Here is a 72,089-nt window from a genome sequence, read left to right on the forward strand (position 1 = left end):
TGCACCACCCAACAGAAGGCAAGTTTGGCCTTCCAAGTTGGCCTCCAACGGCTCCTAGCTGCCTTGGGGCTATAAAAGGGACCCCTAGGCACATGGAGGAGTAACCCAAGCATTCACTAAGCATCCTAAGACTCCAACTTCACGCATTTGATTCTTTGTGTTAGCGTTTTGAGCTCCATTTGAGTTGTGAACTCCGTGTGTTGCAATTCGAGCTCAAGTCGTGACTTGTGTGCGTGGTTGTGCTGCGTATTTGAGTCTTGTGTATGTTGCTCTTCCCAACCTTACTCTTGTGCGTTCTTTGTGATCAATCTTGTAAGGGCAAGAGGCTCCAACTTGTGGAGATTCCTCGCAAACGGGGAGAAGACTATAAGCAAGAAAGTCGTGGTATTCAAGTTGATCATTGGATCACTTGAAAGGGGTTGAGTGCAACCCTCGTCCATTGGGACGCCACAACGTGGAAGTAGGCAAGTGTTACTTGGCCGAACCATGGGATAAAATCGCGTGTCTCTTGTGTTGCTCCTCTCTGTGATTATTTGTGTTCGCAAGAGCTCGCTTCAAGCTACTTAGCCGTACTAACACTTATAACTAAGTTTTGTGGCTATTAGTGTTTGATTTTTACAGGATCACCTATTCACCCCCTCTATGTGCTCTCACCATCCACAAAAGAGTACCTGGTTGAGCCTAAAACAAGTGCAAAACATATCAGCTAAGTACAAGTTGAAACAATAAAACTAATGATAAGTGAATCACCTAATCACTTCACAGTAGTGTTGAATCACTCAAAAACTTGAATACCCATGACTGAAATGTTGTTTCAGCTGAAGCGGATAAGAAACCACGCATGCCCTTTTGATCCTTTGATGCTAGAAATGTCCCAACTATCAGTTTTGATCAGTAGTCAATGTCATTTTTCAAGCCTTTGCCATAATTTGGCATCAAAGTTCAAACAAGGTATAACTGGTGAAGGTGGTGGTTGTTTAAGTTCGTTCTGGAGATCCATCAAAGTATTGTTGATTTCATCTCCTATCTTTGCCATGTGGCTCCGTGGTCTCACATCTCTCTTGACCGGTATGGCATCTCCTCTTGGATGCTTGATTCCAGAGCTAGATGAGCTCTGCTCGATAACTTGAGATGGAATTTTAAGAAGGTACGACTGTCAACAAAACAACTGATCCAAAATACTCCATGCCCCGATGGTGCCCATCGGGATTGACATGATCGCAAAAGCGAAAATTACAGCGCCTCAAAGCAAAGGAAAATCAGGAAAAGGAGGTGGAAAAAATATTCAATGACACGCATTCGCAGTATCTGCCACCACAAAAGAGATGGAGACCAAAGGCCATTGAGAAAAATCAAACGACCACAAAGGCAGAAAATAAAACAACAACTGTGCAGCTCTCTACAAGTATGATAGACAGTCCGGCTATAAAGTCCGGATCATCCGCACAGGACGCGGACCGTCCGACCCCTGAGGCCGAACCATCCACACTACAGCAAGACACCTCCAACAACGTACCGACACCCATGGAGGAAGACGACCTACAAGGAGAAGACCTGGTCGACTACGGAGCTACGCCAGAACACTTAGAAAATTAGGAAAGCAAGGTGACGAATTGGTCAGGACCAGTATGATGCTCGGCGGTGTTGGGACTGACAGTTTGATCAAAGCTAAAGGGGTCACGTCCGTTGAGTCAACCATCGGGACCAAGGCCACTGCGTACCATCCTAGTAAGTGGCAAGATGCCTAAGAAAACCGATGTGATCACATCGAGTTAGTTGCTTTTGGTTCGCTCAGCTCCACCAAAAGGCAGGGGGGCATATGTTGAGCACCAAAATGAGTGGTGAACGGTCCGGACGGTCCACACGCACAAAACAGATTAGGGTTTCGAGTTTCTTGTTGTGTTTGTAGGCTAGATTCTCGGAATTAGCTTGGGGAGTTTGTTTGTAACGGGTCTAGCCCCCCTCCTCTATAAATACAGAGGAATACAGACGATTTGGAGGGATCAATCGAATCAATAACACTTTTATCTCACATTTATTTACTGTACAATTAGGAGTAGTTCTAGTTTAGTTCTAGTTTAGCATCTCAATCCCCAAATTCTCCGCTTCTCTTTGACTCTACATCGATTAGAGGAGTCTAGGTCGGTTTGCCCGAGCCTACACATCACCTAGGATCTCTCCTCCCCGACGGGGTCCCTCCTGGGAGCGAAATCCAGGCACCACCGGTGACCTTCGCCGCCCCCTGCGCATGCACGGACCGTCCAGCCCCAGGGCGCGGACCGTCCGGCCGTCAGGCAGGGAACCCTAGCCTTGTGCCAGGTCGTGGACCGTCTGGCCCCTAGCCGCGGACCGTCCGCCCCTGTGCAGAGAGCACCGCCACAGTTCGTGTTGAGTGATTGGCGCCCGAAAAAGGTGCCAACACATTGATAGAGTCCACTAAAAGCCCATGGGTCCTTAAATGACCACATAACCTGTGAAAAACAAATTTGCGCATACACAACTCACTAATGCAGTTGGCTTCGGTCCCATGGTACAAACGGTCCAGCCGCCTTTCCCTTTCCAAATCTCTTTGTAACAAAGAACCGTATTTGGTGTGCTTCTTATTCAATCTATTCAGTTACAACTTATACCACAATAAAACAATGCGGATGGTAATGAAAAAAAGCACCCTTCTCCTTCGTAGGTAATGATTATAGTTATTGCAATACTCAAGATACATCTTCTTTGAACCCATCTAAAAAATGCAAGGTAATTAAAATGTACACTCGACGGACTAATGGATTTAGTTATGTGGCGAAATAAGAGAAGTGCGCCAGATAAAGTGTGGCAGCCTAACATTAGGAAGAAACCAAGCATCTACCCAAGTCTGTGTGGCATACCTAATGTTAGGTTGTGGCGTCCTAGGCATAGAACCAAACATGCCCCCTAAGGCATCCGTTCAACATGTAGTAAGGTGCACATTTCGTTATAGGAAAAAACATTTTTACAGCACCAATAACGTTTTAATATGATTTCTTGGAGTTAAGGAAAACACTATGATTGGCGCTTAAGGGCATGTACAACCTAAAACACGTTGCTCGATTTTTCAAGCAGAAGAGACGCCTAAGAATCTAAATCATACAACTTAGAGTCTCTAGATTATTAATATAGTTAAGAGATAATATGTATAGTAGGTCGTGAAGATTCTGTCTCTTGATTTTTTCCCACTTAACTCACTATAAACTCCCCAAGAGATCCCTTAATTAATGGAGTTGTATATGCCCTAATCTATACTACTCTATTAAGCATTTAGTGTCAGCGTCCACAACTAAATGACCCCGTCTTGCCCCCGCTCGCATACCCGTGCTACGCCACCGGCCGTAGCCGTTAATGGCGCCCAGCAGCCAACTGCCCCCGGCGATGGCGCCCAGCAACCGATCCCACTCCCAGCTTGCAGCCGCGCCCACGACCAGCACGCCAAGCGCTGATCTCGCCCAGCTCCTAGCAACCACACTCCCAGCGTGCAGCCGCGCCCACGACCAGCACGCCAAGTGCGGATCTCGCCCAACTCCCAGCAACGAAATGCCCCGCCTTGTCCTCGCCCGCACACCCGTGCTACGCCTCCGCAGGCGCTGATGGCGGCATGGTGCCCAGCAGCCGACCCTACTCCTAGCGGCTAGCCTCGGATTCCACCAGGCGAGGATCTCGCAGATCACATCGGACGGGGATCTCGACCACTCCTGAACAGCCGCAGATCCCGTGCTCCGCCCCCACGCTCAGCAGGCTCGCTAACGTGTAGTTGTTGTGGCTTGCAGGGGAAGGGTACGAGCAGCTTCGGCAAGCGCCGGAACAAGACGCACACGCTCTGCATCCGCTGCGGCCGCCGCAGCTTCCTCCTCCAGAAGAGCACCTGCTCCTCCTGCGGTTACACCGCCGCCCGCATCCGCAAGTGTAAGATCCGCCTCCCCACTTTCTTCCTCTCCCTCTCTCTTCGTCCGTCTTTCCTGCTGCTAGATCTAGTAACTTTGTTGTCTACAGTTTTTCCGTAATACGTTCAACACTGATTTTGCAGTCTAACAACTGAATGAAAGCTATGAGGCATTGCCTTCATCTAGAAACTTTGTTGTATGCACTTTTTCGTAATATGTTCAACCCTGATTTTTTTAGTCAGAAGATGTTTCATGTTCTGAGCAGTGAGCATCAATATACTAAGTTCTGTTTTTGATGGGGTCACTGGTTTCTTGTATTCTAACACAAATGTTTCTGCTTACCTCCTTTGTTGGAGTCTTATGGACACTTTCTATCAATTGACACTTTGCTCATAATGCTGCTACTTATCTCATTGTGTGAGTTTGCACTACGTCTAAACACTTCTGTTGCCTGCTTCAACTGTTGATGATCAAGTGATGAGCAATTAAATGCTCCAATGCTATGATTGGAGTTATTCTCCTATGATTCCCAAGTTTGAAGTCTGATGATCCTGTCTTTATACCATTGTTTGCCATATTCTGAACAGAATGGTACCAAAAAACAATGATTGTCACTGTTCTCTTTGAAAACTTCAAGCATTTTTTAATTGAGCGTCATAGCACTGTGATTATCCTATTTCAGTATTGTTGTATTCCTTACCAAGATACATAGGTAGTTTTTCTTGCCTGTTTCCCTGGTCAGATGATGAGTATTTAACTGCAACAATATGATGGGTTTATTCTCCTGTGATTCCCTCGTTTTAAGTCTCTGATGACCCCACCACATTTTTCTGATTTTCTTTGCATTCTGTTTGTTTATCTTTTGACTTCGCCTCCGCCATCTTGACGCCTTACATATTTTTACTTTATTTGTTATAGATATTTGATTCCTTTTACAGTTCCTTGTATTATATGATTCTTGTACCAAATTAATACTAACACCCGATCGACAAATGTAAACAGTCCTCTTTGGTGTCGTTATAAGAGAGAGATGGTCATCTGTTAATCATTTTGTGATCATAAACAAAGATAGATCCATACCGGTCCTTTTCTTCTGCAAGTTCAGCCAAAGTCTATTTTTCTACCTTTGTTTATACTGTCAACTGGTTGTGTTGGTCTCTCCCAGATATCCCAAATAGGTCTATTTTTCATTGGATGTTGGTCTCTCCTAGATAGCCCAAATAGGTCTATACCGATTGTCTCTCCTTGATATCTGCATTTTCTAATTTTTATTTGTTTTATGGATCAATGTTCTTGTCATCATAGAGTGTGGTCTATTACTGCATTATAGTGACTTGTAAATAACTTAGTTTTATTCAACAATGCAAAGAGATGAGTTGCATTCTTTTTGTAGAATCATGACAGTTCAGTTGAGTTAAGTTAGCACAATATAAAATTTCTTGGCTATGTGCAAGGCCGGTCATATCACAATTTGTTAGCGCAGTGTAAAATTTCTTGGCTATGTGCAAGGCTACTTTTCATCCTAACTTTCCCTGGCAAAGAGTAATTTAGATAAAAGAAAATAAGTGTTGACTGTTGTTTAATAAGCCAGCATAGCCCTTTTCCATTCATGTGAGCAGTTTTGTATCATCTTGTATTTTTTAGGTTCTGTTCAACTTCTGGACTAACTGCACTGATATTATACTTTCTAGTACTAACTGCACACGTCGATAGAATCATATCTTGTCACCACATAGCAAGGAAGGCATCTCTATTTCGTTTGACAAGGTATTGTCATACTTATTTTTTGTCATCCCCATTTCGTCTGAACTAGATACCTTATTACTGGCTACACATATTTGAATCCTTTCAAAGTTCCTTAGATTATATGATCCTTGAGTAATTTGGATGAAAGAAAATAAGTGTTGACTGCTGTTTAATAAGTTAGCATAGCCCTTTTCCATTCCTGTGAGGAGTCTTGTATCATCTTGTATTTTTAAGATTATACTTTAACTGCACTGATTATACTTTAAGACTATTATTTCAATCTATAAATAGGAAACATAATGCAATTTTATGTTTTAGTTTTAGATAATTTAGTTGGAGCTTTACATTAATAACCTATTTGGAATTAGGGTTTTCAAGATAATTGGTTAGATTTACAATGTCCAAACAAAATTTATCTATTATGGTGAATTATCTAACAGTTGTTGTCTATAATTTTTTCTATATCGTGTCCAGCAACAGTTTGGTAGTCCATTCCAGTCATTTCTATTTGCTTGTTATCTATACTACTCTATTAAGCATTTAGTGTCAGCGTCCACAACTAAATGAGCCTGCCTTGCCCCCGCCCGCACAGCCGTGCTACGCCCAGCAGCCGACCCCACTCCCAGCTCGCAGCCGCGCCCACGACCAGCACGAGAAGCGCGGATCTCGCCCAACTCCCAGCGCACAGCCGCGCCCACGACCAGCACGCCAAGCGTGGATCACGCCCAACTCCTAGCGCGCAGCCGTGCCCACGACTACCACGCCAAGCGCAGATCTCGCCCAACTCCCGTGCTACGCCTCTGCAGTCGCTGATGGCGTCCAGCAGCCGACCCCACTCCCAGCGGCCAGCCTCGGATTCCACGAGGTGGGGATCTCGCAGATCATGCCGGGCGGGGATCTCGGCCACTCCTGAGCAGCCGTAGATCCCGTGCTCTGCCCCCACGCCCAGCAGGCTCTCTCCCTTCCCCTGCTGTGTCTGCGTTCGCAGATCTCTCCATTCCCCAACAGTTCCCCATCAAGGCCACCATTGCAAAATCGATGGTCACGCCCGCGGATCTCTCCGCCTTGCCCTTGCCCGCCTGCTGTTAAAAGGATGAAGCCCGGGCGAGGTTTTGTTCAACTCCCACACCGATTCGACGAGTTTCTATTCAACTCATACGGTACATCCTCCAACTCTCATATATGGTGACAAAATCTTGAGTCCATGGAATCTTGAAACACTATAATGTTCAAACAGTACACACAAAGTCACTATGATTGTTTAATGTTTGTTTGCATCTTTAATTTACATGATGATGACATTGTTATGATGCAAACAATTCCCTTCTCATATCTAGCAAAAAAGTCAGGCAAAAGTTGAGAAAATCATCACAGAAATCCTTGGCATCAGCCATTTAACAAACATGCTAAATCTTGTTCTTGTAATTCATTTCCCACCATATTTGTGGAGTCCAAATTACTCTTTGCCAGCTCATACCTATTTTCAAAGGTGGTGTCAAAACTATTAAAATCCAGTACACAACTCTTTTTAATAGTGCCTTCCAAATTCACACCAAATGGTTCTCATCTCTTTGCATTGTTGAATAAAACTAAGTTAGTCATGGATGTATTGTTCTTATCTATATTCTTCCTCTGTTCCTCTAGTTTAAGAGCTGGAGAATCCAAAATTATCTGTTAATAGATAAGCTGCATTCTTTTTCAAGGCATCAAGCATATCCTAACTTCTTTTTTGTTTCTTGCATTTTACAGCACTAACTAAGCAATATGGAAATGATAAAAATTGTCGTAATGATTGTTTCCAAAACCTCAAACATATAGTATTTTGATAAGTCAAAGACGAGACATAAGTCATGTAAAAAAGTGATCTCGATGAAGTTCAAAATATTTATACCACAAAATGTGGAGGAAAATGGTAGGTTAAACAAAGTTGCTCCAAAATTATATTTCCAGTGCTTATAAGAATGCAATTATAATTTCCAATGTATTAGGAATAGTGATTTTGCAAAAACGGGTGCTCTTCATGATACCACAAAACAAACACCAATATTCAGGCAATACCATAAAATAAACCATAGCAGACTTACCCACTTTCTGGCCTCTGCTTGGAGTTTCTCCTCTTCCAAAGCCTTGCGCTTTTCTTCTAATTTTGTATAAAACTGGAGAATCAACAAAGTTTTGGTTACCCAACTAGCTCTTTAAAGCCAAACAGTAATCATGATATTGCACCACAAAAATACATGTGTACCTCTCCTCTCTTCTCAGCACGATTATCACATACAAATGTAGGTGCAACAACAATAGTTGTCTTCTTAGTTTTTCCAGCTCTCGCTGAAATTACAGTTCTGTACACAACTCAGGAAATTGAGGGATACAAAGAAAATTGGGGGATACAAATGAAGCGATCTTTTTACTAGCAGTCAGCTATTTAGGCATAGAAACGGGTTCCATGCAAAATGTTATGGAGTTCATATGCCTAAAATATTAAAAGAAAAAGGAGACACTAAACAGACAACAATAAGATCCACTGGAAAATTAACATGATCAATATTTGAAAAGAAAAAGGATACGAAGAAGTGACAGAATATGAGTCCTCTACATGACCGTGAGAAGTATTGTCAGATTGGAGAGGCTTCCTGCATGTGTCTGATGGACTCTGCAAATCCACAAATAGTAGAGTTTGTCACTAAAGTTGCCTGCTTTGATGTTCAAAAGTTAATTTGGCAGCGTAAGGCAAATAGAAGACGCTATGAGAGACAAAGAGAAGTAGATGAAGCCCAAAGGGCACAGTTGAAAGGAGCGTACAAATGACTACCAGACCTTTGTCATGTTTCTTGGTGAGGAGCTACTTTTATCTGAAAGTTTTGCCCCACTGCTGGTGGGATACGAAATTGGAGCACAAGTTCCTGCTCCAGATGACCTTCATTCAGGTGCAATAGTGCATGATTCAGGGACAGTATGGCTAGACCCTTGTTGTCATGATTCTATATTCTTCCTCTGTTCCTCTGGTTTAAGAGCTGGAGAATCCAAAATTATCTGTTAACAGATAAGCTGCATTCTTTTTATAGAATCATGATAGTTCAGTTGAGTTAAGTTAGCACAATATAAAATTTCTTGGCTATGTGCAAGGCCGGTCATATCACAATTTGTTAGTGCAGTGTAAAATTTCTTGGCTATGTGCAAGGCTACTTTTCATCCTTTACCTGGCAAAGAGTAATTTATATGAAAGAAAATAAGTGTTGACTGTTGTTTAATAAGTCAGCATAGCCCTTTTCCATTCCTGTGAGGAGTCTTGTATCATCTTGTATTTTTAAGATTATACTTTAACTGCACTGATATTATAGTTTGTTTCATCGGGTAACAGAAGGACAAGTCTCCACGTCGATACAAGCAAATCAACCCATATCGTTTGACAAGGTACATACATGCCTTTTTTTTAACTACCCAGTTAGTGTCTTGTGAATTTTTAGGACTAGATAGCATATTAATGGCTATAGATATTTGATTCCTTTTAAAGTTCCTTATATTATATGATTTTTGTACCAAATTAATACTAACACACGATCGACAAATGTAAAACAATGGTTGTTTATATTCATTGCTATGTATATGTACATTAATTTATCTGGACTAAATAATTCCTTTCACTGTGTCTCACTGTAAGCTACCTTTTGCATTATGGTTTGCATCATGGTGGAACCAGAGTAGTGTATTTGTTGATCTAGGATATATGTATTTGTTGCTTGCCCTTGATTCATCAAAGAGATAGTCCTCTTTGGTGTCGTTATAAGAGAGATGGTCATCTGTTAATCATTTTGTGAGCATAAACAAAGATAGATCCGTGCCGGTCCTTTTCTTCTGCAAGTTCAGCCAAAGTCTATTTTTCTACCTTTGTTTATACTGTCAACTGGTTGTGTTGGTCTCTCCCAGATAGCCCAAATAGGTCCATACCGATTGTCTCTCCTTGATATCTGCATTTTCTAATTTTTATTTGTTTTATGGATCAATGTTCTTGTCATCATAGAGTGTGGTCTATTATTGCATTACAGTGACTTGTAAATAACTTAGTTTTATTCAACAATGCAAAGAGATGAGCTGCATTCTTTTTATAGAATCAGTTGAGTTAAGTTAGCACAATATAAAATTTCTTGGCTATATGCAAGGCCGGTCATATCACAATTTGTTAGCGCAGTGTAAAATTTCTTGGCTATGTGCAAGGCTACTTTTCATCCTAACTTTCCCTGGCAAAGAGTAATTAGATTAAAGAAAATAAGTGCTGACTGCTGTTTAATAAGTCAGCATAGCCCTTTCCATTCCTGTGAGGAGTCTTGTATCATCTTGTATTTTTAGGTTCTGTTCAACTCCAGGACTAACTACACTGATATTATACTTTTCCAGTACTAATTGCACATGTCGATAGAATCATATCTTGTCACCACATAGCAAGGAAGACATCTCCATTTCGTTTGACAAGGTACCGTCATGCTTATTTTTTCATCCCCATTTCATTTGAACTAGATACCTTATTACTGGCTACACATATTTGAATCCTTTCAAAGTTCCTTAGATTATATGATCCTTGAGTAATTTGGATGAAAGAAAATAAGTGTTGACTGCTGTTTAATAAGTCAGCATAGCCCTTTTTCATTCCTGTGAGGAGTCTTGTATCATCTTGTATTTTTAAGATTATACTTTAACTGCACTGATATTATAGTTTGTTTCATCGGGTAACAGAAGGACAAGCCTCCACGTCGATAGAAGCAAATCAATCCATTTCGTTTGACAAGGTACATACATGCCTTTTTTAACTACCCAGTTAGCGTCTTGTGTATTTTTTAGGACTAGATAGCATATTAATGGTACAACTATTTGATTCCTTTTAAAGTTCCTTGTATTATATGATTCTTGTACCAAATTAATACTAACACCCGATCAACAAATGTAAAACAATGGTTGTTTATATTCCTTGCTATGTATATATGTACATTAATTTATCTGGACTAAATAATTCGTTTCGCTGTATCTCACTGTAAGCTACCTTTGGCATCATGGTGGAACCAGAGTAGTGTATTTGTTGATCTAGGATGTATGTATTTGTTGCTTGCCCTTGATTCATCAAAGAGATAGTCCTCTTTGGTGTCGTTATAAGAGAGAGATGGTCATCTGTTAATCATTTTGTGATCATAAACAAAGATAGATCCATACCGGTCATTTTCTTTTGCAAGTTCAGCCAAAGTCTATTTTTCTACCTTTGTTTATACTGTCAACTGGTTGTGTTGGTCTCTCCCAGATAGCCCAAATAGGTCTATTTTTCATTGGATGTTGGTCTCTCCTAGATAGCCCAAATAGGTCCATACCGATTGTCTCTCCTTGATATATGCATTTTCTAATTTTTATTTGTTTTATGGATCAATTTTCTTGTCATCATAGAGTATGGTCTATTATTGCATTAGAGTGACTTTTCTAGTTGAAATCATCTAAGAATCAATGTGTCACTCCAAAGGTTGCTGTTTAAATCTATATAAACAGGAAATATAAATGAATCTAAAAAGTCATTTTTAAAAGACTGTTATTTCAATATATAAACAGGAAGCATAATGTAATTTTATGTTTTAGTTTTAGATAATTTAGTTGGAGCTTTACATTAATAACCTATTTGGAATTAGGGTTTTCAAGATAATTGGTTAGATTTACAATGTCCAAACAAAATTTATCTATTATGGTGAATTATCTAATAGTTGTTGTCTATAGTTTTTTCTATATCATGTCCAGCGACAGTTTGGTAGTCCATTCCAGTCATTTCTATTTGCTTTTTATCATACCAAGAAAGCTTCTTAATCATTGCAGTTGGTTGTTCGTTTCAGATTCTATTATGTGTGTTCTATATATTTGTTACCCTTGTTTGTTTTGTTTGATAGAGCTATATCTGGTTAACTGGATGAGTGCATATAAAAGTACTACCGATTGTCTACCCTCTTTTAGTGTTGTTTATGTGCTGATGTTTTGTAGGGCACTCTTCTTGTTATGGATCAGATAGGATACAATGTTGGTCGCACACCATTCACAGACATCTCAAACACCATCATTACAGGTATAAAGCTTAATACATGCGTGTCAAAACGTATTAATTACGGACACTAATACAAAGTTGCATTGTAGGTAATCAAAATGAATCGAACTCGCTTGGACCAATTGTCGATGCTAAGGAATGTAAGAGGCAAAGGGATAGGGAAAGATATGCTATGACTGTTGAAGAAAAGAATGAGAAAAATAGGCAGCGTCGTGAAGCACGTCAACGAAATAAAGGACTATCGATAGAGCCACTCTCATCCAGAGGTGATGAAAAGTTACTTTTTTATTGTTATACCTACATGTTTGTACTATACAAAGTTGATGTGTAGCCTTTTGTAAATGGGTGATATATGAAGAAGACGTTAATACGGACCAGGCATGTGAGGTGGTTAGCTTTCCAGATGACTGTAGCACCATTGATTTCACAAATTTGTCAACACAAGACATTGCAGGTATAACAATCACAATTTTTTTATCACATTTGCACTATCTATTATGTTAACTCTTTACTTATGCTAAAATGCTAAATGTAGGTGGAGACGAACAAGTAAATCTGGATGCATACGATGACAATGATTGGTTGCATAGGAATGAGACATTCCAGGCAAACAACATTGTCACAAGTAAAGACCTTCTGACACCAGGTACATGATTGTTTGCTTGGCTAAATATGCAAAAAACAGCAGGTTTCAAATCGTTAAACGTAGACATGCCTTATTCCAGGTTGTATGCATGAAACTGTTGATAACATACCTAAGCATACTATGAAAAGGGTCGCCTACTTTAGTGAGCGGTACAAAAACATGACCCCCGTCGAGAGGGAGTCTAGACGTGTACGCCTTAGGTTGTATAATAAGACACCAAGACGGAAAGATGCTAACAAAGAGTGCAGCAGAAAACGTAGAGCACTGCAGGGTGACACTTTGAATCAGGAGTCCATCGCCATGGAGGACCCAGTATATACCCCTGAGGTTGTACATCCTACAACATATGAAATTGAACCATATGGATCCTTAGTTACCACTTGCGACTGGGTTATCCCTGAATTTGTCGTGACACCTTTCCTGCCAACTTCAACACAGACTAAGGATGTTGGTTCACTCGATATGTCTACTGAGCCACTAAGACGTAGACATCATGTGCTATCTGGGACAAGACTAGCTACCTTAGGTCGTCGAAACCAAGAATTTGAAGACGGCATTGGAAGGAATGTGGCTACAGTGACCGAGGATACTATTTGTGACGCTATGGAAGGAGACGATTGGACACAGCCCCATCCGACTGCAGAGATCCACACCAATGGTAATTACAACCAATTTTAAATGAATATTGCACGATGACGATAGCATGTAGTCCAACTAAACGTGTGAGTGCAGGCATGGTTGAACAAGGAGTGGACCATACACATACGAAGCCAAAGTTCATTTCCAATGGTACTTGTTAAAAATCTTTGTTCACATTACATTTTCCCCCACCCTAGATGCCCTTGTCTTTTACGTGGCTCATATTTTCACGATTCAGGTGATGATGATGAGGGTGTCATATTCGAAGAGGATGAGGATGATGATGAGAACGATGGATACCTATTCGGTGGGCAATGTGCGTACCTCAATTTTTATTATGATACCATGACTTATATAACTATACGTGTCTTAATCGTTGTTTTCCAAAAAAAATATTAGATGATGAGACCGATGAGGACATCGAGATTGATGGTACTCAAAATGAATCTATTGCCACTGGTTTGCCTGACCCGTATGACAAAGTGTACAGTAACATGCCTGAAGAAACACATATGCTGAAGTATGTTCCCAACTGCGGTTATTGCACTGCGAAGAAGTTTGAGTATGAGCCACCTAGGTTTTGTTGTCGTAGTGGGAAGGTTGAGCTAGCCCCACTGGAGACCCCTCCCCAACTCCAGAGGTTGTGGGATAGTACAGACTCTGATGCTAGACAATTTCGTGATAAATTAGGTATTTTAATGGCCATTTCTCTTTCACTTCACTGTATTGTTGCCTCGATAGTATGACAACTAATGTGAGAGATTCTGGTATATACATGTTCCGGGCACAATGCATGATGTACCACAATATCAAGTCATTTGGTAGGGAAGGTGGGGCGGAGCATAAACACCTTGAGCTTTACTTTTACGATGATGATCCCAATCTCGAGCATCGGTATCGTAAGTGCCGTGAAGAATGTCAACAGAAAGACAAAGATGTTATTAAACAATTAGTTGGCATACTCCATGGAAACCCGTACTCTGAGCACCTTAGGAGCATGGGCCATGTTGAGAACCTTGATGACTATCGTATCACATTGAATCTTGACCAGACGTTGAACCAGAAGACATATAACACGCCTCTCACTTCAGAGGTCGCTGCTGTCTAGATCAAGGGGAGCGAACGGCGAGGCTAGTTCAGCAAGAGTGTTATGCTACACGGGAAGGATAGGTCAAGCCACGGCATCTGCTCATACCATGGATGCTATGATGCACTATCGTATCCACTGTTCTTCCCTAGAGGGGAACTTGGATGGCATGCAAACATATCAAAGGTCGGTGTATCCATGGGCGAAGTGGATGCATACCGTGGGACGCATAGGGCAAGTAATGCAAACGATGAAGATGCAGGTTAGTTGTTTCTTTGATATTTCTTACATAACACATTGTTAACTATCCTTTCGGCATCACAAAATAATCAATCCTTACGTATGCAGAATCTCCTAACCATTTATGTGTGTCCGTACGTGACTATTACTGCTACAAATTCCAGATTCGTCCAGGGATATTCAATCCAATACTTCATGGTAAGCGGCTTTTCCAACAGTTCACAGTCGACACGTACATCAAGATTGAGAGCTCCCATTTAGATTTCATACGTAAAAACCAGGACCGGTTACGAGCTGACCTGTACTAGGGCTTGGTGGATAGTATGTTAGATGGAGACATAAGAGCAGAAAAGGTTGGGAAGCGAACTGTGCTGTCACCGTCGTTTATTGGCGGTCCTCGTGACATGAGACGTCGATATATGGATGCTATGGCTCTGGTGCGGAAGTTTGGGAAACCAGACATCTTTCTTACCATGACATGTAACCCCAACTGGGATGAGATAAGGACGGAGCTTCTCCCTGGGCAGACACTGCAAGATCGTCCGGATCTTGTAGTGCGTGTCTTTCACGCGAAGCTACAAGAGTTAAAGCATAGGCTGACTAAACATGATATTCTCGGTAAGGTCCGGGCCTAAGTCTATGTCGTGGAGTTTCAGAAGCGGGGTTTGCCCCATGCCCATTTTCTACTAATCATGTAGAGGAAGTACGAGCTCACGTGCCCTGAGCAGTATGACCTTTTGATCTCAGCCGAGATCCCAGACAAAAAGTACCCTGAACTACGAAAGATGGTTATCAAGCATATGATGCATGGCTCGTGCGTGTCGCTAAATCCTAACTGCCCATGCACTAAGGGTCGTGCATCGTGCAAGAATCATTATCCCCGGCCTTTCTGTGATGCAACTTTGCAAGGGAAGGATTCATATCCTGTTTACAGACGTCATGATATTGGGCGTAAGAAAAAGGTTCGAGGGTTCGAATTGGACAATAGATGGGTTATCCCTTACAACCCTTACCTCCTTCGGCTCTTCAACTGTCACATCAATGCTGAGGCGTGAGGGAGCATCAAGGCTGTTAAATACCTGTTCAAGTACATATACAAAGGCCATGATCGTGCGTCTGTTGTTATGAGAGATGCGAGCAAGGCAGATGATGATGTAGATGAGATCAAGCAGTACAGAGATTCAAGGTGGGTGACCCCTCTAGAGGCCTTATGGAGGATATACGGCTTTGAGCTTAGTCAGAACTCTCCACCTGTGATGCAGTTGCAGCTCCATCTTCCAAACATGCACATGGTGGCATTTCACGAGCGCCAAATGGTCGAGCGAGTCGTCAACCGTCCAGGTGCTGATAAGTCAATGCTCACAGCATATTTTGAGGCAAATAGGCTACACGAGGAGGCTCAGGGCATCCTGTATCGTGACTTCCTTGAGTGGTACACTTGGTAGAGTGGTAAGGGCAAAGTATGGCAACGGAGGAAACGAGATACGGGTGGACAAGTCGGTAGAATAGTCTCTGCTCATCCGTACGAGGGGGAGCGCTACTATCTTCGTGTTCTCCTAAACCACGTGACTGGCGCCACCTCATATGTGGATCTAAGGACAATAGATGGTGTCACGCTACTGACTTTTCGTGAGGCAGCAGAGAGAAGGGGACTGCTTGAGTCGGACAACACACTAGATGACTGTCTCACTGAACGTGCACTTTTCCAGATGCCATCGACGCTACGACGGCTTTTTGCCACAATATTGGTGTACTGTGAGCCAAGCGATGTGGCTGTACTATGGCGGAAACACCTAGATGCTATGTCAGAGGACTATCAACGTAGGAGTCAGAGCAAAACTCATGTTGAACAGATGGTATTGATTGACATTAGGAACATGCTACAGTCAATGGGAAAGGACATAAAGACATTCCCTCTTCCACCTATCATCGACACGTATGGCGATGCTATAGGTACTGCTAGGGAGGTTTATGAGGAGGAAAGTATCGAACTGGCATCGGCAGATGTGGTTCTCAAGGACTCTCTTAACGAGGAACAAATGGCTGCCTATGATAAGATTATGTCTACCGTTAACACCGATCAGGGCGGATTGTTCTTTGTGGATGGACCTGGTGGCACCGGGAAGACTTATCTATACAGAGTGCTGCTCGCGACGCTACGCAATTAGGGCAAGATTGCAGTGGCAACAGCTACATCTGGCGTTGCGGCTTCCATAATGTCTGAAGGAAGAACCGCACATTCACGCTTCAAGATACCTCTCACTATTGATGATGGCGTTGTATGTTGCTTCACAAAGCAGAGTGGTGAAAGTTCCCTTTGCCCGGGAACAGGATCTGGATGTCGCCTAGAGGGGGGTGAATAGGCGAATAAAAATTATCACTTGAAAACTGAAATTCTTACTCTACTCGAAGGCTGGATCGCAGTGGAATGAAAGATCCTTCGAGTAGGTTGCAGCGGAATAGAAGATCCTGTCTCAAAATGCCCTGCACTTCAAATATAACTTGTACCACAGATAAGTATTGAAGTGCAGATATAAAGAGTAGATAGGACAGAGAGACAGCACACAGTATAGAGCGAAGCACACAGACACAGGGATTTATCCCGAGGTTCGGCCAAGCCTAAAATGCTTACCTAGTCCTCATTGGAGTTAGCCACACCTAGGCTTGGAGTCTATTTTAACTCCTTCCTCTGTTTGCTCAGATCTGTCAGTATGACAGATAGAGCCTTCCACTATGTTGAGTTTGGTTACAACAAAGCCGCGGTTGCTTACAATTTTCTTGACAGCACTCCGGCAGAGTAACGATATGCTCAAGACTTTGCTCTTGCTCTTTGCAGCACCTCTCCACTCTCTACAGGCTTATAGCTTTGCCTTTACACAAACTAGAGAGATATACACGAGAGGGAGAGAGAGAATTAATCCGAATGATGTCTACACCTGTTGGCTGCTCTTGTGTAACTGTTGGAGACGCCTAGGGGTCCCTTTTATAGACCCAAGGGGCCTAGGAGCCGTTGGAATCCATTTTGGAAGGCAATACTTGCTTTCTGTCGGGTGGCGCACCGGACAGTCCGGTGTGCCACCGGACAGGTCCTGTAGCTTGTCTGGTGCGCGATCTCCTTCCAAATTGGGCTTAGCTGACCGTTGGAGCAACGGTCGTCTTGGCTCACCGGACACTGTCCGGTGCACACTGGACAGTCTGGTGCGCCAACTGACCGTTGGCTCAAGCCATGCGTCACCCGATGATTGCGCTGCCGACCATTGATGCAGTCGACCGTTGGCTCACCGGACAGTTCGGTGAATTATAGTCGTACGCCGCCAAACTCCTCCCGAGAGCGACCTGTTCACCAGAGTTCAGTTTGGCGCACCAGACACTGTCTGGTGCACCATCGGACACTGTCCGGTGTGCCAGACTGAGCTGAGTCTTGGCTGTAGACAGCCAAGCCTTTTTTTATCTTTTATCTTTTCTTCTTTTCTATGTTTCTAACACTTAGACAAATATATTAGTACAAAAACCAATGTACTAAGTCTAGAAACATACCTTCTCTTTGATTTTCACTTCTTTAGCATTTGGCATGATTGAGATTGATGTTGGACTCATAAATCATCAAGTCAGCTTGACTTGATCTAGATTGACATTTCTGAGCTCCAACATCCTACAAAGGTCACATAGAATATCTCCAAACATAGGAACAACCCAAACTAAAGGTCAAGGTGCACTTAGCTCTTTTGGGCTGCTTCCGGTTCTGATTTTGACATTGGTTCTCCTTCCAGTGACCTTGTGCACTTTTTGAGCTTGGTCTTGAGCCTTATGACTTACACCACATAAATTTTAGATGTTACCTCATTGGTTGTAAGTCATGTCCTTATGTAGTGTTCCTTGATGCACCATAACTCTTCTTAACCCGATCAACCTTGATTCCGCAAGTCTCCTTCTTCACCTCTGGCTTTGGGTTCCTGGTCTCCTTGACTTTCTCCCGTGCACTCGGTACCTCGAAGCTCTTCTTGCTTCCATCCTTGGTTTGATCGGTTGTCTCCAAGTTATGCACATCAAGTCTTACTTAAGCAGTGTCCATCTTTCTTGTGATGTCCATTATCTATAGATAATTCCGTCTTTGGACCACCACACTTGTTTACTTGTGTTGAACCCTGTTAGCTTTGCATTCAGCACATGTTCAACACTTAACACACTTGTTAGTCCTTTAATTAGGTTGTCATCCAAACACCAAAACCCACAAGAGAGCTTTCAATCTCCCCCTTTTGGTGATTGATGGCAACACAATTAAAGCTTACATAAGAATAAGATTTAAAGCACAAATTTTGAATTCTAAGTTTATAGAATGCTCCCCCTAAATATGTGCTTACATCAAAATCTTAAATTTGGCCTTATATGCCAAATTGCACATACTTAGGCTAATTTGAAGCATTACTATACCTTAGCACCTATTGGATGCATTGTGTCACTAATTAAACCGTGATGCGAATGACACATAAATGGACAGAATCAGAGTTAAACACCAATTGAATAGATATACCCCAGAACAAATTTTAAAGCACCGGAACCACATGAATATCTATTACAGGATAAACACAGTAGATACTAAATGATTCATATCAACGGAAGCACTAATTTTGCATTTATCACCATATAATACAATAAGAAGCATAAGTGGTATCAACAACACTAACACATTCTTCCTTAAGACTCAAAGAAACCCCTTTAGGATAAGCTTTCCTCTCAGGTTGAGATAAGCTTTAATGCACATTTTCTCCCCCTTTGACATCAAACACCAAAACCATATTCAAGCAAGAACATAGAATGATGTCAAGGGACAACAGGGTATTGAGCAGGTAAATTTTAACACACTAACATTACTCCTCCTTACACATTGAACATATGCAACACAAGCATTTGGAGGAAAGTTAAGATACATATACACAAAAGATCAATACTTCCTTTTGTACCTTTACCATGTTGTGGTGTACTTTCCATATTGAAAGTTTAATCTCTAGGGAGCTTCTCCACACTTGTGCTTGATCCTTTATCCTAACCTTTTCTTGTTGCTAAGACACCAAGCTTGGAGCAAGTTATAGTATTGTGGCACAAGATGAAGCTTCTATTCTAGTGATTACCAAAAGATATCAATTGAAGCAAACTACCATGGCTACCAATTGAAAAATCATTACTGTCATAGCTCCATGATGTTTAAAGATAAGCATCTAGTATCACCAAATATTATAGAGCATGAGCAATCTATAAATATGCAATTTACTCACAACTTAAGATACCAAATACTTGACTTATGGAGGTACCCAAGTCCTGATTGCTCTATTTCTTGCTCATCTTCCCTTTTCCACCTTGAGACTATACAAGATCACTCAAGCAACAATTAGTCTCAAAAGACACAAGCTATGTGTGTTCCCCCTAAAGTTGTGCATCAAGTATTTGAATGACTTGCACTTTGCACATTCTAGCATCCTCAGAACTAGAGGGGATCACAACATATCTTGATCTAGGCATAATCTATCAATTTCATCACAAAGAGATACCAACTGGATAGATGACATAATACAACTTGACTAGTGGAAACAATACATGCCCCAAGATATATAACATTTAGAAACAACCTAGGCACGCTTCACTTTTGACGATCATTGCAATACGTATACCAATTGAAAGATGACAAGATCATATAAAGCACAATGTCTAAACACACCAAGATTTAGAATTACTTTATTTTAAGTATACCAAAGGAAACAACATTTTAAGGCATAAGGCACCTAAGCCAAGAAACTACCAATGAAAGGCAAGAACATAGCTATGATCACAATCAACAGAACTTCAAAATTTTCAATGAAATTGCACAGTTCCATTCTCCATACCTTTGCCTTTTCCTGAATTGCCATGAGAGCACCAGTTGTCACCTAATTGAGTGCTCCTTTTGCTCATGCACCTCATAACTCAAGAAGGTGCATTAGTGGCACAACATGGATTCGATATACATACAGTATCAAAATAGGGTAATTATGTGAACATGGACTAAACAATATATCATGTTTGCACATAGGTTAATCATTAAAAACCATATAGCATGACTTACACAAAGATACAGGTTTATCCATGAACACAAAAAGAGTTAATCTTGGTGAATATATCAAATGAAAAACTACCCATTTAATGATTCAAAAGATATAACATATAGAACACACAATCATGATTAAGCAAGCATCATTATGAACCATTGATAACACAGGCAATCTCAAAAGCATAACTACTCCAAAGATAGGTAGCACAACAATCCAACTTAAGAGCAATACTGATTATCAATAATGTACTTAAGATACACGGGTACCATCCTTTGGAGAGCAAGTTGCAGATTCTCATCAAGGTCCTTTGCTTGATTCACCAATAATGATTAAGGACCTCTACAACTTATTTCACTTGAGGTGAACATGGGATTAATATTGCACAATAATTCAACCTTGGGTCAATGAATAGACAATAAAAATTAACAGCTTAAACATAGAGTTTGAATTAACCGTCTTAAGCTCTCCCATGGTCTCCAGTCCATCTTAAGGCACCTCCATGGTCTAGTTGGCACAGTTTGGTACCCATCTCGGGATGGGTCCATAACGATCATCCATAAGAGCTTTTGGTACCTAAATAGCAATTGTGCTAGTTCTAGGTGATCTCATTACTGATCTAGCACAAGTGTATGGTTTGGGTCTCCTAAGTGAATAAGATTGAGATAGATTTACTTGCTTAGGAACCTTACCCTTTTTACATACCTTGGATAGATGACCCTGCTCACCACACTTGTAGTAGAAGCATCGCTTAACCTGACATGACGCTTGTTGTTTGTCTTCTTTCTTAGTGGGGGTCATCCCGGAGAGTGCACGTGCTTGATTTATCATTAGCGGACAAGAAGTGATTGTATGGTTCTTGTCATTGCATCCAAAGCATCTCCTTATCCCTTCATCCTTGTCGTTGTATGGACACGACGCAATGAGGTGTCCTGACTTATTGCACTCAAAGCACCTCCTTTTCCCTTTTCTCTTTTTGTTCTTGGATGACATAGAGAAATGGTCAGTGCAAACAACATGACTAATTGAATCTTTACCTTTTTCCAAGCTCATGTTGATTTCTTCATTTTTTTTGCTTTAGGAACATCCTTCTTATGGAGCTTAACACTTGCTGCAGTTTTTCCCGTCTCAAGCTTCTTCACCACGCGCCCGTGGATATCTTGAGAAGGTTGAGCAATGCGTCTTCTCCTTAGTTGCTTTGTTTTCTTGTTCCTTTCTTTATTGATGAGCACTTTTTCCTTTGATCCTACAGCTTGATGCTCATCCAAGAGTTGGCTTTCTTTTGAGCAACCGGGGTTAGCACATGGTGATATATTATCTAGATGTGCACGTGTGCAAGAATGAGGTTCACATGAATTTAGGTTCGCAATTACATCCTCATGAGCAACATCAAGCATGATATGTCTATCCAAGAGATTATTATGATAACAAGACAATAAATCATATTTTTCAGTAAGAGCAAGTTTATCATGACTTAGCAATTCTACTTGCCTCTCTAGCATGGCATTTTCCATTTTAAGTTGAGCAACACAAGGTAAAACATCATCATTATTTCTTTGCTCAATTAAAACTGAATCATACCGTTGGACCAAATCATCATGAGAGCACTTTAGCTCCTCATGTTCTTTGGTCATTTTCTCTAGGCTGTCGTTGGTTTTGATGAGAGTCTCCTCTAGCCTAAGAAGCGTCTCGCCTTGTTCCTTGTTCCTTCTCAACAGCTTAACCAAGAGCGCTTTGTCTTCTTTGTTGAGATGGGTGTAGAAATGGCAAATCTCCTCTTCTTCTACATCGTCGATCTCATTTTCCCTGTCACTATTGTCAGTGGAAGCAAAATAGGAAAATGTACCTTGTGATGATGTAGACTTCTCATCCTCATATTCCTCCTCATGATTGCTTTCATCTCCATTCTCATCGTTAGCAACAAGACATGTATAACAAGTGGGAGATGAACCTGTCGGTGAGGTGGATCCATCGCTTGGTGTCCATCTCTCTTGTTCTTCTCCCTTGGACAAGTTAGTACTACCAGCAATAGAGGGAGCAGAAGCAGTGCATATGGACTTAAAAAATTTTAACTTAATTTTGGTCCATAGATCATGAGCATCAACAAATAAATCACTATCACTACTCATGATTGCAAAATAGGCACTTCTAGAAAGTGAGTCAACTAAGATGTTGCAAGCATGGTGATTGAGAGACAGGCATCTTAGTTCATCATTAGAAGGATTTTGACTAAAATTGGAGGGAAAAATACTTCTACTAAAGATCTGTCTCAAATCAGGATCAACACGCATGAAGGCATTATAAATAGAGACAGACCAAGATTTATAATTAGAGCCATCCCCTAGAAGAAGTTCTACAGTTACCTCTTGTGAAGACATCATCATCTCTGAACGGCTAAGCCCACACTGGAGAGGCCTAGCTTTGATACCAATTGAAAGTTCCCTTTGCCCGGGAACAGGATCTGGATGTCGCCTAGAGTGGGGGTGAATTGGCGAATAAAAATTATCACTTGAAAACTGAAATTCTTACTCTACTCGAAGGCTGGATCGCAGTGGAATGAAAGACCCTTCGAGTAGGTTGCAGCGGAATAGAAGATCCTGTCTCAAAATGCCCTGCACTTCAAATATAACTTGTACCACAGATAAGTATTGAAGTGCAGATATAAAGAGTAGATAGGACAGAGAGACAGCACACAGTATAGAGCGAAGCACACAGACACAGGGATTTATCCCGAGGTTCGACCAAGCCTGAAATGCTTGCCTAGTCCTCGTTGGAGTTAGCCACACCTGGGCTTGGAGTCTATTTCAATTCCTTCCTCCGTTTGCTCAGATATGTCAGTATGACAGATAGAGCCTTCCACTATGTTGAGTTTGGTTACAACAAAGCCGCGGTTGCTTACAATTTTCTTGACAGCACTCCGGCAGAGTAACGATATGCTCAAGACTTTGCTCTTGCTCTTTGCAGCACCTCTCCACTCTCTACAGGCTTATAGCTTTGCCTTTACACAAACTAGAGAGATATACATGAGAGGGAGAGAGAGAATTGATCTGAATGATGTCTACACTTGTTGGCTGCTCTTGTGTAACTATTGGAGACGCCTAGGGGTCCCTTTTATAGACCCAAGGGGCCTAGGAGCCGTTGGAATCCATTTTGGAAGGCAATACTTGCTTTCTGTCGGGTGGCGCACCAGACAGCCCAGTGCGCCACCGGATAGGTCCTGTAGCTTGTCCGGTGCACGATCTCCTTCCAAATCGGCTCAGCTGACCGTTGGAGCAACGGTCGTCTTGGCTCACCAGACACTGTCCGGTGCACACTGGACAGTCCGGTGCGCCAACTGACCGTTGGCTCAGGCCATGCATCACCCGATGATTGCGCTGCCGACTGTTGATGCAGTCGACCATTGGCTCACCGGACAGTCCGGTGCACCACCGGACAGTCCGGTGAATTATAGCCATACGCCGCCAAACTCCTCCCGAGAGCGGCATGTTCACCGGAGTTCAGTCTGGCGCACCGGACACTGTCCGGTGCACCACCGGATAGTCCGGTGTGCCAGACTGAGCTGAGTCTTGGCTGTACACAGCCAAGCCTTTTGTATCTCTTTTCTTTTCTTCTTTGCTATGTTTCTAACACTTAGACAAATATATTAGTACAAAAACCAATGTACTAAGTCTAGAAACATACCTTCTCTTTGATTTTCACTTCTTTAGCATTTGGCATGATTGAGATTGATGTTGGACTCATAAATCATCAAGTCAGCTTGACTTGATCTAGATTGACATTTCTGAGCTCCAACATCCTACAAAGGTCACATAGAATATCTCCAAACATAGGAACAACCCAAACTAAAGGTCAAGGTGCACTTAGCTCTTTTGGGCTGCTTCCGGTTCTGATTTTGACATTGGTTCTCCTTCCAGTGACCTTGTTCACTTTTTGAGCTTGGTCTTGAGCCTTATGACTTACACCACATAAATTTTAGATGTTACCTCATTGGTTGTAAGTCATGTCCTTATGTAGTGTTCCATGATGCACCATAACTCTTCTTAACCCGATAAACCTTGATTCCGCAAGTCTCCTTCTTCACCCCTGGCTTTGGGTTCCTGGTGTCGGTGTTTCGGACCCAGGGGACCCTCAACCGGACCGACTAGTGAATTTAGTGCCGCGTGCCCTTGTCCAGATGGGTTGATGCAAGATGGAACACAAGCGAAGGGATGAGGCTTATATTATCTTGCACTGGGGGTGCTTGCAGTAGGGGTTACAAGCATCGCGTGGGAGAGCGAGAGAGAGAGAGATCCGGTCCTGGGGTGAGGTGTCTGAGTTAGCCTCCACTGCGTCTCTCCTACTCTGCCTGCCTCTGCTCGCCCCCTCCATCCCTCTATTTTCCCGTGCATTAGGAAGGCCCTAGACATCCCTTTTATAGATGCAAGGAGATAGTCCAGCTGTACAATGGGGGTGTAGCTACGTGCTAACGTGGCTGGCGGAGAAGTGACTTGAGCCCTGTACATGTACCAACGTGGCCGTCGGAGAAGTGCCTTGAGCCCTGTAGAAGCATAGCTGGCGGTGCGGCATGGATCATGTTGACGTTTCCTTGCTTCCGTAGGGGGTTGAGAGCAACCGACGTCATGGGCGCACGCGGGGAACCATCATTACCTGTTACCGGAGTAACTTAGATGGGACACTGGTCTTGTTCCTTCGTAGCCTGAGGCGGCTAGCTAGGGGTAGGGTAATGATGGATCCCCAGTAGCGTAGTTGATCCGAGGCCGAGGTCGGGCGAGGCGGTGACTCCTCCCGAGGCCGAGGCTGAGGTCGGGCGAGGCGGAGACCTCCTCTCGAGGCCGAGGCTGAGGTTGAGGCCTAGGGTCGGGCGAGGCAGAGCTCCTTGTTGCGCCCGAGGCTGAACTCGGGAGTGGCCGCGACTGTTGTTAGTCTTTCCCTGGTGGTTGGCACAGTAGTCGGAACAGGGCGAATAGTGCTGTTTTCCTGTCAGGACGGACAGTGAAGGGGCGAAGTGACTACGGTCACTTCGACCTTGCTGACTGAGGTGCGCGTGTCAGGATAAGGTGTCGGGCGATCCCCACATTAAATGCGCATGCGATACGGTTGGTTGGTAAGGCGATTTGGCCGAGGTCGCTGCACGAAAAAGTTTGCCCGAGCTTAGCCTTGGGTGAGACAGGGGTGCGTCTGCTGACTGAGGGGACCCTCGGGCGAGGCGCGAGTCCGTCCGGGACTACTGTTCCCGCCCGAGGCCGGGCTCGGGCGAGGCGAGGTCGCGTCCCTTGGCAGACGAAGCCCTTACTTGAACCGTGCTTATCAGTCATTTATGGTTTGTTCTGAAGATGTTTTCCAACCGCGTTTAGGAGTGTTGGGGTACCCCTAATTATGGTACCCGACAGTAGCCCCCGAGCCTCGAAGGGAGTGTAGGCACTCGCTTGGAGGTTCTGTCGGATTTTTTAAGGGGACCAGCCTTTCTCGGTTATATTTTGTTCCGATGGGTGCGCGCGAGCGCACCCGTCGGGTGTAGCCCTCGAGGCCTCGGAGGAGTGGTTTGACTCCTCTGAGGTCTTAATTCTTTTTGTGATGCCTCGGTCGGCCTTGTTGTTCCCTCATGCGGCCTGGCCACAGCCCGGGTGCATGGTCAGGCTCCGAGTTTTTAAGCTGTTTTGTCGACGTGGTCGACGATTTGGCCATAGCCTAGTGCGAGAGCAGCCCCCGAGCTTCTTCACGGAGCGAGAGGACGATCAAGGACCGTCTCGACTTTTATTGTACGCCCCTTTGTTGCCTTTCCGCAAGGAGGAAGGGGGAAAGCGCCATGTTACCCTCGGAGGGCATCGAACATGGTGTTTCCAACGAGTTGCTATCGGGTGATCCGAGTGGATGCCCGAGCCCCGTTCGATAAGGGTCGGCTAGTGGCCTAGAGGCACGCCCCAAAAGTACCTGTAGGGGATTTGCTGGACCCGGACCCATTTGATATGGTCTGAGGGCTCAGTGCCTCCCTCCAGTGGGATTCCATTACAAATCGTTCCTGCTGGTCTCGGAAATGTCCTAGGGTACCTCGGGAGCGCAGCCCGAGCCTCGGCCATGTAACGGACGTACCCTGGGTCATCCCTGACTCTGCGTGCTCTGGGGCGGCTGTCGAACCCTTCCGAGGGGCTAGCCTTCGAACCCCTGATCAGTAAAGGGCTCGGAGCCCGAGTGCTCTAGGGCGGTTGCCGAACCCCAGAGGGCGCAACCTTCGAACCCCTAATCAGTAGGAGGGCTCGGGGCCCGCTTCCTTCGCTGAGAAGGATCCTTTCGGAATATCTCCTTTTCTCGATCCCTGTGGCAAGAGAGAGAGAGAGGAAAAGGAAAAAGGATATGAATTTAAATAATGTGGCACACCTTTTTTGATGCGGTCATCATGACGGAGGTGAAACGGCGCCCGCTTCGCCTGCCAGAGGTGTCGCTTGCCCTACTAGGGAGTTAATGCGACGGGACGGGCGATTCGCGGGGCGTCTGTTGCGCGTGCGCGAGTCGTTCGAGGAACAGAGCACGGGTGCGTCGTCTTTATGCCGTGAGAGAGGGCTCCCCTACTGCTTCAGGAGAGGATGCGAGCCTATAGGTGATTGGACCATTGCTTCCGCATGTCTGTTATTGCAATTGCTGCCGGTCCGCCTTTGGTCATATCAACTGTCGCACCTACCCCCGCGGCTGACTGACCCGTGATCGTCACAATTAATGGGCACTGTTGGGTCATGCGCGGGGCTGCCTCGAGTCACTGCACGGGTTCTGTAGTCCCGAGAAGACGCGGCATTGGTGCGAATGGTGGTGCGATTTCTTTGCACGCGGTAGCCGGCGCATCGGTCATATGACATGTGGGCCCGGGCCTCCATGCTAGACCGCTAGTTGCGACGAAGCTGAAAGGGCGTACAACCGTGGTGCGGTTGCTCGCTTCTGGCTTGGCGGCCCGCCCTTTCGACCGCTGGATTTGGCGAGAATGAGGGAGCGCTTACCCGCGGGGCGGTTGCATGCCTCGTGTGCAGCGGTTCACCATCTTCACGTTGTGGGTCAGTTTGTATGACATGTGGGACCTAGCCCCCGTGTCGCAGGGCGAGAATCCTGGAGCACGTCAGGGGAGACTTTGCCCGCGACTTTTCAGGGCGTAAGTGGGGAGATCTGCCTATAAAAAGGGATTGATCTCCCGAGCACTAACCATGCCTTGCTCCTCTCGTCTTCATCGCGCCCCTCCGCCTTCCGGGCCTCCAGATGAGGTGTGCCGATGTTTTTTGGCGACCTCACCGCCGGAGAGCTCGCGCCCGTGGCAATGCCGGTGGTCTTGCCTTCTTCTTGCTGCTGTTGGAGGAGCACAACCTCATGGGGGTTGGAGCCCGTTAGTCATCGCTCGGCTTCAAGGATTTTCATCATGCAGCCCGGCTGCATCCCCCCACCAATGGTCATCCAGAAGGATGACCACCAGCCTCACGGTGGGGAAGGGCGAGCCGGGCTGTGGCCTCCCTGCCGCCCTCAGCTTCAAGGATGTTCATCATCCGTGCTGGGGGCAAGGGCAAGCCGAGCTGGGGCCCTGCCTTCCGCACGGGCTGGCGACCCGCTTCTTCCTTCAGCATTCGGGGGAGAAGGGTATTCACCAGCCTGGCAGAGGAGGCGAACTGCCACCTGCTGCCCGGTCAGGGTGCGACAGTCCGTCCACCGCACGGGCGACGGTCGCGCCGTGCGCAGGTCCCCCATGTCAACAGCTCGTCCTGCATCACCGGCCACATCGGGGGGGCGTACAAGATGTCGTACGTTGTGGGGGCGGTGTCCGCGTCCCTGGACGATCCTATCCTCACTCCCATGGCGACGACAGGAGCGAGGACCTCCTTGTGCACGCTGGGGCGGTCGTCGTTTGCCGGTGCGGCGTTGGGGCGCAAGTGGCCACTGTCGTCGATGTTGAGGTGGTGGCTACCATAGGTGAGGCTTCCCACCGCCGAGGTGGTTGCCTCTGCCGATGAGACCATTAGTGCTACCTACGGGCGGACCTCCGGCTCTTTGGCTTTAATGGCTTGTCCTCGCCCCTCGTGTGGGGGATGGGGACGAGGGCCCTTTCACAGTAGCGTTTGCCCTGAGGCAATCGCTGCTGCTGTCTAGCTGCCTGAGGCGGAGGTCATTGTCGCTGCTGGTGCAGTGGTCGCTGGTGAGCCGCCTAGAGTTTTGTTATCTCGCAGCCCCTCTGGTGTGGAGGTAGTGCATTCCTGCGGGAATGGAGCTGGAGTCCCATTTGTAAGGGAATGTAAGAGCAAAATGTAATTGCTCCAAGTACTGAGATATCTGTTGTAGGTCGGGAGAGCCGCCGAGGGTGCTGCCGACACCTACGTAGCACAATTATCCCAAGTACGTGTGTTTGTTTCCTGTGGCTGCCGAGGCCTGAACATTTGGGTATTTGTGTGTAAAGCCGTGTTTCTTTCCTCTTATTTCGAGCATTAAGACCTGTTCGTCGGTAGCAGAATCACTTATCCGAGCATGAGTTACCTTTCGCGGAAGGTGACGAGTAAGGTATCCGTATCCTGGAGGCGTAGGAGTCCCTTGGCTCGGTCGGCCTTGCCGTTCAAGGTCTCTTTTGTCATTTTTTGGATTCCACCATCGATGCAGCCGAAAGGCACGAAAGTCATTTTGGTAGAAAAACTTCTCCGAGGAAAGTTTTGGCGCAGAGGGGGTTCCCCCTTTCTAGACCCCGAGGCGACCGCTCGGGCCGGGACCCTTGCGAAGGGCCTGGCCGTGGCCGTCGGGTCTGCCCGGTCTGCCCAAGCCATGGTCTTGCAGCAGCGTGCCCGGGCCGAGGGTATGTTTTGCCCGCTTTGTGACTTTGTTTCTGTCCCCATTCTTCACCTCGTGTCTGAAGAACGTTGTTCGGCTGTCTACAGGGTTCGAGACGGCTCTTAACAAGTCCGTTAAGAACTGCAAGGCGCTTGCCCAGGCGGCTGAGCAGAAGGAGGTCGACCGCGTGGCCTTGTCCGAGGCTATCTTGGCTTTCTGCCGGGCCTTTGGTCTCGACGATGTCCCCTCGGGTAGCTCCCCCCAGAGTCACCTGTGGGCCTTGGGCAGCCATGTGCGCAGCAGACTCCGCGGGGCGCTGCATCATGGCGTTAGGCGGGCCTTCGTCGTGCTCGCTTCCCACTACGACGTGGATCTGGAGCGGGTCAGCGAGGGGTACTGCTTACCCGACGAAGAGGAGGCTGCCTTAGCCGAGGTCCAGAGGCTTGACGCGGCTGTCGAGGGCCCAAGCGCGGTGCTGGCTTCCTCCTTCGAGGTGGAGGTCCTTCCGCCCGTGTCACCGTCTGAGGCCGGGCCAGATTCTGCCGAGGGTGGAAACGACACTGAGGGTGCTGCTCCTCCCCCTGCCGATGTCTGAGCCTGCAGGAACAATTTGTTTTAAGTATGCGTATGTTTCTTGTGGCGGCTAAGGCCTAAACATTTTCATTGTCGAAGTTTTAAAGCTGCGTTTCCTTTCCTCTTGTTTCGAGCATTAGGACTTGTTCGGTAGCAGAGTCACTTATTCAAGCATGAGCTACCCTTCGTGGAAGGTGACGCGTGAGGTATCCGTCTCCCGGAGGCGTAGGAGTCCCTCAGCTCGATCGGCCTTGCCGTTCAAGGTCTCTCTCGCTCGTTTTAAGAATTCTGTTATCGATATAGTCGAAATGGTACGAAAGTCACTTCCTACCCGAGCGTTAGGACTTGTTCGGTAGCAGAATCACTTATCCGAGCGTGTGCTGCCTTTCACGGAAGGTGATGAGTGAGGTATCCGTATCTCGGAGGCGTAGGAGTCCCTCGGCTCGGTCGGCCTTGCCGTTCAAGGTCTCAGTCGCTCGTTTTTGGGATTCCACTATCGACATAGTCGAAAGGCACGAAAGACGTTTTGGTAGAAAACTTTTCCGAGGAAAATTTTGACGCAGAGGGGGTTCCCCCCTTCTAGCCCCCAAGGGAGGGTCGGTTTTTGCTAAGGCAAGGCCGATCCTCCCTTGACAGCTAGACGTTTTATTTGTACATGCAAAGGGACTGAGGTACATAAACGACTTGAAACATTTTAAGGGTAAAAGCGACATAGTTGTTCGATGTTCCAAGCGTTGTTGTAGACCTCGCCTTGATCGTTGGCCAGCTTGTATGTCCCGGGCTTCAAAATTTTGGCGATGATGAACGGCCCTTTACAGGGAGGGATAAGCTTGTGGCGCCCTCGGGCGTCTTGTCATAGCCAAAGCACCAAATCTCCCACCTGGAAGCCTCGGGGCCGAATCCTTCGGGCGTGGTAGCATCGCAGGGACTGCTGATACCATGCTGAGTGTAGCAAGGCTACGTCCCGAGCCTCTTCCAGCTGGTCCAATGAATCTTCTCGGCTGGCCTGGTTGCATCGGTCGTCATAAGCCTTTGTCCTTGGGGAACCGTATTCCAAGTCCGTGGGTAAGATGGCCTCGACCCCATAGACTAGGAAAAATGGCGAGAAGCCCGTGGCCCGGCTCGGCATCGTCCTCAGACTCCAAACCACCGAGGGTAGTTCTTTTATCAACCGTTTGCCAAACTTGTTGAGGTCGTTGTAGATCCTCGGCTTTAGTCCCTGCAAAATCATGCATTGGCGCGCTCCACTTGCCCATTTGTCATTGGGTGAGCTACGGCGGCCCAGTCCACACGGATGTGGTGGTGTTTGCAGAAGTCTAGAAACTTTTTCCCAGTGAACTGCGTGCCATTATCGGTGATGATAGAGTTTGGGATCCCAAAGCGGTGGATGATATTTGTAAAGAACGCCACCGCCTACTCGAACCTAATGCTAGTTAAGGGTCGGACTTCGATCCATTTGGAGAATTTGTCGATGGCGACCAGCAGGTGCGTGAAGCCCCCGGGTGCAATCTGCAAGGGACCGACGAGGTCCAAACCCCACACAGCGAAAGGCCAAGTGATAGGTATTGTCTGGAGGGCCTAAGCGGGCAGGTGCGTCTGTCTTGCGTAGAATTGACACCCTCGGCAGGAGCGTACAATCCTAGTGGCGTCGGCCACTACGGTCGGCCAGTAGAAGCCTTGTTAGAAGGCATTTCCCACGAGGGTCCGAGGCACCGCATGGTGACCGCAAGCCCCCGAGTGTATTTCTTGCAATAGCTCCTGTCCTTGGGCAACGGATATGCATCGTTGGAGAATGCCTGAGGGGCTGCGGTGGTACAACTCCTTTTCATCACCCAGCAAAACGAACGACTTGGCGCGCCGAGCCAGTCACCGAGCATCGGCCTTGTCGAGGGGCAGTTCTCCTCGGAGGAGATATTCCAGGTACGGGGTCTGCCAGTTTGGGACTGGGGTGACCCCATTCCGCTCTCCCTCGATGCGCAGGGCCTCACCCTCGGCGGCCGAGGGTACCTCGGGCTGGGCCGAGGTCTCCTTGGGTTCGGGCGCGTCGTTGATTTTGACGGATGGCTGGTATATATCCCTGGAGAAGACATTCGGGGGAACCGTCGTTCGCCCCGAGGCTATTTTCGCCAGCTCATCAGCGGTTTCGTTGTACCGTCGAGCAACATGGTTGAGCTCCAGCCCGTAGAACTTATCTTCCAAGCGCCAAACTTCGTCGCAGTAGGCCTCCATTTTCCGATCGCGGCAGTGAGAGTTCTTCATGACTTGGTCAATAACGAGCTATGAGTCGCCACGAGCGTCGAGGCGCCGAACCCCTAGCTCGATGGCGATGCGCAGTCCATTAACCAAGGCCTCATACTCGGCCACGTTGTTTGACGCCGGAAAATGGAGGCGCAGTACGTAACGCACATGTTCTCCGAGGGGTGAGATGAAGAGCAAGCCCACGCCTGCTCCGGTTTTCATCAACGACCCGTCGAAGTACATGGTCCAAAGTTCGGCCTGGATTGGGGCCGTTGGCAACTGGGTGTCTGTCCATTCAGCTAGGAAGTCGGCCAAGACTTGGGATTTTATGGCCTTCCGAGGGGCAAATGAAGTGTTTCGCCCATGAGTTCCACTGCCCATTTTGCTATCCTACCCGAGGCCTCTCAGCTCTGGATGATCTCTCCCAGGGGGAAAGATGACACCACAGTAACCGGATGAGACTCGAAGTAGTGTCGCAGCTTCCGCCGTGTCAGAATCACTGCGTACAACAGCTTCTGGATTTGCGGGTAGCGGACTTTGGTCTCAGATAGCACTTCGCTGATGAAGTAGACTGGCCTCTGGATGAGCAGTGCATGCCCTTCTTCTCGTCTCTCGACTACGACCGCAGTGCTGACCACCTGAGTGGTTGCGGCGACGTAAATTAAGAGTGCTTCTTCCGCAGCGGGGGCACCAAGATGGGCGCATTAGTAAGGAGTGCCTTTAAGTTCCCGAGGGCTTCCTCAGCCTCGGGAGTCCAAGTGAAGCGCTCGGCCTTCCTTAAGAGGCGGTACAAGGGCAATCCTTTCTCACTGAGGCGCGAGATGAAGCGGCTCAGAGCCGCAAGGCATCCCATGACCCTTTGTACTCCTTTTAAATCTTTGATGGGTCCCATGTTGGTGATGGCCGCGATTTTCTTCGGGTTGGCCTCGATGCCTCGTTCGGAGACAATGAACCCTAAGAGGATGCCTCGGGGGACTCCGAAGACACACTTCTCAGGATTGAGTTTTACGCTCTTCGCTTTTAGGCACCTGAATGTTGCCTCAAGGTCAGAGAGGAGGTTGGAGGCTTTCCTTGTTTTGACGACGATGTCATCAACGTAAGCCTCGACTGTTCTACCGATATGCTCTCCGAACACATGGTTCATGCACCTCTGGTACGTTGCACCTGCATTCCTCAAGCCGAATGGCATAGTAGTATAACAATACATGTCGAAAGGTGTGATAAAAGAAGTCGCGAGCTGGTCGGAATCTTTCATCTTGATTTGGTGATAACCTGAATAGGCGTCGAGGAAAGATAGGGTTTCGCACCCAGCAGTGGAGTCCACAATTTGATCGATGCGGGGCAGAGGGTAGGGAACCTTCGGACATGCTTTGTTTAACCCAGTGTAGTCTACGCACATCCTCCATTTCCCACCTTTTTTCTTAACAAGCACATGGTTAGCTAACCATTCGGGATGGAATACCTCTTTGATGAACCCTGCAGCCATTAGCTTGTGGACCTCCTCGCCTATGGCTCTGCGCTTTTCTTCATCAAAACGGCGCAGGTGCTGTTTCATGGGTCGGGCTTCAGCTCGGATGTTGAGTGAGTGCTCGGCAACATCCCTCGGTATGCCCGGCATGTCCGAGGGACTCCACGCAAAAACTTCGGTGTTTGCGCGGAGAAAGTCGACGAGCACTGCTTCCTATTTGGGGTCGAGCTCAGAGTTGACCTGGACTTTCTTGCCGGCGTCGTTGTTGGGGTCAAGAGAGACAGACTTGACTGCCTCGGCTGGCTCGAAGTTGTCGGCGTGTCGCTTCACATCGGGCGCCTCTTTGGAGAGGCAATCCAGATCGGCGATGAGGGCTTCAGACTCGGCGAGGGCTTTGGCGTACTCCACGCATTCCACGTCGCACTCGTAAGCGTGGCGGTACGTGGGTCCAACGGTGATGACTCCCTTGGGGCCAGGCATCTTGAGCTTGAGGTAAGTGTAGTTGGGGATGGCCATAAACTTGGCATAGCACGGTCTTCCCAGCACTGCGTGATAGGTCCCTCGGAACCCAACTACCTTGAAGGTGAGGGTTTCCTTTCGGAAGTTGGTGGGAGTTCCGAAGCAAACAGGTAAGTCAATCTGTCCGAGGGACAGGATACGCTTTCTGGGTGCAATCCCATGGAAGGGTGCTGCACCAGCCCGGATCTCGGACCGATCAACCCCCAAGAGCTCTAGGGTCTCGGCGTAGATGATGTTGAGGCTGCTGCCTCCGTCCATGAGGACCTTGGAGAGACTAACGTTGTCGATGATTGGGTTGACGACGAGCGGGTACCTCCCTGGGCTCGGCACGTAGTCGGGGTGGTCGCTTTGGTCGAAGGTGATAGGCTTGTCGGACCAGTCTAGGTAGACTGGCATTGCTACCTTCACCGAGTAGACCTCCCGGCGCTCCTGCTTGCGGTGTCGAGCCGAGGCGTTCGCCACCTGTCCGCCGTAGATCATGAAGCAGTTGTGGACCTCCGGGAACTCCTCTTCTTTGTCTCCTCCCTTCTTGTTGTTGCCTGGGTCCTTGCCGTCCTCCGCCGAGGGTCCAGCCTTATTGAAGTAACGTCGGAGCATGTCGCACTCTTCAAGGGTGTGCTTGACGGGACCCCTGTGATAGGGGCATGACTCCTTGAGCATTTTGTCGAACACGTTGGCCCCTCCGGGATGCTTCCGAGGATTCCTATGCTCGGCAGCGGCGACGAGGTCCGCGTCGACGGCGTTGCGCTTCGCTTGCGCCTTCTTCCTAGTCTTCTTTTTCGTGCCATGCTGGATGGACGCCTCGGGGTCGTCTTCCTCCTGCCTTCCCTGAGGCTGCTTGTCCTTCCGGAAGATGGCTTCGATCGCCTCCTGACCAGAGGCAAACTTGGTGGCTATGTCCATCAATTCGCTTGCCTTGGTGGGTGTCTTGCGCCCCAGTTTGCTCACCAGGTCTCGGCAAGTGGTGCCGGCAAGGAATGCCCCGATGACGTCCGAGTCGGTGATGTTGGGCAACTCGGTGCGCTGCTTTGAAAACTGCCGGATGTACTCTCATAGGGACTCCCTGGGCTGCTGGTGGCAACTTCGGAGATCCCACGAGTTCCCAGGGTGCACGTACGTACCTTGGAAATTTCCCGCGAAGGCCTTGACTAGGTCGTCCCAACCGAAGATCTGTGCAGGGGGCAGATGCTCCAGCCAGGCCCGGGCATCGTCGGAGAGAAAAAGGGGGAGGTTGTGGATGATGAGGTTGTCGTCGTCCGCCCCTCCCAACTAGCACGCCAGCCGGTAATCCATGAGCCACAACTCTGGCCTCGTCTCCCCGAGTACTTGGTGATGGTAGTCGGAGCCCGAAACCGGGCCAGGAACGGCGCTCGTCGTATGGCTCGACTAAAGCCCGCGGGACTGGTGGTTCGGGTGAGGGGCTCCGATCCTCCTCACTGTCGTAGCGTCCCCCATGCCTGGGATGGTAGCCTTGGCACACCTTCTCCTTGAGACGGGCTCGACGGTCACGGTGGTGCTGATCATCGCCGAGGCGATCCCTGGCTGTAGGTGTCTCGTCTCTTGTAGGCTCAGTGTGGACTGAGGCCTCGCGCGTGTGCCGGGAGGACACCATGTAGTGCACCGAGGGGCACCCTCGCCTTCGGGAGGCGGAGCTCTTGAGCTCGTCGGGCTGCGGCGTTTTCCAGGAGGTTCTTGAGTTTGCCCTAGATACGTCGCCCTTCGGTGGTGGATGGCTCCGGCATCGTCCGAAGCAATACCGCCGCTGCAGCCAGGTCCTGGCCAGCCCCGTTGATGGTCGGGGGCAGCATTGCCCTGGCATCGTCAACAATGCGGCACTGGACGTCCTGGGCCCGATGACGTGCTCCTCTGGTGAGCGCTCGGCCTGCCCACTCTTGCTCGAGGTTTTGCTGGAGCTGCACAAGCCGCCCCGCTTCCTCGTCGAGCTTGGCCTGCATCTCGCGGAGTTGCTCGAGCTGTGAGCCCTGACCCCCGTGGGGACCTGGGCCACAGCTAGCTCCCGCGGGATCTCAACGCGAGACGCAGGTGCAAGGGCGCCGTCACTCCCTGGCATACCGAGGTGGTTTTCTCCGTCATGATCCTCCTGATCGATATGGAAGCACTCGCGAGTTGGGTCGCAACTCTCGTCGTCAAGGCTGTGACCATCATCAGAGCAGCCGAAGAGGTAGTGGTCACATGCGAACATGAAGTCACGCATGGCACTGGGATCATAGAGTCCGAAGAAATCCCAGCTGACGTCGGGGCCGTCCTCTTCCTCGGAACCCGTGGGTCCGGAGGTTGAGGTGGACGTCAGTCGGTCCCAAGTTGACCACATATGGTACCCCGGAAGGTCAGGATATGCCCTCACGAAAGCGCTCACCGAAGCGGGGTCACTTGGTGGGTCGAAGCTAAATCTAAAGGGAACAGGATGGAAAACTGAAGGTACCACTTGGTTGATGGACGGTGGTGAAGTCGCATCGGGGACGAAATGCACCGTTATCTCAGGTACGAGGCTAATGCCCGACAAGTCCCTCGCAAGGGTGTCGGCGTCATCAGTGCGCCTGGGGCAGGCGTTTTGCTGGGAAGCGACACCTGTCGTTGTCTCAGGTGCGAGGATAACGCCCGACATGTCCCCCGCAGGGGTGCCGGCGCCGTCGACTCGCTCTGGTCCGATAGCCGTCGAGGTGCTGCCCCCTGCCTAGCCATGGTTGCCCCGTCTCCGTCTCCTCCAGCGAGGAGGGTGGCGGGGTTGACCCAGGTGTTCCTCTTCCGCCATGTGGAGATGTCATCGTCGTCGTCGAGTTCGCCTCCGCCGGGCGAGCCGACGACCGTCGTTGTTGTCGTGCTGTGAGGGGAGCAGTACCATGTCGTAGCCGTCGTCGAGGGACATGAACTCGAGACTTCCGAAGCGGAGCACCATCCCGGGCTGAAGAGGCTGCTGAAGGTTGTCCATCTGGAACTCAACAGGAAAGTATTGTTAACACACAGCGACCCCCTACCTGGCGCACCAACTGTCGGTGTTTCAGACCTGAGGGACCCTCAACCGGACCGACTAGTGAATTTAGTGTCACGTGCCCCTGTCCAGATGGGTTGATGCAAGATGGAACACAAGCGAAGGGATGAGGCTTATATTATCTTGCACCGGGGGTGCTTGCAGTAGGGGTTACAAGCGTCGTGAGGGAGAGCGAGAGAGAGAGAGAGAGAGAGAGAGAGAGAGAGAGGATCCGGTCCTGGGGTGAGGTGTCTGAGTTAGCCTCCACCGCGTCTCTCCTACTCTGCCTGCCTCTGCTCGCCCCCTCCGTCCCTCTTTTTTCTCGTGCCTTAGGAAGGCCCTGGACATCCCTTTTATAGATGCAAGGAGATAGTCCAGCTGTACAATGGGGGTGTAGCTACGTGCTAACGTGGCCGGCGGAGAAGTGACTTGAGCCCTGTACATGTACCAACGTGGCCGTCAGAGAAGTGCCTTGAGCCCTGTAGAAGCATAGCTGGCGGTGCGACATGGATCCTGTTGACGTTTCCTTGCTTACGTAGGGGGTTGAGAGCAACCGACGTCATGGGCGCACGCGGGGAACCATCATTACCTGTTACCAGAGTAACTTAGATGGGACACCGGTCTTGTTCCTTCGTAGCCTGAGGCGGCTAGCTAGGGGTAGGGTAATGATGGATCCCCAGTAGCGTAGTTGATCCAAGGCCGAGGTCGGGCGAGGCGGCGACTCCTCCAGAGGCCGAGGTTGAGGTCGGGCGAGGCTGAGACCTCCTCCCGAGGCTAAGGCTGAGGTCGAGGCCTAGGGTCGGGCGAGGCGGAGCTCCTTGTTGCGCCCGAGGCTGAACTCGGGAGTGGTCGCGACTGTTGTTAGTCTTTCCCTGGTGGTTGGCACAGTAGTCGGAACGGGGCGAAATAGTGTTGTTTTCCTGTCAGGACGGACAGTGAAGGGGCGAAGTGACTGCGGTCACTTCGACCTTGCCGACTGAGGCGCGCGTGTCAGGATAAGGTGTCAGGCGATCCCCGCATTAAATGCGCATGCGATACGGTCGGTTGGTAAGGTGATTTGGCCGAGGTCGCTGCACAACAAAGTTCGCCCAAGCTTAGCCTTGGGTGAGATGGGGGTGCATCTGCTGACTGAGGGGACCCTCGGGCGAGGCGCGAGTCCGTCCGGGACTACTGTTCCCGCCCGAGGCCGGGCTCGGGCGAGGCGAGGTCGCGTCCCTTGGCAGACGAAGCCCTGACTTGAACCGTGCTTATCAGTCGTTTATGGTTTGTTCTGAAGATGTTTTCCAACCGCGTTTAGGAGTGTTGGGGGTACCCCTAATTACGGTACCCGACACCTGGTCTCCTTGACTTTCTCCCGTGCACTCGGTACCTCGAAGCTCTTCTTGCTTCCATCCTTGGTTTGATCGGTTGTCTCCAAGTTATGCACATCAAGTCTTACTTAAGCAGTGTCCATCTTTCTTGTGATGTCCATTATCTATAGATAATTCCGTCTTTGGACCACCACACTTGTTTACTTGTGTTGAACCCTGTTAACTTTGCATTCAGCACCTGTTCAACACTTAACACACTTGTTAGTCCTTTAATTGGGTTGTCATCCAAACACCAAAACCCACAAGAGAGCTTTCAAGTGGAACCGCAGAGTTGCTACGAAAATCATCTCTCATTATCTGGGACGAGGCTTCTATGACTAAGAGACAAGCTGTGGAGGCACTAGACAATAGCATGCGCGATATAATGGGTCGGCTCGGACTGCCATTCGGTGGTAAAACCATTGTCTTCGGTGGGGATTTCTGACAGGTCTTGCCTGTTGTTCGTAAAGGGTCAAGGGCTCAAGTGGTCGCTTCTTCGCTACAGATGCCTTACCTATGGGAGCCTGTGTCCCACTTAAAGCTTGTTAGCAATATGAGGGCAAAAAATGACCCTTGGTTTGTGGAGTATTTGCTGTGCGTAGGTGGTGGAACTGAGGTCACAAATAGTGATGGCGACATCCGTCTTCCTGACGAGGTATGCGTACCTTATAGTGGGAGTGACAATGATCTTGACAATCTAATAGACTTCGTTTTCCCAATTCTCAACAAAAAAATGTCAGATTCCACCTACATTACTTCAAGGGCGATACTGTCAACGCGGAATGACTGGGTGGATATGATAAATGCTAAGATGATCAATCATTTTCAAGGGAAGCATATGGTGTACCATAGTTTCGATAGTGCCATGGATGATCCCCATAACTACTACCCACCTGAGTTCCTAAACACACTGACGCCTAATGGGCTGCCCCACATGTTTTGAAGCTCAAGATTGGATGCCCTATTATATTGCTTCAGAATATAGACCCTGCGAATGGACTTTGCAATGGCACCAGGCTGGTGGTTCGTGGTTTCCAAAGAAATAGCATTGACGCAGAAATTGTACTAGGTCAGTACGCTGGAAAACGGATTTTCCTGCCCCGTATACCTCTATGTCCCTCCGATGACGAGATATTCCCTTTCCAGTTCAAAAGAAAGCAGTTTCCTATACGGCTTAGTTTTGCAATGACGGTTAACAAAGCACAGGGTCAGACTATTCCCAATGTTGGCGTATACTTGCCCGAACTAGTGTTCTCTCATGGCCAACTATATGTTGCTCTATCTAGAGCGACAGCTCGATCGAACATAAAGATTCTTGCCATCCCAGTCGTCGATGGGAAGAAGAGGTCGAGGAAGGGTGTAAGAAAGAACCCCATAGTAGATTGTGGGACATATACCAAGAACATCATCTACAAGGAGGTTCTAACAAACTAGACCCACGGTAAGTCTATCAAAACTGAATTGTTTGTTAACCACATAGAATCTCATGGAGTAAATTTCTGTAAGCATGATCGTTCATTGTTTAGTATTTATTAACAACTATATTCTATGCTTTATATTCTTACAGCAGAAGATTATCTGTGTTCAGCCAAATGGACATAATTAGTGCTGTTTTGCAAAAGCATTTTGGATTTTCCAGTCTCAAAGCATTCCAAAAGGAAGTCTTGGATGCTTGGTTTGCTCACGGGGATTGTGTTCTCCTAGCAGCCACAAGGTTTTCTATAATGCTCCTCTTTATCTTCTGTAATTTATTACAACTGCTGATGTGACTTTGCTTTTTATATGGGCTGTAAGTTTCAGTAATATTTTTTCATAACTTCTATCATTATTGAATACTTATATTTTGTATCCTTTTTTCGCTGAACCTTCTTGCCTTATGTTTGAACATGCAACATTTTGATTGGGGTAGAAGGTACCAAAGGAAATGAGCAAAACATATCATACAGTCTCAGATGCTGCAGGTGCACATCATGTCCATTTTTTTAATCATTCAAGTCATGCCATTTGCCAATTGGTTCTAACTTCTTTCATTCTGTAACTGTTTAGTTTGATGCAAATAAATTGCAATGGTGTTCGTTAGAGCCAAACATAGCAGACAACACTGCTTTAGTTTGATGCAAATAAATTGCAATGGTGTTCGTCATAGCCACCAACTTCCCCAAAACAAATGTCACAGAAAAATATCTATACCTAGAACAATGATAGATGTAGTGGTGTCACTGACTTCTTCATCCTGTGCATGACTTAGTTCAGTCATAGACTGCACATTAACACACAAACACAATTAATTACATGGGACTTGCAACATGAATCATAGACTGCATATACGATTAGGCATATGTATGTGGGGTCTCGCAACACAAATCCATCCACTGTGAAGGTACGGATATGTGGTGGTCGACTGATAATTTCATACCCTTTCTGGATAGTTTCTTGTCCAATTTATGATTTAATTGAAGAAATGCTATTCATACAGGATCACATGAAAATTATTGAAGACGACGGTCCAGGTGCAGCCTTCTATGCCAGTGCTAAGGCCTTGACTAATGGAAATCACACTTTCTATGTGAGCAAACTGATACAGAGGTTGGCTAGATTAAGTAAATATGATACAATGTATCACCTGCACAGGTAATGGTGAAATCCAAAATCTGGGAGAGCCGACTTCTATTTTCTGCATGCTGGATATACCATACCTTTTCCACCTATATATACTTCAAAACTTGTTTTTTAGTGTTTCATTTTGTTTTTGTGATTCCAAGGGATCTGTCTCACAACAATCTAAATGGACCAATACCAGATTTCTATGTCAAATGCCATCACTTACATTTCTATATAAGCTTTTTTGCTGATCGACCTACATACTTTAATATTGCTCAAAACTCCTCTTTTTATGTTTACTTCCTCTTATTTTGTAGGGACCTGTCAAGCAACAACCTCAATGGATAAGGTATATTAAATAGTAATGCTCCTTCCATTTCATAATGTGTAAGGCATATTAAATTTCTTTTAAGAACGAAACTTTATAAACATTGACCATCAAATAGTAAATAAAATACATGTAGATTCATATTTCACTTGGTTTTGTAGTAATTGAGAATGATTTCAAGATGAATTAATGGTGAAAGCATTCCTTGAAAGACTTCTTAAATCCTAATATGCCTTGTAAAATGAAAATGGATGGAATAGTTTACAACATGACAAACTGTCCACCTGAAATTAAAAGGATAAATATTATTAATTTCTAAAGGTTGTTTTATGCCGTCATTGCTTATCTTGTGCAGCATTACTTCTTCAGCATCATGGGAGAAAATCTTACTGTCAGGGTTCAGAGGATGTTGTACGGTACATATTTTCTCCATTCCTTAATCAGTTTTTGTGGTGTCATTTGAGTATGTTGTGAATCTCTACAATATTCCTTGTGGCAATACTTAGGAATGAAGTTGGTTGATTTGACGAAGAAGAAAACATTTTTAGTCTTGTGGCTGCGCGTCTAGCTGTTGATGCAGCTGATGAGAAGTCGGCTATAGCCAAGAGAATTTCAGTCATCCTACAAAAATATGTCTTCCCATATGACTTCTTTCGTTGTTGGATTTATCATCGAGTGGAGAGTGGCAATACTTAGTCTGGCCACTACTTGTGCTTGCCAACTTTGCTTAGGTAATTTCTTGGCCTACTTTTAAGCGGTGTCATCTGTAGACAAAATGAGCAACAACAAGATTAGCAAGATGTGATGCATTCATGTTTTCTTAAAGATGGACTTGAATAATAGAATATATGTACTGATAAAAACTTCCACACTATCTCTGAAATGATAACATTGTTTTTTATGCTTTCAGTAACTTTTAATGAAGAGCTTTGCTGGTGTTGCGACAAAGATACATGCCAAGAGCAGTATGGTCGGAGGTGAAGCAGTGAGTAACATCTGCGCTATAGTGGCATTCAACGTTCAAAGCAAGAAATGTATTTGGTTTAATTATTGCAAGCAGTGATCTGAAATATGTAAATTATCTTTATATGGTCTTTGCAAGGGAACACATTTTCTGGCTCTATACCATCAGTGATTAGCCTATACAAATTTTATTGAAAGAAAAACTAAAGGAATGTTTTTTATTGCTCTTGCATCTAGAATCTATATATATTGACTCTGTAGTGCTCGCTGGAATTTGGACGCTTTGCTTTAGTCTCTCTCTCACCCTATGTGAAAACATGTTATTTAATGCTTTAGCTATAAAAAATGTATTCCATTAGCAAGTTTGGAGACTCGGAATCTAAGTTTCTAGGGCTCCTAGCAAAAGTTCAAAACAAGCTGACACTATAGGCATGTAGATTTGCATAACATTTAGTTTGTTTCTTTAAACAAGGTATATATTATATATGTGATATATAGAGACCGTAGCAACGCACGGACACATGACTAGTTAATAAATAAAGGTGGAGAGCCGCTTGTCGCTGTTAGACCAACTCCAGCAAGACTCCGTATCCGACTCCGCATCCCCATTTTGCGCGGTCTGAGGCACTGTTGCGCGCTCCAGCAGACTCCGCATCCCTCTCCGCAAAATGGACGCCGTGTCCCTGCGCTCCCCATTTCCACACTTTCTCTCTCCTCTCCGCAACTCTCTGCGTGCGCGCGCGCCTGCTGGCGGGGCCCAGGTGTCATAGACTGCATGCGGAGTGGGATGGGGAGTGTTGCTGGAAACGGAGCCGGATACGGAGAGGAGAGAGAATGTGTCGGCCGCGCGTTTTAGGGATACGGAGAGGCACACTGCTGGAGTTGGTCTTAGCCTTTTGCCTGTTGCGGGATCACCTGTTGACTGTTGCAGCCGGGGGAGATCGCGCGCGGATCGCCCAAGTGAAACAATCGACGCGGCCGGGCGCAGCGCGGGGCGGGGCATGCAACATTTTGCCCCCGCCGAGACGGCGAGGCAGCAGTTGCGTGTCACCGTCGCCCGGGCGTGCCGAGTGCTCCCCGACCGTACGTGGCAAACCGGAGGCACCGTGTGGTACCGTATATCTTCCGGCCGGGTCCCGTTCGGCAAAGGGCTACTGGATACACGAACGGGCGCACTCGAACTCGTGGCATGCAGCCACTACGCTTCCTGCCCGCACCCGGAATCGGGAAACGGTTGCCGTGCGTGCTGAGCCGCTGAGGGTTAGGCTCCCCGGCCGGGCTCCTGCTATAGAGAGAGAGAGAGAGAGAGAGAGAGAGAGAGAGAGAGCACGTTTCTGTGTTCTGGCAAAACACTACCGACTTGCAGTTGCACATCATACATCACGGGGGACGATGGACGAGGACGACGCAGAGTCAGGGTGAGGTGTGGTGCATGCTTTCCACCCGGCGCCCTCCACTTGATTGACTTCCGGTATATATGGCATTCCGAATAGACAGTTACCCGGCACGATGCGAACGCGGCAGGCACGAGGCGATCGTCCGTTCACCCACCCGTACCGCCCGCATGCGTACGTGGTTGTTTCCGTGAACGGGAGAGGACCTTTTCAAACGCACCGCTTCCGCCCTCCTCTCCCCCCACTTGCGGTGGCCACGTTTTCCCTGAGGGCCGGCCTCCTCTCGCTCTCGCCTACCACTCGCGGCGCGCCGAGGCCTGCCAACCTCTCGTCGTCTCCTCCTCCTCCCCTCGTGTTGCGCAGACTCATGACTATATATATAGAGAGCCGTCTCCACAACCACCACGGTCCATCCATCGACGACGAGTCACACGAGTCACGGCTCGTGCGTGCGTGCGTACGTACGCAGCCCAGGGACACCGACCGCCGCCGCCGCCCGCAGCTCCTCCTCCTCCTCCTCCGACCCCCTCTCAACCGCACGTACACGTCCTCGCTCCATGGCGGGCATGCCCACGGAAAGCGTGACCCGGCGCTTCGCCGCCGCGTGCGGCGTGCTCAGCCAGTACGTCCGGACGACCGGCGCGCCCGCGATGACGCCGCCGCCGCCGTTCCTGAAGCCAGCCGCCGCCCAGGAGACGACGGTCGCGCCGCGCACGCAGCAGCTGACCATCTTCTACGGCGGGAGGGTGGTGGTGCTGGACGCCTGCCCGGCCGACAAGGCGGACGAGCTGATCCGCCTCGCCGCCTCGGCGGCGGCCGCGCAGGGCCCGCTGCAGCAGCCGCCGGAGGAGCAGGCGCTGGTGGACATGCCCATCGCCCGGAAGGCCTCGCTGCGGCGCTTCCTCGCCAAGCGCAAGGACCGGTGGTCCTCCGCCAGCTCTACGGCCTATGACGACCGCCGCCAGGACGACGACGACGACGACGAGGCGGAGGAGGAGGAGGAGCCGCCGGCGCCCAAGAAAGGCAAGATGGCGGCGGCGGCGCGCGAGGACCCTTCTTCCTCTTCCTGGCTCGCGCTCGGCAGCATGTGCTCCATGCACGGCCGCTGATGAGGGAGCCAGCGGTGGTTATTAGTAGTGCAGACAAGAGCTCGGGCGCCCGCCCGGCCATGGGATGGGATGGGAGGCGTTGCAGCAGCAATTTATGTGCTACCTACGTACTAGTATTTATTATAATTGTTATTACTAACAACAACGACTGGTAGTATCGATCAGAGACCGACGCTATTCGATCGTTGGTTCGTTTCATTGTCCTTCCTTGCTAGCTGGTGGTGTATCGACCATCTAAATCTAACAGGACACGTGGACCTGGACGGCAAGAGATGTCCAGTCCAGCAGTGTGGAACGTTTGTTGCTTTGTCTATCATTAATTGCTATAAGTTTGTTTCATATATACATATATACTACTGTAATTGCAGTATATTGAATAATGCCAAATCAAGCGGGACAAGACGTGTAAGTAACTGTTAACTGATGCAGTCAGTGATCGATGATGATACTCGTAAGCAAGCAAACACATGACACCGTGCATCCCTTTTGGCATTTTCCCATGGGAGCCGGACTCGTTCTCAAGTGCTATGAATTAAGAACAAGGCAACATAAAATGTTAAATGTCAACGTCCTTCGTCCATAAAACATTATTCCCTTGAGGATAATGGGTCTTGGACGAAGGTTGATGATAGTAAAATTACGAAGTTTAGATCTTCGTACTAAGGTTTCAATAGATATTGCAAGATGACATAAAATAAAAGGTACAAAAGAGTTAAATAAGTCATGGACGAATTATATTATATTTTCTTAATATATCCAATCATTGAATACAATAATACCTCTGCCTTGACAAAAGGTTGAATTCCAGAATATGCAGTTGCAATTACCAGAATCCGTGAACAGTAAGGGAATACTGTTCACTATTTATAGGCACAGGGCGCAGCCTGTGAGGGATTACAAGTATGCCCCTTATGAAAGTTTACAACATTGACTCAGACCTTTATGGACTAAAAGGTCATTCTATCTTTAAGTCGGTTTGTAATACCGAAGCTTCTTGAAGAGGGACCTTCGGCCATCTTACACAAACAGCTTCAGCCGAAGGCCGCTTCTTCCTAGAAGACCTTCGGCGACGAAGCACAGGCCCAACAGTAGCCCCTTTCGCGGTGCTAGATCGTTTTTCGTAACGAGCTTGATCCGTGAAAAAAGTCTCTTAAGCTTCGGAGCGCCGAAGGTCTAAAAAACACCTTCCCTGAGCTCGTTGTCGAGAAACGATTCAATTTCTCAGCGTGTATCGGCCCCACCTTTCAGAGTTACTGTTCGGTCTCTGCGGTCCACCACGCAGCGAGTGCGAGCGAGTGTCCGCCTGGTGTAAAAATCTTGGCGCTTCGCCTTCTTACCTGCCGCACTATATAAAAAGACGAGTAGGTGTAAAGTTACCACAGTATTCATTGCTATTTGCACTGTTTTGCTGCCAAAATTTTTAACCGTCGCCGAAGCTTGTCTGTCGGAATCGAACGAAGCTCCTGTTTGAAACCTGCTTCGGAGGAAGAAAGTATTAAAGTTCCATAAGTTCATAATTAAATGGCCAGAGTGCGCTCTACCGCCAGGGTTGAACGTGAGGGGGACGAAACTGAAGCTTCGGAGACTGTCCCCATTTCCGAAGCCATGCAACGATCCGGGCTAGTGACTTCGGAAAAGATTCCTAGCGAAGATGCAGAACAAGCAATCGCTGAAGCAGAGGAAGAAGATATTGAGGAAACTGATCCCGAAGATGATTATCGCATTGCTATGCCAAGCAAACCCAGCCATTTGGACTTCGGGAAATCTACTGTTTCGAAGGCTGATCTGTCCAAGATGGTAAAATCGGGCTTTTTTACTGAAAATCAGAAGAAGCTATTGCGCTTCGGGGGAGAAGAGACTACCCCAAAGCCGGAGAAGGATGAAATTGTTATTTTCAAAAGCTTTCTAAAAGCTGGATTAAGATTCCCCCTACATGGGATTATTGCAGAGGTACTGAAGAGGTTCGGTATTTATTTTCACCAGCTGACCCCTAACGCTATTGTCAGACTTATTGTTTATATCTGGGCACTCCGAAGCCAAGCAGTGGAACCATTTGCGGACAGCTTTTGCCGGGTTCACGAGTTGCATTATCAAACGAAGGCTAGAAAGGATGGATTGCACGACAATTTTGGTTGCTATAACTTCGCCTATCGGAAATCTACAAAGTTTCCTGTAATTAGCTACCGAAGCAAATGGGCAGCAGGCTGGAAATCAGAGTGGTTCTATGTTAAGGTTGATGACGACAAGGAAAAACTTGTGCAAAGTCCACTCGAATTAATCTTCGGAGAAACCCGACCTCGCTGCAATATGACACCCGAAGGTCCAACGCAACAAGCAATGAATGAATTCAGAATTATTGCAGAGCATATCAGCACAAGGGACCTGGTTCAAGAGTTTTTGGCTTTCAAAGTTTTTCCCAGTTTAAAAGAGTGGGAAATGCCGAAGCTACAGGGGAAAAGAAAGAAGGTGAACTTGTACGTTTACCTTACTACTTCAAGTTTAAGAAATACTTTAAAACACCTTGCCAAGAGTGGCTGGAAACGATTGAAGCGATGTGCAATGAAATACTTGGCAATTATTCTAAAAAAGAAGATCAGTTGATGACCGCAGCCTTCGGCACCCGTCCGAAGCGAAGACTAAACCGAGTGCTGGACGCCCTGGGTTTCGAATACCCTAATTACGAAAATCTGAACAAAGGTGTCGGAGGCCAAGAAAGGAAAAGGATAACTGAAGCCTTAAATGAAGATGAAAAAGAACTATCAAAGAAGAAAATTCCGAAGAGGAAGAAAGCATCTTCTCCGAAGCATAAAATATCCGACGAAGAAACCCCCGCATCACCCTCTGTCGCTGACGTTGAGGAAATTCTGAAGGTAATGACTGAATCCTTACCTGCGAAGCTAAGTCCACTGAGGCCCCGACTGACAAAGTTTTTCAGAAGGACAAGGAGCCCGAAAAATCGAAGAAAGTAATCAAAGCGAAAAGACAAAGAATTATCACTGTGACAGAAGTAATTGACAAGACACCGCCAAGAGCTTCAGCTCAGAAAACACCAGCGGCTGCGGAGGGGACAGATATTGAAATTGTACCTTCGGAGGTCGCAGCTGCCGAAGCTGCCGCAGCTGAAGATTTGAACCTGGAGAGCACAATCGCACACATTGACAAAATACTGCTAGACATGGCTGCAGAAGAAGCCACCACCGCCGCCGAAGAGGCCGCGACCGCAGCGTCGGAGAAAGGGAAAGAAATTGCTGATGAAGCTTTAGAGAACGAAACGTTCATATTCCAGAATTTAGTTGGAGAAAAACTGTCAAAAGCTGAAAGAGAAGAGCTTAGAGAATATGCAAAATCCTGCGGATACAAACCTGGAGCACTCCTCTTCAGAGGCATTGATGACGAAAAATTAGATTGTATTCGAGATCAAACTGGGGCCAAAGTTATCGGTACTCTGTCAAAGAGTATCGGTTTTCCGAAGCTAGAAACAGACATCAGCCTCTACCGACGACAGCATATCGTTGGTAGCTTATTTTATTCCAATTTCAAGGTGAACTATTTTTCCCTTAACCTTTATTGTTTCTAATAACGAGAACATGTCTGACGAAGGTTGTTTCCGTGCAGAGTATGCTATTGAGCAAAGCCTTGAAAATGCAGCAAGATTTTGAAGACAAGAAACACGAAGTTATAATTGAAAATTTGGAAAGCAAAATAAAGGAGCAATCGGATGTTATCGAGAAAAAGAACTTTGAGCTCCAGGCAACCGAAGGTTCATTGGCGGAAGCTGAAGCAAAAATAACAGAACTGAACACGAAGCTTCTCCGCCAGTCTGAACAGTTCGAACAAGAAAAGCAAGATCTTAATGCAAAACTTGAAGCCGAAGCTCAACAAAATTCGGATTTGAGAAAACTATTGACAAGCCTTCAAGAAAAATGTCTGGAATTTAGCAACAAATGCATTCATCGATTAAGAAAAAATTTTCACTCAGTTGGAGCCAGCAGTGAAAAATTCATCCCCTGATCAGCTGAAGATTTACCGAAGACCTTCGAACATATTGAGGGTGAGATTGACGAGCTCGACGAAGTCATAGCTGGGCACGGTGACTTCTGTGCCTGGGTGGCTTCTCGAGGCACTGCTGCAGCCTTCCTGAAAGCTGGCTGCGATCATGGAAGAATTGTCAATAGGCCAAATTTCACTTTATCACCATCAATCCTGGATGACATTCCTGATCTCGCCCGAAGTATCTCTAATAGATTTGTAAAAATGATATGGACAAAAGGTGGGCGAGAAAAGGCTGGAGACGAAGCTCGTAGCCACCTTGAACCAGTAAGAAACCATACCTTGTGCTTACCTTTTCTTGCAAGCTCGATTTTGACTTTCAACGACCTTATTCATGTAGGATGACGAAGCCGAAGCCGATGATTAAAAATGACGCCGAAGCTGAAGCTCCTTGGAGATTAAACAGTAGACTGTAGACAGTACTTGAGAAACTTTTGAGATAACTTTTGTAAATGTAACTAAAACTTGTCTTTAATGAATTCTGTTCATACCTTGTAATATATCCTTATCCTTCCATTGATGTATGAGAAATGCTTTGATGTGGACGAAATTTTCTTTTTTGAGCCGAAGGCGAAAAAACACCTTCCCTTCTTTTCGTACGCAACGAAGCATAGAAAACAACATTTTCCTTCTTTCTGAAGCTCTCCTTTTTATACACGAAGCTCTTTCTTCCCCTCCCCTTTTTTTCTATCTCTTTTTTTTATTTTGCCGAAGCAACCGCTTATACCATGAAGATGATTATCCTACATATGCCTAGATGAATGTTTATGAATGCAAATGTTATGATGTAATGCAATGTGCAAATGAATGGCCAAACAATCACACCTCAAGCCATACTCATAGCCATTATTTCCTTAATCACACCTCAGCTCTGCATCCCCTTAGGAACGACTTTGGAGCTTCTTCGCCTTTACTTTTGGCGGAATCAGCGTTGACTTTTCGCTGTAAGCTCTGCATTCCCTTAGGAACGACTTTGGAGCTTCTTCGCCTTTACTTTTGGCGGAATCAGCGTTGACTTTTCGCTGTAAGCTCTGCATTCCCTTAGGAACGACTTTGGAGCTTCTTCGCCTTTACTTTTTGGCACTCGATGGTGCGTTCTCAGTTTTTACATTTACATTCCTTGGGGGGTTTTGCTCTTATAGAACTAAAAAAGGAAATTACATGTGATGGCCCCATTAAAAACCTTTCTCCCCCTTCGGAAAGGAAAAGGGTGCCATGAAAGAAAAATAAAAAATATGAAAAATTACATCGAATTATACATAATATCGCCGAAGCTCATCCGCATTCCAAGATCTAGGAATGTCGTTGCCGTCCATATCCTTCAATCTGTATGAACCGGGTCTTGACGAGGATGCTACTAAGAAAGGTCCATCCCATTTCAACTGTAACTTGCCCACTGTTTCTGGGTTGGCCACTCTCCGAAGCACCAAGTGTCCTGGCTCAATATTCTTTAGCCGAACCTTTCTATCTCGCCATTTAATTGTTTCGGCTTGATATTTGTTGATGTTTTCCACGGCTTGCAACCTGATCCCTTCTAAAGCATCTTTTTCCACAGAATAATCAGCTTCGGAACCTGATGCTGCCGAAGCTACTACCCTTATTGATCCGGTTTTAGCTTCTTCTGGAGTTATTGCTTCGTCACCGAATAATAACTTGAATGGGGTAAAGCCTGTAGACCTTGATGTTGTTGTATTATGGCTCCACACCACTTTGGTTAACTGATCTGGCCACTTTCCCCTTGGTTGATTGAAGATTGACTTCATTATTCCTGTCATTATAATACCATTGGCTCTTTCAACGAGTCCATTTGACTCCGGATGTCTGATTGATGCAAAATGGATCTTCATACCAATTTGATCACAGAAATCCCTAAAAGCTTCGGAGTCAAACTGTGTTCCATTATCCACAGTGATAGCCTTTGGTACCCCGAAACGACAAACAATATTCTGCCAGAAAAACTTTTGGACGGTGGCCGAAGTTATTGTAGCTAAAGGCTTTGCCTCAATCCATTTAGAAAAATATTCCACCGCCACTACAACATATCTTAGGTTCCCTTGGGCCGGTGGTAATGGACCTAACAAGTCAAGGCCCCACCTTTGCAATGGCCAAATGGGTTGTATGAGCTGTGTTAAAGACGAAGGTTGTTTTTGATCTCGTGCACATTTCTGACAACCTTCGCACTTTTGGACTAATTCCGCTGCATCCGAAGCTGCCTTCAGCCAATAAAATCCTTGGCGGAAATTTTTTCCAAGTAACGGCCTAGATCCAATGTGAGATCCACACAGGCCTGCATGTATTTCTTTCATCAACTCTATACCTTCGGTTCTGGATAAACACTTGAGTAGCGGAGCACAAACTCCATGCTTGTACAACTCTCCTTCTATCATGACATATGGACGAGCTCTTGCCTCTATCCTCCTGTTATAGGCTTCGTCATCTGAAAGGAATTTACCCTGAAGATAAGAGATGATATCAGTCCTCCAATCTTCGCTATAAACAGGAGATATACTGAGGACTGCTCTTTCAAGAAGTTCCACCGAAGGTGCTTTTATTGTTTCGAAGAAGACATCCGAAGGTAAGGGCAGCCCCTGTGCTGCTGACTTAGCTAGCAAATCAGCATGCTCATTTTGTCCCCGAGGGATATTTTTGACAGAAAATCCCTCAAAGGAAGCTTCAACTCTCCGAACCATGTCCAGATACTTTTCAAGCTTCGGATCTTTAGCCTTGCAACTCTTGTCGATATGACCCGAAACAACTTGGGAATCAGTTTTAAGAACAGCCCTTCTGATTCCCATTGCTTTTAGCTTCCGAAGCCCCAGAAGCAGGGCTTCGTACTCGGCAATGTTGTTTGTGCAACTAAAATCAAGCTTTGCCGCATAACAAGTTTTAACTTTGGAAGGTGAAACCAACACAGCAGCCGCTCCCGCTCCGAAGGTTCCCCAGGACCCATCGCAAAACACTGTCCATGCTTCGGTGTCTTTATTTGCTTCTTCCTCCTGAGCCCCTGGCGTCCAGTCAGCAATGAAGTCTGCTAACGCCTGAAACTGAATCGAAGATCTATGAACATATTCAATACAAAATTCATTGAGCTCTGCAGCCCATTTTCCAATCCTTCCAGTAGCTTCTCGGTTCCTCATAATATCCTTCAGAGGTTGTGAAGAAGGAACAATTATGTTGTAAGCTTGAAAATAGTGTCGAAGCTTCCTGGATGCCATCAGAACAGCATATAACACCTTTTCTAATTCTGTGTAGTTTTTCTTTGATATACTAAGAACTTCAGATACAAAATATACTGGGACCTGTTTCCTGGCTTGGCCATCAAGCTTCTCCTGGACAAGTGCTGCACTTACCGCTGAGTGCGAAGCTGCCACATATAATAATAAAGGAGCCCCTGGCATAGGTGGAGTTAGTGCTGTTAGATCTATTAAATACTGCTTCAGCTCTTCGAAGGCCTTCTGCTGGATTGGTCCCCATTGAAAGACTTCGGCTGACTTCAGCACTTCGAAGAATGGTAAGTTTCTCTCTGCTGACCTGGATATGAATCTATTGAGAGATGCCAACCTTCCTGTCAATCTTTGAGCCCCCTTTTTTGTAGTTGGTGGCTCCATCCGAAGTATAGCTTCAATCTTACTTGGATTAGCTTCAATTCCCTTTGTTGAAACCAAGCATCCTAGAAATTTCCCCTTCTTTACTCCGAAGACGCATTTTTCTGGATTCAACTTTAAGCCAGCTTGTCTGAAACTGGCGAAGGTCTCCTGCAAGTCAGCAATATGATTCTCCTGCTTCGTGCTTTTTACAATGATGTCATCAACATAAGTTAGCACATTTCTGCCTATCTGAGACTGGAGAACCTTCGTAGTCATTCTGCTGAAACTTCCTCCAGCGTTTTTGAGCCCCTCAGGCATCCGAAGATAACAATATGTGCCACTTGGAGTTATGAAGCTAGTCTTTGGCTCATCTTCCCTCTTCATCCAGATTTGATGATACCCTGAATAACAGTCTAACAGACTCATGAGCTCTGAAGAAGCTGCTGCATCAACTAAAGAGTCTATCCTTGGCAATGGGAATTCATCCTTCGGACAAGCCTTGTTAAGGTCTGTAAAATCGATACACATTCGCCACTTGCCATTGGCCTTTTTTACCATAACAGTATTAGCTAACCATTCTGGGTACTTTACTTCTCTGATAACTCCTGCACTGAGGAGTCTTTTGACTTCGTTGCGAGCACCTTCGGCCTTATCATCTGACATTTTCCGAAGCCTTTGCTTTCTGGGTCTGAAGGATGGATCGACATTGAGCGAATGCTCAATAACATCCCTATTAACTCCGCAGAGATCATTGGCTGACCATGCAAAAACATCTTTGTTGTTGAACAAAAACCTTATCAAGGTTTTCTCTTGTTCTTCGGATAACTGAGAGCCCAACAGCACCTTCTGCTCTGCTATATCCTCACATAAGAGCATGGGCTTCGGCTGATCTGCTGAAGCTGCTTTCTCCCTTCTGAATTTGTACTGTTCACAAGCTTCAGCTCCATCTATGTTATGGATTGCCTTTGAGTCAGTCCAATTGCCTTCGGCTCTTCTGGCAGCTTCCTGACTTCCATGAATAGCGATGGGTCCTTGATCCGAAGGTATCTTCATGCAAAGATAAGCAGGATGAAGAATTGCTTCGAAAGCATTGAGGGTGCCACGACCAATAATTGCATTGTAAGGGTATTCCATGTCAACAATGTCAAACACAACTTGCTCAGTTCTAGTATTGTTGATGAACCCGAAGGTCACTGACATGGTAATCTTGCCCAGTGCTACAATTTGTCTTCCTCCGAAGCCACAGAGAGGATGGGTAGCATCATGAATCTTATCTTCTGGCTCTTGCATTTGTCTGAAGGCCTTAGCAAATATGATGTCAGCTGCACTGCCTGTGTCAACCAAGACATTGTGGACCAGAAATCCTTTGATAACACAAGAGATAACCATGGCATCATTGTGTGGGTAATCCTTGAGCTGAAGGTCCTCTTTAGAGAAGGTAATAGGAATGTGAGACCATCTTGACTTGATGAAGGGTCCTTGCACCCCAACATGTTGTACCCTTCTCTGTGCTTCTTTCTTCTGTTTTTTGTTGACTGGCTCTGAGGACGAACCACCTGTAATCGGGAGTACCAGCTTCGAGTCCGAAGCAGCTCCAGCTTGATCATTGAACGAAGCCATCAGCTCAAAAAGTGGAAGTGAGTTCACCGGAGGTGGGCGCCAATGTTGGAGACTCGTTCTCAAGTGCTATGAATTAAGAACAAGGCAACATAAAATGTTAAATGTCAACGTCCTTCGTCCATAAAACATTATTCCCTTGAGGATAATGGGTCTTGGACGAAGGTTGATGATAGTAAAATTACGAAGTTTAGATCTTCGTACTGAGGTTTCAATAGATATTGCAAGATGACATAAAATAAAAGGTACAAAAGAGTTAAATAAGTCATGGACGAATTATATTATATTTTCTTAATATATCCAATCATTGAATACAATAATACCTCTGCCTTGACAAAAGGTTGAATTCCAGAATATGCAGTTGCAATTACCAGAATCCGTGAACAGTAAGGGAATACTGTTCACTATTTATAGGCACAGGGCGCAGCCTGTGAGGGATTACAAGTATGCCCCTTATGAAAGTTTACAACATTGACTCAGACCTTTATGGACTAAAAGGTCATTCTATCTTTAAGTCGGTTTGTAATACCGAAGCTTCTTGAAGAGGGACCTTCGGCCATCTTACACAAACAGCTTCAGCCGAAGGCCGCTTCTTCCTAGAAGACCTTCGGCGACGAAGCACAGGCCCAACACCAGGCAACCCACCCAGCACGCACACGCACGAGCCCCGCCTCCGCGCAATGACGAAGCAGAACGGGCAAAGGCGAGAGAGGATTGTTTTTTGGATTGGATCCGGGGTAGCCGCGCGGTGCGTTCCGCGTGAACCCGGCCGGCGGATCTCCCTCGCCGCCACCCTCCCGCGTGAACGCGCAAGCCAATCGGAGGCCTGCTTTTGGTTTGTTGCAATATTTTGTGGCCAATCTAAGGGGCTTGACGAACATATCCCAACACCTGATGACCCCTGTCATTGTATATAAGTCTGTCTTCTCTGCAATAAAGGATACAACTGTCATTATGTCTCTCTCTACTTTGCCACTGAGTATACTTCAACACGTTATCAGCACGATACCTACTGTAGAAGTCTGATGGGCCACTTCGTTACGAAGGAGATCACTCACTGTACAATGGAGCCGATGACGGTCGAGGCCTGGTTTGGTTTCTCCATGTTCCTCAATTGCATGGAGAGGATGAAAGGCAATGAGGAATTCATTGCAAATAAGAAAAAAAAATCAGAAGCAAAATCGGCTCTCTTCTGTAAGCATAATGTATTTTCTTTTAGATAATTTTACTTTGCAAATTGCAAAGCCTCTACAGCCGCGTTAGGGCTGCATGTTGGCAGACTCTGGAGCCGTGTGCCCGCACCGGAGTCACGTGCTCGCGCTCAGAGCACAATGCCCACGCTGGGGGCGGCGCGTTGGAGAGCCATTCTGGGCCTCGCTCGCTATGCGTCATGGCCGCACACGTGCGCCGGGATAGCGTCGTGGCTGCACACGTGCGCTGGGGCTGTGTACCCGAGCGCCGTTGGGACGCTGAGCCGCAGGTGGCCGCGCCCGCGCTCAAGCGTCAGGCCGTTATGCCCGCACCGCGTCGTGCCATCGGAGGTCGCTGCTAAGGCCGCGTCGCCGGGGGAACTCGCGCCCGCCCACGCTGGAAGAGTCCGGATCTGAACCGCCATGGCCGGTGGAGCCCGCGTTGGGGTTGTCGCACCCGTGCTGCCGGGCCGTCGTGTTGCGTCTGACCGCACCGGCGCTGTGGCCGACGGGGGTCGCGCTTGCGCGCGCACGCCGGAAACCGCATGGCCGCTGGGGCCACGCGCCCGCCGTCGTCGGATCTGCGCGCTGCTACGGTCGCGCCGCCGGGGGAGGCTGCGCACCCGCGTCATGAGGCCTCGCCCGCGTCGGGGCCGCACACCCGCGCCATGGCTGCACCACGCCGAGGCCGCAGCCGCGCCCGAGCCTGGCCGGGATAGTGCGCCCGCGCCGGGGCCGCGCTGCCTCTGGGCCGTGCCCCACGCCGCCGTGACCCGCGCGCAGAGCCGCTGCCCACGCATCGCGGAGGGACCGCGCGTGCGCGTGGGGCTCACACTGTCGTGGCCAGCACCGAGGCCGCCTGCACGCGGGGCAGCGCCGCCTCACTGCGTGCCGTCGGGGCCGTGCCTGGCCGAGGCCACGCTCCTCAAGTTATGAACTAAGGGGTGTTTGGGAGTGAAGTTTTTCAAAGTTTTGGAAGAATACTGCAGTATTCTCAAAAACTGTAGTATTATCTACCAAAAGGTGTTTGGCAAGCCAGCTAAAATCTCTGTTTTCAAAACTAAAGTATTACAAATACTGCAACTCTTTTGAAGTATTCTAAACTTAGGTTTATACCTCAGTTTTCTCTGTAAAACGCAGCGCGCGTGAAAGGGAATTAGGCTTATACCTAGTCCCTAGTTAATTTTGGTGGTTGAATTGCCCAAATATTGGACTAACTAGTTTGCTCTAGTGTATAAGTTATACAGGTGCCAAAGGTTCACACTTAGCCAATAAAAAGACCAAGTATTGGGTTCGACAAAAGAGCAAAGGGACAACCGAAGGCACCTCTGGTCTGGTGCACCGGACTGTCCGGTGTGCCACCGGACATTCCTCTGGTGCCACCAGACATGTCCAGTGTGCCACCGGACATGTCCGGTGCACCAGAGGAATCCAACTCCGAACTGCTCACCTTCGGGAAATTCCAGAGGCAACTCCGCTATAATTCACCGGACTGTCCGGTGTACACCGGACATGTCCGGTGCTCCAAGGAAGAGCGGCCTCCGGAACTCGCCAGCCTCGGGAATTCATTGCAGCTGCTCCGCTATAATTCATCGGACATGTCCGGTGTACACCGGACTGTCCGGTGTAATAGCGGGGCAACGGCTACTTAGCGCCAACGGTCACCTGCAACAGCAAATAATGCGCGCCAGAGCGCGCTGAAGGCAGGCACGCGCGTAGTGGCGCACCGGACACTCTACAGTGCATGTCCGGTGCGCCACCGGACATCCAGGCGGGCCCAGCAGTCAGAGCTCCAACGGTCGGAACCCTAATGGTCGGATGACGTGGCTGGCGCACCGGACATGTCCGGTGTGCACCGGACTGTCCGGTGCACCATACGACAACCAGCCTTCACCAACGACTAGTTTTTGGTTGGTGGCTATAAATACCACCCCAACCGGCCACTTCAAGGTGTGGGAGCCCAAGCAACATTCCAAGTCATCTAGTTGACATACTCAAGCCCTCCTAACCACATATATTCATTGATCCATCCTATACACAAGATTTAGTCCACTACAACCAACACAAGTGCCACAAAAGAAATCATCCTTCATTATATACTCCCTTGTGTTACTAACATCCTTCTTGAGTATTTTCAATAAGTTTGAAAGGAAAAAGAAGCCACTGCAAAGGGAGGACTCTCAAATGAAAGAGGAGAACATCAAGAACAACACCACCTACTTCTACAAAACAATCAATGGTGTGGTTGTGAGTATTCTAAATCCTTTCATAATGAGAGTACCAGGCTCAAGTTGTTTATTGCAAATTTAATGTGCCTTGATCAAGATGTATAATGCTTCCCCCTATTTGTCTTTAAAGTAAATGCATCCATTCAATTCATTCAAATACTTGATGCATATTTTTAGAGGGAGCCTCTTTCTATATCTTGATTATGTTGAGACTATTACTTTATCTTAGTAATTTCATATAGTCTCTTGCATGAGAATGAATTTCTCGTGAAGTATTTGCTGGATTCTCCTACCCTAAGCTTATTTGATAATCTAATGCGTATGTTGTTCTTTTGATCACATCTATTATTTGTTTGATCAGTGAATGACTTCAATTAAACATTCATGCTTCTTAGTGTCGTATATTCTATTAATCAATATCTCTCTTGATGTGCACTAAGTTAAAAGGAGAATTCATGATACGTTTATGCAATTAATGATCCATTTGATATATGTTTACAATAACTTGGAAAAGGATCACTAGTTGTACAACTCTCTCTTGTGCAAAATATTTCCATATATTGTCATTGAGTATAGGTCTTAAGCATCTAAAGACTAAGGACAAAGCACAATGAAGAGAGCATCTCTATGTGAAGGTACAAAAGGGTAAAACTATTTCTCTTCATTTAAACTTGTACCTAAATCTTCCTTTTCTATACATTCTTTGCATATCTTGTATAAAAGGAAGAGAAAGCATGTCCATGCATTATCCCTGCTTCATACCTAGTTTAATTTCCCAAAATTCTTTCCTGCTTTAGTGCATCTCTGGTAAAACTAGATGAAGTACTTTTATTATCAAAGAGCTTAAAGCTTAACCTTGTAACGAGGATAAGCTGCCTTTGTTTCAAAGGTGGATGGTCCTTAAAGTCTCTTTGAAATCCTTAAGGGAAAATGCTTAAATTGTTTACAACATGCTTTCATAAGTGCATAAATTGTCATGAGCATCACACTTATACTATGACACAATGCACTTCACAATCTGTATGATATAGATATGTTCTCATTAACCTAATTATGTGCAATTGGCATTTAAGGCCAAAATATGTGTTCCTCTCCATGCACATACTTAGGGGGAGCAATCTATGTTATATAGAACTATGATCATGCTTAATTTGACATATCCTTTGATCATGTCTCTTTTATATATGCTATGACTAATGTGTTTTCAAGTGTATTTCAAACCAAGTCATAGGTATATTGAAAGGGAATAGGAGTCTTCGGCGAAGACAAAGGCTTCCACTCCACTCTACTACTCATCCTTCGCCGTCGCTCCACATCACTCTCCTTCTTTGGTATAATCTTCACTTATATGTTTTCCTTGCCAAAGGGGAGAAAGTAGCTAGAAAGGGCTTATATCTCACTCAAAGTATCCGTTTTTGGCGATTCATGCCAAAGGGGGAGAAAGTATGAGCCCAAAGCAAAAGGACCGCACCACCACCCTAATTTTAAAATTAACGGTTTTCAATTGAAAATTTCAAATGGGTACCTCTTTCTGTTCTAAAGGGGGAGCAAGTAGTATTTTCAAAATTGATATCTTAAAACCCTCTTGAACACTAAGAGGAGAATTTATTTGAGGGGGAGTTTTGTTTAGTCAAAGGAAAAGCATTTGAAACAAGGGGAGAAAATTTCAAACTTGAAAATGCTTTGAAAAATCTTATTCATTTATCTTTGACTATGTTGCAAAAGGACCTTGAAAAGGATTTACAAAAAGAATTTGCAAAAACAAAACATGTGGTGCAAATGTGGTCCAAAATGTTAAAATTAAAGAAACAATCCATGCATATCTTGTAAGTATTTATATTGGCTCAATTCCAAGCAACCTTTGCACTTACATTATGCAAACTAGTTCAATTATGCACTTTTATATTTGCTTTGGTTTGTGTTGGCATCAATCACCAAAAAGGGAATTAGGCTTATACCTAGTCCCTAGTTAATTTTGGTGGTTGAATTGCCCAAATATTGGACTAACTAGTTTGCTCTAGTGTATAAGTTATACAGGTGCCAAAGGTTCACACTTAGCCAATAAAAAGACCAAGTATTGGGTTCGACAAAAGAGCAAAGGGACAACCGAAGGCACCTCTGGTCTGGTGCACCGGACTGTCCGGTATGCCACCGGACATGTCCGGTGCACCAGAGGAATCCAACTCCGAACTGCTCACCTTCGGGAAATTCCAGAGGCAACTCCGCTATAATTCACCGGACTGCCCGGTGTACACCGGACATGTCCGGTGCTCCAAGGAAGAGCGGCCTCCGGAACTCGCCAGCCTTGGGAATTCATTGCAGCTGCTCCGCTATAATTCACCGGACTGTCCGGTGTAACAGCGGGGCAACGGCTACTTCGCGCCAACGGTCACCTGCAACAGCAATTAATGCGCGCCAGAGCGCGCTGAAGGCAGGCACGCGCGTAGTGGCGCACCGGACACTCTACAGTGCATGTCTGGTGCGCCACCGGACATCCAGGCGGGCCCAGCAGTCAGAGCTCCAACGGTCGGAACCCTAATGGTCGGATGACGTGGCTGGCGCACCGGACATGTCCGGTGTGCACCGGACTGTCCGGTGCACCATACGACAGCCAGCCTTCACCAACGGCTAGTTTTTGGTTGGTGGCTATAAATACCACCCCAACCGGCCACTTCAAGGTGTGGGAGCCCAAGCAACATTCCAAGTCATCTAGTTGACATACTCAAGCCCTCCCAACCACATATATTCATTGATCCATCCTATACACAAGATTTAGTCCACTACAACCAACACAAGTGCCACAAAAGAGAGAGCAAGCAATTGAGAGTTGCTCAATTGAGTTTAGCCCTAGCGCCTTGTGAGATTCATTGAGAGAAAGTGTGTGCTACATCTTTGTGTTCATTTGTGCGTGGAGTATTGACTCCCATTGAACTTCCTCCAAAGTTTTGGAGGCTTGTAAAAGCTAGCAAGAGACACCAAAGAGTGTGGTGGTCCTTGTGGGATCGAGAGTGATCCTTGAGAAGAAGAAGAGCTCGCCGATCCTTGTGTGATTGGTGGAGAGAGGGAAAGGGTTGAAAAAGACCCGTCCTTAAGTGGACTCCTCAACGGGGACTAGGCCTTCGAGGGCCGAACCTCGGTAAAACAAATCACCCATGTCCATTGCGTTTATTGCCTGTGATTTGTTTGCTTTCCTTGCTCTAAGTTTTCTTGCACCATTCTTTGCTAATATCATTTGGTGTTGCTTCAAGTTAAACTCTCATTTAGTGAAGCAACACTTGGCAAGAACGAACTTGACTTAGTGCTCTTCTCATCTAAGCTTTCTTGCTTTATTCTCATAAACTTGTTAGTAGTATTGATTTATCTCTTCTGCATTATTTAAGCGCAATACTCTTTACAAGCAAGAACTTGGTTTTTATACTCCGATATTTGTATATCTTGTTCTAACCACTAATCGAGGGATCTAGTTGGGGGATAAAGTTTTTATTTTCAGGTTTCGCCTATCCACCCCCCCTCTAGGCGACTTTCAATTGGTATCGGAGCTAGGCACTTCATCTTAAGTCTAACAACTCGAAGTGATGGCTCGTAAAAGATCCCAAGAGAACAAGAAGACCCAGGAGACCAAGGAGGTAACTCTTGAGATATTACTTTCCGATTGTTCTAATTATGATTCATGGTCTACTAGAGTAACAAATGCTTTTAGAGCGGTAGATCCTCAATTAGAACAAATTTTAGTCAAGAGTATTATTCCTCCTAACTATGCTAGGGAAAATGCCTCCGAAGAAGATTTAAGATGTATACGGTTAAATTATCTAGCTTATGACATCTTAAGTAAATCCCTTAGCAAAGAAGATTATCATGCCTTCATAATAAAATATGACAAACCCATTTGTGATGTGCACGATATTTGGACTAGAATTAAAAGCAAATTTAATAAATCCAAACATGGTAGTTCATTTTGTGCTTCTACTTCCTTTGGTCTTTTTGATACTAACCCTTGCAAGGAAGAAGAAGAAAATGATCGATGGAGACCAAACGATGATCCACCTCTCCAAAAGGTTTGTCTTCCCATTTCAATTCCCACATGTGTTGTGTGGCTAATACAAATGATAGCGGAAGCACAAATGAGGATGAGGAGGAAGAAAGAAGCTTTGTGCAACTCTACGCTCGCTTAAGCCAAGAAGATAAGGCGGTCATGCTCAAACTTGTAGAAAGAGCGAGAGAGCAAGGCGAAGCTCGTCAAAGGCTAGAAAGTATTCTCTCCATGAAGATGCAACACTTTGACGAGTTGACTAAAGAACATGAGGAGCTAAAGTGCTCTCATGTTGATTTGGTCCAAAGGTATGAAACTATTTCAATTGAGCAAGATAACGCTTTACATTGTATCGCTCAATTAGTAAATAGGAATACCTTGCTTAAGGACCAAGTAGAAAAGCTAAAAAATGAAAATCTAGCTTTTCAAGATAAATATGATATGCTCCTATGCTCTCATGAAAATCTTAGAGATGATCATATCATATTAAACATTGCTCACGAGGTTGTGATAGAAAACTTAAAATCCCAACAACCTCACTCATGCACATGTATTCAAATTGATACTATATTACCATGTGCTAATGCTTGTTGTCCGTCAACAAGCAAATCTTCCTTTGAGCTAGAATTTGCAGAAACAAATGATGATTCATATCAAAAGCTCAAAGAAGAGAATGAGAGGCTAAAAATGAGCTTGACACAACTAAAAGGGAAGTGCATTGCTCAACCTTCTCAAGATAACCGTGATCACATGGTGAAGAAGCTTGAGACGGGAACAACTGTGGCATGCACTACATCCCTTGAAGAAAATGTCAAGGAATTGAGGATTGCCAAGAGGAAGAAACAAAAGATGAATTTCAACACCTCCTACAAAAGCCTCAACCACGCCTCCACAAAAGGTAACATCCAAGGTAATGATCAAGCCACACTTCACATTAAGAGGTGTAGTGAATGCTTTGAAGAAGGGCACTTGATTAGGTCATGTCCCTACATTAAAAATGGCTTGATTATTAACAAGGATGATAGACTTTGTTTTAGATGCTCCAAGAAGGGACACTTACTTAGATCTTGTCCCCATTTAAAACAAAAAGGCATGAGGTTAGAAAAGAAAGTTTTTACTAACCATGTAGCAAAAAACAAACAAGGAAAGAAGGAAGCTTCAAAACCTGAAAAACGCCTATGCTACACATGCCGAAGGAAGGGACATCAATGTAAGGATTGTCCCATTGGTAACAATTCCACTCCTAGCTTGTCAATTAATTCTCATATAACTAGGCAATCCAAAATTGCAACTTGTGCTAGAAAGGTAATGAGTTTACCTAGTGCTAACACAAAGGACTTTTGGGTTCCTAGATCTTTGTTGACTAACCATGATGGACCCATCAAGCGATGGGTACCAAAATATGCTTGACAAGCTTTGCAGGAAAAGGAGATGATATGAAGCCTTGGGGTGCTTGAGAAAGTTGATTCAATTTAACTCAAGCTATCAAATCTTCAATGATCTTTATCTGTGATTGACCCAAGGTTATTCTTCAAATTACTACATCTTAAACTCATATCATCTTCTCGAGGAAGGTATTGAGGTTGTAGGAAATAAAGAATTATCTTATACGGAAAAAATCAAGGCCTACAACATGGAGGAGAGCCAAAGGATGGTAACACTTATCTTTTAAGTGCAAGTATTTTAGAATATCATTTCTTATGTGTCTTGAGTAGTCACATAGAAAAATTGAAGCACTTCAAATGTCTTTAAATTGATATTACCATTCTTTGAAGAATTTCCCCTCATATGGTAGATTGCACATTCATCTTTTCCACACTATGGCAATCTACATGCTCTAATTTGTTGCAAGTATATCATGGCATGTTCTTCCCCTAATTATCTTGTTATTGCCATGATTCTAGATATAGAGAGATATTTCATGTTCTTAAAAGAATAAGGTGTCATGTAAGGAATTCAAATCCTTAGGACACTTGTAAAAGGAAAACTCTCTCTATAACTAGAATAGTGAGACTAATGATTTTTATCTAAGTAACCCAAGTAGTCTCACTTGTAGAGAATAAGTTTCTCTTTGGAAGCGTGTAATCTAACATAAAAAGAAAAATCAATCCAATGATTTATGTTGATTTGCTCCTTGCCTTATTGGATATGATTCTTCCTCATTCATCGCTCTCCATGTTGTGAATTAGATTTATTTCCATAATCCTAAAGAACTTACTATGCTTGTTCCATAAGTTAAAACTAAGCATACCTCAAGGAATGATCTAGTTCATATTATAAAGTTTCCATGCTTTAGTAATCCACGTTTCATTCCTCATCAAAAATGATTACAATAGAGGGAAACTAGTGCTTGTGTTGCTACTAACATTTCTCTTGAGTTCAATTATGAAAATCTACAAGAGAGAAAGTGCACAAGCCTCATGGGTTGATCTTCACCCAAAGGAAGAAAGGTAAAAGCAAAGGTATGGGAACTCATCTTCTTAATTAAGTTTGGTTCCCATCTCAATGGGTATTTAATCTAAATTATCACATTCTACCCTTGTGAGGAATAGATTCTTTATTGGACCTAAAATAACTAAGTGTGCATTCAATATCATATTCATAAATGCGTTTGTCCACTAGAATCTAATTCATGCCTTTGCTATATCCATTCTCATATTGATACGCTTCTAAGTCATGATAATAAAGTTCAATATGAAGAAGTAAATTCCTATGAGTGATCAAATTGTTAAATAGTGCATGTTCCTCTTTTCAAGTATAAGTGCACTAATGTTGAGGATTTTGCTTCATGCCTGTGTGACTTATGGATGATGAATTATGCTTATTTCCTATCTAAAAGAAATCATCCTTCATTATATACTCCCTTGTGTTACTAACATCCTTCTTGAGTATTTTCAATAAGTTTGAAAGGAAAAAGAAGCCACTGCAAAGGGAGGACTCTCAAATGAAAGAGGAGAACATCAAGAACAACACCACCTACTTCTACGAAACAATCAATGGTGTGGTTGTGAGTATTCTAAATCCTTTCATAATGAGAGTACCAGGCTCAAGTTGTTTATTGCAAATTTAATGTGCCTTGATCAAGATGTATAATGCTTCCCCCTATTTGTCTTTAAAGTAAATGCATCCATTCAATTCATTCAAATACTTGATGCATATTTTTAGAGGGAGCCTCTTTCTATATCTTGATTATGTTGAGACTATTACTTTATCTTAGTAATTTCATATAGTCTCTTGCATGAGAATGAATTTCTCGTGAAGTATTTGCTGGATTCTCCTACCCTAAGCTTATTTGATAATCTAATGCGTATGTTGTTCTTTTGATCACATCTATTATTTGTTTGATCAGTGAATGACTTCAATTAAACATTCATGCTTCTTAGTGTCGTATATTCTATTAATCAATATCTCTCTTGATGTGCACTAAGTTAAAAGGAGAATTCATGATACGTTTATGCAATTAATGATCCATTTGATATATGTTTACAATAACTTGGAAAAGGATCACTAGTTGTACAACTCTCTCTTGTGCAAAATATTTCCATATATTGTCATTGAGTATAGGTCTTAAGCATCTAAAGACTAAGGACAAAGCACAATGAAGAGAGCATCTCTATGTGAAGGTACAAAAGGGTAAAACTATTTCTCTTCATTTAAACTTGTACCTAAATCTTCCTTTTCTATACATTCTTTGCATATCTTGTATAAAAGGAAGAGAAAGCATGTCCATGCATTATCCCTGCTTCATACCTAGTTTAATTTCCCAAAATTCTTTCCTGCTTTAGTGCATCTCTGGTAAAACTAGATGAAGTACTTTTATTATCAAAGAGCTTAAAGCTTAACCTTGTAACGAGGATAAGCTGCCTTTGTTTCAAAGGTGGATGGTCCTTAAAGTCTCTTTGAAATCCTTAAGGGAAAATGCTTAAATTGTTTACAACATGCTTTCATAAGTGCATAAATTGTCATGAGCATCACACTTATACTATGACACAATGCACTTCACAATCTGTATGATATAGATATGTTCTCATTAACCTAATTATGTGCAATTGGCATTTAAGGCCAAAATATGTGTTCCTCTCCATGCACATACTTAGGGAGAGCAATCTATGTTATATAGAACTATGATCATGCTTAATTTGACATATCCTTTGATCATGTCTCTTTTATATATGCTATGACTAATGTGTTTTCAAGTGTATTTCAAACCAAGTCATAGGTATATTGAAAGGGAATAGGAGTCTTCGGCGAAGACAAAGGCTTCCACTCCACTCTACTACTCATCCTTCGCCGTCGCTCCACATCACTCTCCTTCTTTGGTATAATCTTCACTTATATGTTTTCCTTGCCAAAGGGGAGAAAGTAGCTAGAAAGGGCTTATATCTCACTCAAAGTATCCGTTTTTGGCGATTCATGCCAAAGGGGGAGAAAGTATGAGCCCAAAGCAAAAGGACCGCACCACCACCCTAATTTTAAAATTAACGGTTTTCAATTGAAAATTTCAAATGGGTACCTCTTTCTGTTCTAAAGGGGGAGCAAGTAGTATTTTCAAAATTGATATCTTAAAACCCTCTTGAACACTAAGAGGAGAATTTATTTGAGGGGGAGTTTTGTTTAGTCAAAGGAAAAGCATTTGAAACAAGGGGAGAAAATTTCAAACTTGAAAATGCTTTGAAAAATCTTATTCATTTATCTTTGACTATGTTGCAAAAGGACCTTGAAAAGGATTTACAAAAAGAATTTGCAAAAACAAAACATGTGGTGCAAATGTGGTCCAAAATGTTAAAATTAAAGAAACAATCCATGCATATCTTGTAAGTATTTATATTGGCTCAATTCCAAGCAACCTTTGCACTTACATTATGCAAACTAGTTCAATTATGCACTTTTATATTTGCTTTGGTTTGTGTTGGCATCAATCACCAAAAAGGGAATTAGGCTTATACCTAGTCCCTAGTTAATTTTGGTGGTTGAATTGCCCAAATATTGGACTAACTAGTTTGCTCTAGTGTATAAGTTATACAGGTGCCAAAGGTTCACACTTAGCCAATAAAAAGACCAAGTATTGGGTTCGACAAAAGAGCAAAGGGACAACCGAAGGCACCTCTGGTCTGGTGCACCGGACTGTCCGGTATGCCACCGGACATGTCCGGTGCACCAGAGGAATCCAACTCCGAACTGCTCACCTTCGGGAAATTCCAGAGGCAACTCCGCTATAATTCACCGGACTGTCCGGTGCTCCAAGGAAGAGCGGCCTCCGGAACTCGCCAGCCTTGGGAATTCATTGCAGCTGCTCCGCTATAATTCACCGGACTGTCCGGTGTAACAGCGGGGCAACGGCTACTTCGCGCCAACGGTCACCTGCAACAGCAATTAATGCGCGCCAGAGCGCGCTGAAGGCAGGCACGCGCGTAGTGGCGCACCGGACACTCTACAGTGCATGTCTGGTGCGCCACCGGACATCCAGGCGGGCCCAGCAGTCAGAGCTCCAACGGTCGGAACCCTAATGGTCGGATGACGTGGCTGGCGCACCGGACATGTCCGGTGTGCACCGGACTGTCCGGTGCACCATACGACAGCCAGCCTTCACCAACGGCTAGTTTTTGGTTGGTGGCTATAAATACCACCCCAACCGGCCACTTCAAGGTGTGGGAGCCCAAGCAACATTCCAAGTCATCTAGTTGACATACTCAAGCCCTCCCAACCACATATATTCATTGATCCATCCTATACACAAGATTTAGTCCACTACAACCAACACAAGTGCCACAAAAGAGAGAGCAAGCAATTGAGAGTTGCTCAATTGAGTTTAGCCCTAGCGCCTTGTGAGATTCATTGAGAGAAAGTGTGTGCTACATCTTTGTGTTCATTTGTGCGTGGAGTATTGACTCCCATCGAACTTCCTCCAAAGTTTTGGAGGCTTGTAAAAGCTAGCAAGAGACACCAAAGAGTGTGGTGGTCCTTGTGGGATCGAGAGTGATCCTTGAGAAGAAGAAGAGCTCGCCGATCCTTGTGTGATTGGTGGAGAGAGGGAAAGGGTTGAAAAAGACCCGTCCTTAAGTGGACTCCTCAACGGGGACTAGGCCTTCGAGGGCCGAACCTCGGTAAAACAAATCACCCGTGTCCATTGCGTTTATTGCCTGTGATTTGTTTGCTTTCCTTGCTCTAAGTTTTCTTGCACCATTCTTTGCTAATATCATTTGGTGTTGCTTCAAGTTAAACTCTCATTTAGTGAAGCAACACTTGGCAAGAACGAACTTGACTTAGTGCTCTTCTCATCTAAGCTTTCTTGCTTTATTCTCATAAACTTGTTAGTAGTATTGATTTATCTCTTCTGCATTATTTAAGCGCAATACTCTTTACAAGCAAGAACTTGGTTTTTATACTCCGATATTTGTATATCTTGTTCTAACCACTAATCGAGGGATCTAGTTGGGGGATAAAGTTTTTATTTTCAGGTTTCGCCTATCCACCCCCCCTCTAGGCGACTTTCAGCGCGCATCTCTCCCGCGTGCAAAAAAAATACTTTGCTTCCAAACACCTCTATGTATTCAATACTATGGTATTCTAAAACTGTAGTATTTTAAACTGTGGTATTGTCATGACTAAAGTATACTGTAGTATTTCAAAAATCGTGGTTTCCAAAAACTTTGTTCCCAAACAGGGCCTAAGTCTCTACTTACTCCACATTTTAGATGTGTTTGAGAGCAGGTATGGGATGACTTAGTGATTTGTAAAGATTAGGGGGAGTTTCCTCTTGATCTGAAGAACTTGTTTCTGCATCATGCTGTACTCTTTTCTTTGCATGAGTTTTTCCCCTGTTTGGGTTTCTCATTCAAAGTTTTTAACGAGGCAACATCAACACAAGGCCTATGTCGTATCATCTTTTTTTCCATAGTGGTTTTTGAGGATGATACATTATGACATAGTTATTGTTGTATTTGAACTAGGTGATGAGTTTATCTCCTTAGAGTTCAAATGAATCAACAATAGAGTATGACTACTCTCCTTATTTCTTCCACTGGGTTTTTAAGGAGACTCAGCTGATATGTTGATTTCTCATATTTTCTGGCAAGATTATCTTGGAGAAATATTAGCCTGAGTTATATGTCTCATCATTTATTTTCCCCACGGGGTTTTTTGAAATGATGGCTATAGACATATTATTGTTCTTTGGGCTAGAGGTCAATGAGAGAACAATGAATACCATGGTTCAATTGAACCACCAACAATTATCTATAAGGATAACTGAGCTTGTGTTGTTCAGATGGAAACAGGTTATATCAGGAGCAACATTAATAAGCATATTGCTCCTAAATTGTATTATCCATCTTGCAAACAAAGTCTTGTGATAATCTTGCTGATCTATTCACAAAATCTCTACCATACTCAACATTTTCAGAAATGTGTTGAGGTGATTGGTATGAGAAGACTTAAGTGCTTGCAAGATTAGGGGGAGTAATTCTCCGTAATATTCGACCTGTTTTATACCATCATATTACACTCTTTTCTTTGTATGAGTTTTGCCTTGTTATGGTTTTCTCATCCAAAGTTTTTAACGAGGTAATATCAACTAAGCTATATGCTTCATCATTAACTTTTCCCCACTGGGGTTTTTATGAATGATGATTACATGCATATTTTTGAGGTCTGTGAGTTCTACTCATAGTCCAAAAGACATTGTGTACTCCTTATTTTTCCCATAGAGTTTTTGAGGAGATAATATCTTGGAAGACAGCTGATAGATGATCAAATGGACTTGAATTGATCAAGGGGGAGTGTTACAATATTTTGTGACCAATCCAAGGGGCTCGACGAACATATCCCCAAGGGACACACCCCTTGGGGATGACCCCTGTCATTGTATATAAGTCTGTCTTCTCTGCAATAAAGGATACAACTGTCATTATGTCTCTCTCTACTTGTTTGCCACTGAGTATACTTCAACATGGTTCACCTCTGCCTCTCCATGCCTTGCTTGCCTGTTGCCTCCTCGGAGGAGGAAGGCCCTGTAAGCACAGAAAAGGCGGACTGAAAAGCGGACTACGCGGGCCGGTAAACACAGTTTAGTATAAAAAGAGTGAGCTTGACGGGCTTAGAGATAAAAAAACCCGAGCCAGGCTAGCTCAACAAGTTTAGCTTTCTATCTAGGCTCGGTCCGCTTATTCGTGTCGAACCAGCCGGGGCCGTATAAAAGCGGGACTGGACCGGACTCATACGAGGCCAAAAAAGTGCTTCGGGGCGAACCTTCGGGCTTTCTGTGAATCTATAATCATAACGTGGTAGTCTGGTCTGGTAGATACCACAATATAACATGTTTGTTATAAAAGAAGCGTGATGCTGTATCACCTCGGATCCAGTCCAGATCGAGAAGGAACACATGACACAACGAGCTTCTTGTGATCCGAATAAAGCCATAAAATGGGTGTCGTGCTCCGTGTGAACTAGACCCACCCAGGCCAGCCAGTTGGTCTCCTTCCTCGCCGAACGTTGTACCGTGTGTCACGAGGTATATGAAATCAGCCAGCACAAAGTGTGCGCATATGTGCATGAATGTCTCCTCTCCTCCGAAACCCAGATGACAAATGCGCGCCGGACATGTATTCTGGCATGCCGGTCTGACGCACGCCCGTGATCGTGACGGCAAGGTAAAGCGGGGACGGCGACGCGGCCCTGTGCAGCTGCAGGTCGGCTCACACTCAGCGCGCCCGGTGCTGTTGGTTGGCTTGAGTGTGAGCGGATCGGACCCGGGGCTCTATAACTCCTGGCCCACGTAGTAGCTACACTGCCACAAATCTTGGCTCAATGATGTTGATTATTTTATCTATGAATTATTTCATGTTATTGTCCTAAGTTATGAGTTTTCGTTTAATATTTATGTTCCGTTCGTTTTCATATACCCATTTATCTCGTTCATGTTTCCGTTCCCAACTATATATTTGGGACATAGTCCCGTTTTCGGTGATAAAATGCGGAAATAGAAATGGGAGAGGGGTTTCTATCTGGACAGTGCCAGCAAAAAACGAGGCCATGTACAAAATTATTGAATAGAGGCCCTTATTACAAAATCAATAAAAACTAACAGTATAATAATATAAATATACTATAATACAACATAGAAATAGATTTTATGAAAAGCATACCTATTAAACTCTTGTTACATAAATTTTACTTGAACAACTTCATTCTCCTTGTGTTTCTTAAAATAAATTCCTCAACAATATGATCATATTCAATCTTATCCAACAATCCACTCTCAAGTGCTATTGTGGCTAAATCAGTAAGTCTTTGTCGTGTCATTGTAGAACGTAAGTAGGACTTCAATAGTTTCAGTTTAGAAAAACTTCGTTCTGCTGAAGCAACAGTCACATGAATGGTCAATAGAACTTTGTAAGCAATACTTGCATTAGAAAAAGAATCATGTAGCTTTAAAAAATTAGAATTTCCATCATCTTTTCTTTTGGAATTAAATTCTAAAGAAACTTCAACTCAGCAGACAATTCATTAGCATCAATATCAGATTGTCCATCTTTTTTTAGGGCAGCCTTCAGATTATCACAAGAAGATAATTTAGGCTCTCATTATCTAATGATTCCAATACTTCACAAGTAAAAAAGAATCCAAAAAATTTCTGATAGCCTTGATACTGTTCAAATCTCCTTGTAAGTGAGGAAATTGCTTGATCAACAATAGGTAGAAAATATGTGATTCTAAATGATTCCTCTACAGACTGTGTAGCAATATTTGTCTCATAAGAGTTCTCATCAAAATTTCTCTTTCTTTTAATCTCTCGTCTTTTACGAAAAGATGTGTCAATATCCATCTCAAGTGCAATGTCTTTGGTTGTCTGTAATGCTTCTAAGAAACCAATTTCTCTATAATTTTTGAAGAAATAAATCAACCCTTGCAATTTATCAATAGCATCATCAACGAGCATATCTTTGGCTTGCAAGTGCTTGCTTACTATATTGACAACATATAGTACCTCATACCAAATTACTATTGCCACTATAAATTCATACTCTCCAAGTTCGTTATTAGCCAAACCTTTAGCATCGCTGCTCATTTTCGCATCATTGTCAGCATCTACCACCTAGTATGAAAAAATATGTGTTATAATTGGGCAAACATAAAAGTATTACACAAATATAAAAGTATAAAACACCTGAATATCATTAATAACATCATTATTAGGTGTAGCCTCAATATCAATCTCTGTTTGCATCAGATCGTTTATAGGATTATTATCAACATTATTATTACCAATTGTAGGGTCTTGATCAAGTGAATGATTATCAGAGATCCATAGCCCCCTTCTGAGACTGAGTTAAATCCTCTATTCTTTGTTTTCTCTTACGCTTTTGATAACCAGAATCATATTTTCTAGATCGATTGACAGAAGACATAACACCAATAATTGGATCTTTAAATATTTAATATGCATGCATATGAGATGAATAAAATAATCAATATCTTATTTTATTAACAAAGATAGACAATTAAATATACAATGCATATGTAGGATGTTACCTTATGATTCGATGGATTTATTTTAGAGGAAGACACAGAGCGATCGGACGAACCACGGATGGAGCAAGATACACGGTCGCGCAGCCGCTGGAGCAAGAACGAACAACGGGTGCACAATGCAGCAGGACC

The 72,089-nt window shown here is 45.5% G+C and overlaps 1 protein-coding gene, 3 long non-coding RNA genes and 2 other non-coding genes across 6 annotated transcripts; all 6 read left to right on the forward strand.

Annotated features, from left to right (window-relative positions):
* The first annotated feature begins 3,795 nt into the window (after positions 1-3,795).
* LOC103639510 (uncharacterized) lies at positions 3,796-40,043 on the forward strand. Its single transcript, XR_002265002.2, has 3 exons — positions 3,796-3,930; positions 10,386-10,438; positions 39,956-40,043. It is a non-coding gene; the product is annotated as an uncharacterized lncRNA (long non-coding RNA).
* Positions 4,377-4,459, forward strand: LOC111590261 (small nucleolar RNA Z199). The gene has a single exon (XR_004852957.1). It is a non-coding gene; the product is annotated as a small nucleolar RNA Z199 (small nucleolar RNA).
* On the forward strand, positions 4,645-4,725 carry LOC111590258 (small nucleolar RNA Z199). The gene has a single exon (XR_004852955.1). It is a non-coding gene; the product is annotated as a small nucleolar RNA Z199 (small nucleolar RNA).
* Positions 12,932-13,303, forward strand: LOC103639508 (uncharacterized). The gene is made up of 3 exons (XR_559490.3): positions 12,932-13,025; positions 13,100-13,156; positions 13,245-13,303. It is a non-coding gene; the product is annotated as an uncharacterized lncRNA (long non-coding RNA).
* A 1,223-nt stretch (positions 40,044-41,266) lies between the features above and the next one.
* LOC103639511 (uncharacterized) lies at positions 41,267-41,861 on the forward strand. The gene is made up of 3 exons (XR_002265227.2): positions 41,267-41,321; positions 41,618-41,678; positions 41,769-41,861. It is a non-coding gene; the product is annotated as an uncharacterized lncRNA (long non-coding RNA).
* Positions 41,862-44,023: 2,162 nt separating this feature from the next.
* Positions 44,024-45,026, forward strand: LOC100284541 (uncharacterized). The gene has a single exon (NM_001157436.2). The coding sequence runs from the start codon at positions 44,177-44,179 to the stop codon at positions 44,726-44,728; it is 552 nt and encodes a 183-aa protein (NP_001150908.2). The 5' UTR covers positions 44,024-44,176; the 3' UTR covers positions 44,729-45,026.
* The last annotated feature ends 27,063 nt before the right edge of the window (positions 45,027-72,089 follow it).

Source organism: Zea mays, chromosome 9 (assembly GCF_902167145.1).
Source record: "Zea mays cultivar B73 chromosome 9, Zm-B73-REFERENCE-NAM-5.0, whole genome shotgun sequence".
In the NCBI taxonomy this organism is placed as follows: domain Eukaryota; kingdom Viridiplantae; phylum Streptophyta; class Magnoliopsida; order Poales; family Poaceae; genus Zea; species Zea mays.

Coding starts and splice junctions, on each gene's coding strand:
- LOC100284541 (NM_001157436.2), top strand. CDS start 44,177: ATGGCGGGCATGCCCACGGAAAGCGTGACCCGGCGCTTCGCCGCCGCG.